Source organism: Sesamum indicum, linkage group LG10 (assembly GCF_026168435.1).
Source record: "Sesamum indicum cultivar Baizhima isolate 11 linkage group LG10, ASM2616843v1, whole genome shotgun sequence".
NCBI lineage: Eukaryota > Viridiplantae > Streptophyta > Magnoliopsida > Lamiales > Pedaliaceae > Sesamum > Sesamum indicum.
In genome coordinates, this window is record NC_142666.1 from 13,190,532 (window position 1) to 13,262,620 (window position 72,089).

The window sequence follows — 72,089 nt, forward strand, 5'->3', positions numbered from 1 at the left end:
TTACTTGGTTCCTTTTCGGAGTCTACGAACAGTCTTCTCGATCTCTAGGTCAAATTCACGTCCACCTATATGAGAAGAACGTGGGATAAGAACCAAGTAACAAGAATAAGTAATCAAAAGAAATTAATTTAAACACATCAATCCCCGGAAACATCATCAAAATTTGACGGGTGTCGAATCCATCAAAAATAATTCCTACAAATACTTTTGTAGAAGTGTGAGTAGAGTCGAATCCACAGGGATTGATTTTAAATTAATTCCTTCAAAAGTAAAAATAATTGGGGGGTTTTTTATTGTGAAGGAATAAAAATACCTAAACAATGGTATGAAAAGTTTGATCATACTTTAAAAACTAATGGATACAAAACAAATGTATCAGATACATGTGTATACTCAAAAATGTTTGGGACAGAATGTGTTATTATATGCCTATATGTTCATGATATGCTGATTTTTGGCAGCAACATAGAAATAATTGAGGAAACCAAAAGATTCTTATCAGCACGATTTGACATGAAAGATCTAGGAGAAGCTAATGTAATCTTAACCATTAAAATTAGAAAAACTGAAAATGGGTTCTTTCTTTGGCAGTCACACTATATAAAGAAAATGTTGGACAAGTTCGGTGGTCAAGATGGGATACCAGTCAAAACACCTTATGAGCCGAGTGTGTGTCTCAAAAAGAATAAAGGCGATAATGTGTTACAAGCTGAGTATGCAAAAATCATAGGGAGCGTCATGTTTCTCATGAACTACATTAGACCTGACATAGCTTACGCTGTGAGTAGACTAAGTCGATATATCCATAATCCTAATAATGAACACTGGAATGTACTACGTCGCTTGTTGAGATGTCTAAAGGGGACTATAAACTTGAGATTGCACTTTAATAAATTTCCTGCAGTGTTAGAAAGATTTTGTGATGCAAATTAGGTTACCGATAATGATGAAGTAAGATCAACTAGTGGATTTGTTTTTACTTTGGGTGGGGGAGCTATTTCCTGGAAATCTGCAAAACAAACTTGTATAGCTCGCTCTACTATGGAATTCGAATTTATATCTCTTGAATTAGCAGGTCAAGAAGTAGAGTGGCTGAGAAACTTATTGGGAGATGTGCCCTTGTGGAGGTCAACTGTGCCAGTATCTCTGCACTGTGACTCCCAATCTGCTATTGGAATTGCCAAGAACTATGCTTAAAATAGAAAAAGGAGACACATTCGTATCAGACATGAAGTAGCAAAAGAACTCCTAAAGAATGGGATAATCTCTTTGGATTATGTGAGATTCCAGAGGAATTTGGTAGATCCTCTCACGAAAGGACTTACCAGGAGAATTATCTTTGAGGCTACGAGAGCAATGGGGCTAAAACCCCTTGATTGATGAAATATGATATTGACCATATAAATCTATACCCCTTTGTTTGGATGGTCCTAATAAAGACTTGATGGATAACCATGACTTTGTTCAGGAAGCTAGCCTCATAGCTCAGTTGTTGAGTGGTCTATAGACTTGATGAAACTATTTGGATGAGTGTGGAGGTGGGCCGCCTTCTATGAAAGAAAAATGAAAGTTCTTTTTAGAACACTCATTAGAACCCAAGGTATAAGCGCAAGAATAGCGCTCGAAACTTCATTGCAGAACAACGAATACTAAGGAATTCATACGTGATTGTGGGGGTCTCAATTTGAGCTATCGAAAGTTCAAGAGTCATATCACTCTCGTTAGCCGAATTGATTGCCTCACTTCACTATGCATTAATTCAATCGAAAGTATTAATGCTTAAGTATATTTCTTCCTTCATTCAAAAATTATATTCTTCATCTACATTAGTAATTTGTGGAGGATTGTTGGGAATGACTAATGCCTTTTCCTTGTTGCAAATAGAGAATATAAACAACTTTTCTCCTATATATATTAAACCATCTTGCTACCTTTGGAATGAGAAGTGTGGGTAGGTGGATTTTGGAAGAATCACCACATGTGGGCGCCCGCCCATCCCGTCTCGATCCCGACGGGACTGGGCACGCGCTTTTATATATATTTTTTGAAAAAATTACATTTGAATCCTTCATTTCTCATGTTTTTGGACTCCTAAGTGACCAAGTCTTCTCATTTGCCCTCATTAGCCGAGTTTTTTGCTTCTGTTGAATAATAAATCCGTTGGTAACCTTTTTTATGGCTGGTGTAGAGTCCATGGTTGTCCAGCAACCAAGTTGTGCGTCTATAAATAGACTCAACTCCATGCATTTGAAACACTAAAAGAATTCGAGAGCCTCTTCTCTTCTATCTGCTTTCTTTCTTTTCTCTCTTGAGTGTTGTTTTGTTCGCTGTTACAAGCTTTCTTCTACGAGTGCACGTGTAATAGCGTTATAGCTATGTTAACCTTGGGGAGCAATCGATTTATACTATCTGCACCACTGTAGTATCGAAATTTAGTTTTCAATGCAGTAATTTTCCATGGCACAATCTTTTATTTTTCTAACAACGTGTTCTTAGTAGATTGGGTTTAGCTCCATATTTCATTGATTTAATAATGTTGTGTTTCATTTATGAAGTTCTCTTTTATTTTGAATGGAATCGGTTCGATTTCTTGAGTCCAAGTTGAGGGATTCGGTAGGGGATCCTATTTCCCAGTTCCTATTTATCATATGTGCAGAAGCTCTTAGCCATATGTTGCAAATGGTTGAGGAAACAGGGGCTATTCAAAAGGTGGCGCATGATGCTCCTCGAATTCCGCACTTGCTTTTTTTTTTTTACCCAAAATCTAGAATTAGCTTAACAATCCATCCATAGCATAGACACAAATTACCCAAAATCCTACAGTTATAACACTGCCAAGGCATTAATATGACATAACCTGTCTACAGCTTCAGTGACCCCCGGACTTCACAGCATCCAGAATAAGCTTTGCCTGTGCAGTCTTCACCTCCAACTGCCTCAGGTTGACCTCCATCTCCTCGACTCTCAGCTTCTTCCATTCTTTTTCCCCCTCGAGCCCTTTTCCGCTTTCAAAATACTCTGCCCCAATCCTCAGAATCCTCTCCTCCACAGTCACACCACCAGAATTCACTCGCTTGGCTGGCAACAACCTCTCCGGATCACTATTCACAACCTCCACACTCTTCACATCCTTAGCTTCCTCATTTTCAACCGTGTTAGGCCTCTTGCTTGGATTCTTCCTCAGTGCACTACCGTTCCCCATCACTTTTTCAACCCCATTTTCTTTCCCACTCTCATTCCCCCAAATTTTCTTGGACAACTCGTAAGCTTTCTGCTCATGTGGCTTCGAGAAGGTCCTATCCTTACCCTCCTTCTCTTTGCACTTATTGTTCTCATACTTCTTCCTCAACCTCCTAATCTTATCCTGTAATTGAGTCCTAGTCACGTCCACATGCAAATTCTTCTTAATAAAATCATGAAAAGCACTCAAGTCAGCAACCGGATCGAACTTCTTCTTGATCACATAATCTATCATCCCTTGCAAAATCACAATCTCGTCATCCTCACTCCAAAGCCTCTGGAAAAGCAATTTCTTCGAATCATCAGTAGACTTTTTCTCGCAAGTGTCGGGCTCGGCCTTTTTCTTCCACTTCTTAGCATCCTTAGTCTCCGTTTCTTTCTCTTCGGCAGGGCGTTTTGTGGCGGTGGATTTAGCAGGAGTTACGAGATCCGAAGCAATGGGCTTGGATCTGAGCTTCCTAGCGCCGTCATTGGATTTCTGTTCATTTTCCATGGGCTTGGATGCTATGGGCTTGACGTTCGGGTCTGGTTCGTCGGACTCTGACTCCGATTCAGATCCAGACTCCTCCTCATCAGAGGATGAAGGCAGTTGCGGTTGGGGTTGAGAGGAGGACTGAGGTTGGGCTTTCTTGGGAGTTGCCTATGTTGAGGATGAGCGCTTTTTGCTAACTTGCGCTAGATCGGGTTCGGAGTCGGAATCCTGCGAGCCAGCGTCTTTAGAAGTAGCTTCGTCATCTTCTTCCTCCCCTGATTCCGTTTCGGATTCCACGGGCTTCTTGGGTTCCCAATTCTTAGCCATCTTTCGAGACACACTTGCTTTTTTGTTGATGATTCCATTATCTATTGTAAGGCATATGATGAATCATTTCTAAATGTGCGTATTCTTTTAGAAATGTGAACTTTTAGAAATCTCAGATGATGTTTAGCTCAAATGTTTCCTTTGATGTTCGTGACTACTTGGTAATTTGAATGTGCAGATTGGGGATCGATTGGAGAAATCCTTGGAGTTTATTATTATGGTTTTTTGTTTACTACTTCCGCTAGTATATTCTCGGGTCGTATCACACATTCCTTTTAATGTGTTCTTTTTATTTTTCAAAATTTGAAAATGAAATTAAATATAAAACTTTGTACAAACATGAACCAAAATTTCATATTTAGAATAATTAACTTCAATATATGCAAATATTAACTGAACATGCAATATCAATATGAACAAGTCTATCATAATGATGAGGACAATAATATATAAATACTTCAAAGTAAAATTAAGTTAAAATAGAGAGAATTAAAAATATAATTTTGAAGTTAACTACTTAAGAACTAAGAAATCACGACCTTAGGTTGTATGAAAATTTTAGTTTACTATTAAAATAGTTTTGGCAAATCAAGACAAATAATGCATGTGATATATGTAAAATAAATTTAAATAACTAGCATGTAGAAGTCACATCACTTGACGTTGTTCTAAGATCGTTATGGCCTTCCTCCATGCAGGTACTATCGGCTCACCACCACCCCAATATAAAACCCACGAAGGCCTCAATTGATGTTTCTATTGTGAGCACGTTCACAAGAAGACTAGAGAACTAGACCTTATCAAGTTGCCTAAAAGTATGTAATAAGAATAATAAGAATGTGAGAATTGAGATGCAAGAGTGAGTTGTGTGTGTTCCTGATCTTGGGGACTTGCTATTTATAGTGTTAGGATAGAAGATGTAACGCTCCAAATTAAAATAAAAATGATGATCATTAGTGGGGTGTTACAATATAAAAAGGGGTGATACACAATTCAATTTTAAAAAATAAAAATTAAAATATTATTTTGAAGTTTAAAACTTGAAATTGTAATAGTTTTTTCTACTTCTAAAAATTCGTTTAAACTCTTAATTTGCGCTAAGTAAGAATACATGTGTGCTTTTTTTCTATTGGAATATATTATGGTTTCTAATCTTCCAAATGATCCACATGAAGTGCAAGTTGTTTAATGCAAGATGAATCTTATGTATATATATGTGCGTAGAAGTTTCTTGCATTTGGAGAAAAGGTGAGATATTGTTTCATCTTGCTCAATACAGATTGTACAAATGGGATTACTAATACATTTTTTGAAAAATTGCATAAAACCCCCATATTTTAGAAATTCGATTACAAATTTTCATATTAAAAATATATACAAAAATCTTCTGTAATATCTGAAATGTTGCTAGTGCTCATCTTCCGTCAATTGTCCTTAACAAAATCAACTTTTTTCGTGGTTTGCCATTGTGTCCTTATTTTAGTAGCTATTGATGTTTCCTAATTAAAAATGAACGGCTTAAATTCCAAAAGACGTGAAACCTTTTGGTTGATCCATGTAGATCTCTTACTCGATGAAACCATTCAAAAAGGCCGTCCTAATATCCATCTGGCATATTTCATAGCCATTGCCACGGGCAAATAGGTTTTCTCAAAGTTGACCCCCAGTCGTTGTGTGTATCTTTTGCCATGAACCTAGACCTGAACGCAAGTAACCTCCTCGCTAGCTTCAAACTTATGTTTGTAGACCCATTTGCAACCACCTGGCTTAGCGCCTTTAGGTGGGTCCATGAGGGTCCAAACTTGATTCAAACCATCGAGTCTCTCTGTATGTTGTTAGATCATCGTCTAATTGGCTAGTCAACCCTAAGAATTCATACCTATTAGGATGTTGAGATATTCTAGTTGACCTATAGAGAACTAAAGCACTATTATTGGGAACCGTAGGTACAGATGGTGTTGCATTATCTTGATGAGGTAACTCACTTGACTCTTCAAGCAGTTCCTCTTCACAATGGCTATCTATGGGAAAATCCTTTTTTAAGTAATTTATAAAATATATTTTTGCATTATATATAAAATAAAGATATTATAATATATAATTATATTTAATTAACCGGGGTGGGGGGGACCGATCCATTTTGTTTTGTTCTTTTTTTATATATTATTTGTTGTATTTTTGTTTTGTAAATTTTAATATATTGAAATAATCTAATTTAGTATATTTTATGTCTAAATATATTATATTAAAAGAATTAAATTTTATTACTGTAATTTATATAAATAATATAATTTCAAAATATATCCAACACAAAATTAAATTAAGTAATAATATTCTAAAAATAAAATCATGTATTAGTTTTAGAAACTTATTAATAATATTAGTTTTAAAAATTTGATAGTTCGTATGTAAAATATGTAGAGTAATTTAATTTGACGTAATAATATTTCTTATATATAAATATTGATGAATACTATTTTTAAGTATTTATCATACTTTTTTCACCAAAACATAAAAAACTATAAAGAATTAATCAAAAACAATATTTGATAGGAACAATTTTTTCTATTCAAAGAGGATAAAGGTTGAAAATACATCAAAAAATTATCCCATTCACATGTCCAGCTCGTGTAGATAACTCTACACTTTTTTGGACGGAAAGGACTTTTTTACGGTGTTTATAATTACGCAGATTTTTTCTTTTTTTGCTATTTAATTAACACAAATAAATATTTAGTAATTTTTCTATAACACAGGAGTGTAATACGCAATTCTCCCTACAGTTTTGGTTAATTATTTATCCAGCGTATTAAGAGCATTATGTGAGACTGAAAGAGGAGATTTGAGGCCCTTTTACCGCAGACCAGTGTTGCCTGAGCAGTTTGGCCCCTTTCCTCTTTGGTTTTCCAACTCCGCTCTTCTCAATGTTAAATGCAGAATTTTCAACTCTTGCCTTTTTGATGCCTTACTTTCTATGTTTGTTCTGACTATAATTTATGAAGATTAAATTATCTAAAAGGAAAAAATATGAAAGCATTCAAAAGAATCTCCAATAAGAAAATTCCCTGAGTAGGATCCAAGAAATGCATCAAAAGCAAACAGATAAGTTCATCGTCATATATACATATCATACAACTCCAGAGTAAGCAAATGTTTTGAGTAGCACAACAACTTGACCGTTCATTACTGGGGATAAACAGGTCATTGACAAATTATTTCCTTAACAGAACAGGTAGATTTTAATCACAAGCTATGACAACTCTCGCCAGAGAGAAAAAAGGGAGTCATTAACAACAGTCACAACGGGGATGAAACAAGAGGCTCCAAGAGAGTGGTCTAGCGCTTCAAAAACTACTCTACAATATTATAATAGCATGAAGACGGCGCCAGTGCCACATAAAAAACATTGAAGGAAAAAACATGGGGAGCGGAAATATACCCACGTACTATCCTCCACATTGAGCACAACGAGAGCCCCAAAAATTGAAATCTGTTGTTGTTTGAGATTCAAGAGTCGTGGCTCCTTCATTTATTTGTCATTCGAAATTAAATAGACACGGCTTCTTCATTTATTCCATTGTTCCTTTTTGCAAAAACTATCTGGGGACTTGGAAGAAGCTTAAGAACACAGTTATTCATCATATGTTTTGGGTTGCTTTCAGATCCTGGCAGGAGCCTTACCTGCAGTGATAAGTTAAACATGTGAAGTCCCGCTTGGGTTTTACGTAACGAGGCAGATTAACTTATAAAAACCAAAGCAGAAACTCTTGGATTCTAAGGCAAGGCAAGAAAAAGCAGGGCCATAGAGTAGAAACAAAAGCTTAAGGGAGTTTATGCATTAGCTTTAATCACTTTTCAACTTTAGGACTTCAAACGATCAACTTTTGAAAATTTGGAGTATCAGCTTCAGGTTTCGAAACTCTAGAAAAAAGTACCCTTGACCCAAAAGCTAGAAACACCCCTAATTGCTTTCGATTTTCGGTAATCCAATATGATTTTTGCGTATTTTTCCCTCCTTGTAGTAATGATTATTAACAAATAAGCTTACATTTGTCTTTATCAATTAAGTTCTTCAAATCACTTTTGCAAACAGCCACCGTCTACTTTTCTCTACTTCTCACTATTTTTAACAAAATCTCCAACTTCTGGTTCTACAAATTTCAACATTTTATACATATTATCACTTCTCCAAAAGCAAAAACTTCTATAAACACTACCTGAAACCAAAACAAGGAATAGTTTAAAAAATAAGTTGCTTCCATAGTTAAAGGCGCACGGCGAGCCACAACGCAAAGCTGCCCTGGAGCCATGGTGCACGGTGCATGGCGCGGCGTGCGGACTTCTAAATTACGGTGCAAATTTGCATAAATAAATTATATATTCATATATTAATATATCTTTTAACTTCAATATTACACAAACAATTAAATATAGATATTAGAAATTATATTAATCATTATATCATATAATAAATGTGTAAAACAACTAGTAATGGTTTTTCTCTTTTCTTCTGTTTCTTTTTCAAAATTTTTCTTTCACATCATTCTGTAATTTTTTTTGAAAAAAAATAAGTTAAAAGGTTTAAAGAAACCCTACATTTCTCAGTTACTTTCTTTTAAATATTTATTCCCTTTTTCTTTTCTTTTCTCCTTGTGTAAAACCCTAGTTCTCCTCATTCTCTGAAACCTTAGTTTTGGGCAGCAGCTGCCGGCGCCGGCGCCGGAACCCTAGCGTGGCACAGCTTTCGCGAGCGTACTCTGCCCCTGTAGCGCCCTCTGCCACTACTGCGTCTTTGAAAAAAACTGGGTTTCGCCCAGAGGCTTGCAGAAGGCGCGCCTCTGAGCCTCGCAGAAAGGCACGCCTTTCCACAGCCATGACAAAGCCCAGCGCCATTTTTTGAAAATGGGGCTGGGCTTGCGCCTTATGCGCCTTGCACCATGGCGTGCTATTAATAACTATGGTTGCTTGATTAGGCAGTACTGTTTATTCTTCAAAAGTTATGTATGGGAAACTCAAGATTACTAATAGAATCTGTTACAGGAGAATCTAATAAAGAAAACAGTCTCATTAGGCCCAAGAGTTCCATTTGGAGCACTTGTCCCCCTAGAAAATTCAAGCACTCTGGTACCAGTCAAAGAAAAACTTACCCATAGCATAAGCAGAAACACAATTCAAGTACAGCATTACTATAAATGCATTGAACAAGTAGTTAGTAGTCAGAGTGCACCAGGATTTGACAAGGATTTGAGGAGCAAACTTGTGGGCATCTACTGGAGACAGTTATAGCCAACGTTTAGAGATGTACGCACCCAAGTACAATCGTGCAAAGAGAGTATGACATTTTCAAAATTTCTCTCCCATTTCCACACTGTTCTTTTCTTTTTGTCCTTGTTAATTATAAAACTTTTGAGGAAAAGAAAAAATTACAGAACATTGTAAAAATAAAACATCAGATTTTACTGTAAATTGTGGATACAGTCCATGCTTTCTAAAAACAAAAAGGCGGTAACAAAGATACGCTTTTTAAACCAAAGAAAGAAAAAGGGAAAAGTCAGCATGTTCCCTGACTTGCCTTACAACGACTAGACTAGTTGCCGAAAGAAGTTAGAGACAACCCTGTTGCAGATTTATATTAAAAAAGAAGGAAAGAAAGAGGGTTATAGGAGGAGGTAAAGCTGCTAGCAAATAATTCAGAAACTCCTGACCTTAGAAATAATCTGTCCTTCAGGTACCAAGAGTTTAAAGAATTGCATGAAGAATAATATTATGAGAATTAAAAAAATTACTAAGTTCAGCTTCAAAATATTTGGGGCAAAAAATAACCAGAAAATATTTGGTGAAGAACACCATCACAGATACACCAAAATATGTTCGGCCACTGGAAAATATAAAAAGTAAAGAGAAGACTGTTTAGAGTTGTAGAGAGAAAGGGCAAATTGATCTGGGGAGGATGGATTAGGGAGCTGCTGAATGAGATCACAAGCAGCATCCACTCCTCTTTCAACCAATCTTCTCTTATCTTTTCTATTTTTTTTTTTTTCAAAATCCAATCACAAACTGACATCTAGTCATCAACCAAGTCAACAACTATTATAATCACTGTAAGCTGTGGTGTACTGACCTGACACCTTTCTTTTCTCTTTCCTTCAATCAATTTTCCATGCTTAAAGGCCACTGCTCTGATGCAACTCAGTACATATGGTGATCTTTTCACTTTTTTTCCAACAAGTGCTAAGAGTCGCTAATGATTTGATTTTCCAGATATAAAATAATAATTATAATAAATTTAGAAAGCATGGATAATTCATTAATTTCTTAGGAATACAAATATACACATAGAAATTTTGGACAAAATCTTTTACTTTCAGTGTTCCATAGTTTCTTTTTCCTGAAAAATTACACAATCAACAATCAAGGACGGGCCACCTGCCCCATAGGGATCCTATACTTTGTAAATCAATACTCAATTTGCCCTTTAATATAATTTTTAATACACTCAACAATAAACTCGTTTTTTTTTTTCAAGACTAAATTTGACCAAGGAAATATAGAAGTAACCTGAAGGTAAACTTGAGATTTACTTTTAACTTTGTATTTACATGGTTAGAAATGTATCCAAGGGACTTAGGCAATCAAAGCTTCAGCAGAAAGGGAGTGTTTGCAAGAGTTTGAAAAAGCACTTTTCAGCTTTTGTCTCCAAAAAAGCACTTTTGAGGTGTTTGCGATGCAGCTACAGCTTGTATCTTCTTAAACTGTTAAGAAAATCACTTCTAGGCCAAACGCCCAAGTGCTTCTAGCTACTTTGACCTTTTTGTAAATAAATCCAATTTCCTTTTTACTACTTAACCCTCACTATAATAATTTTAATTCAAGTTTATTATTTTTAATTTATTTTTAAAATTGCATATTTAAAGTTGATATTGAAATTTTCAAATAATTTGAATAATTTAACAGTAATCAAATTTACACTTTCACATATATAATATTTTAGAATTTTTGTATTTTGTTTGTTATATTATCTAATTATATTGTTCCTATATCAATAAAAAATATAAATTAAATGGCTATGATTAATTAATAAAACTTTTTTTTTTTTTTTTTTTGCATTCATGCAAGTTTCGTTATTGTATATGAATCAACAATGATATTACTTAATGGATGTATTATTAAATTAAACATTCAATTTTCTATGAATATTTTTAATAAATCAAATATGAAATATACTAATCGAAATAAAATTCTTTTTTTTTTTGAAAAAACAATTATTATTGACAAATACAGGGGTGGCAGACGAGTCAAGCCGGCTCAATTTTGAGCTCGACCTTGAGCTTAATTTCCTCTGTGCATAAGCTCGCGAGCTTTTTCCTTTTATTTATTTATTTTTATGTATTTTTATTTTTAATATTTTTATATATTTAATTTCATATTCAATACTTTATCAATTATACTCAAAATTAACCATATATTATAATTATTAATTAAGTTTTAGATAATAATAAACTGTGGTACTTTTATTTATACATTTAATCTTTATACAAAAACAAGCTTAATTAATAATTTAGTAAGTTTAATATTTATTTAAAATAATTATTTAATATAAACATGCAAATTTTATATATTATATTTTAATATCTATTTGTAATCTCTTATACTTTTTAAAATTGACAAGTCCCTAAGAATTAAGTTATGATTTTTTATGTATATTTGTGAGTTTTATATTTATATCAAGATATATAGTGTGCAATCTATTTTATTACTTATAAATTTATATCACAATTTGGTGATTCCCATAAATTGATCTATAGATCATCATCATCATAATAATAATAATAATAATAGTAGTAGTAGTAATAGTAATAATGATGATGGTGGTGGTGGTTGAACAATTTTAATTATTGTTATTGTTATTTTGTTAGATATAATGAGATCAATTACTATTTTGTACTTTGATTTTAAAAAATTCGTCTCTTAAATTTCTTTTGTGTATAATAAGATCAACAACTTTTAAAATATAACTTATGTATAGTTCTTTTTATTAATACTAATAACTATACAAAATTATATACAAGTATTTTGATAATTTGATGTATATATATTTTCTAAACTTTCACGAATTATATTACTACTAAACTAATTAGTAATTTAGATTTATAACAATAAATTAAAATATTATACCATATGTTTAGTATTTTTTATAATTAATATAATAATATTTACTGTTATTTATTTATAACAATATAATTTTATTAAAAAAATATACAACCCAACAATTTTATTAGAAAAAACATAGTGTATCATTCTCTTTTTCTCTTTCATTCTCACAACTCTAAATTTTAAAACCCCAATTTCTTCTCTACTCTCATTTCTCTAAATTCTAAAACACCAATTTTTTTTCCACTCTTTTTTTCTTTCTCCCCCTTCCGAGATCTAAATCCCTTATTTCTTCCCACTCTTTTTTTTTCTTTCCCCCGACCATATTTACATCCTAAAATGCAACCCTAGCCCCAAATCAACAATTGCAAATCCCAATCCATCTACCACAGTGACGAGGAAGGCGATTGTTGTTGTGTCGGCCAAGCAAGAAGCTCGAATAGGTTTGGGGAAGGCTGGTGGAGTGGCTGAAAGAAATTTGGGGAAGAAAGTCGACCGTTTGGAGAGAGTTTTAGACAGAAAATTTTGTTAGTTGATTTTCACAAACACTTCCTAAGTTGCAGAATATACAAGAATCTGCATACTCCTCACATACTTGAATAACTGCAGAAAGTATCTGTGGAATTATCTGACTAAGTTGTAGAATATACAACAAACTGCATGGTCTTTACATACTTGAATAACTGAGACATTTCCTCAACTACTTAAAAAATTGCACCACAGCCAAACACAAAATATAAGTCAATCTCTAACAGAACTTTCTAAGAATCAATCAAAGCTAAAAGAAACAACTTTTCCAGTTCTTTCCAGCTTCAGAAGATAGGGGTCAAGAAGAATGTTTCATAGTTTTACTCAATTGCAGGCTGTACAAGTCAATTCTAATACAAACTTATCCAGTTCAAAGGATGGGCTTGGTTTTCCTACTCTTTAGCATGCCTGGGGAAATTAGCACTTATACTGAAAAATATGCAGAAATATGCGGACAACTGATTTCCAGTCAGCCGTTAGGTTCCCACTACCCCGCCAAAAAAAGGGGAAAAAAAGATTCACAAAAGCAACAAATGATACTCTTATCAAAAGCTTTCATCTGCTCAGCTTGTGGAAAGCTATAACTTGGTGTGCCTTTTGCATGTGCGTGTGACATGGGGACACAGATACATTACTTGCAAAGACAGACATAGAACACAGAAAATATTCAGGGAAGTTTTATATTAGAAGCATCTGATTTACACCTAAACCCTAAACTTAGAAAGTAACCCACCGAGTCCCAACTTTTGTCAGATATATCCAACTTCCATGTCCGATATTCAATCCTAATTTTAACTTTTCTTCTAATTTTTGGACATAGCAACTGCATGCCCAATGCATATAGAGTTGTGTTCAAAAGGTATCCATGTTCAGATTGTTTTCACACTGACTATGCTATTTTTCTAGGACTGCTCATGATCATGGGCAAAATATAAACTGGATAACAGGAAGAAACACAGGATAAGAGTATGAACCTCATAGTGTCCAATGAGAGCAGCAAACAATGATGAAATTCCAAGGACAGTTAACTTTTGTCCAATACAGGCGCGTGCACCAGATCCAAAAGGAAGAAATGCTCCACATTCATTTGGCTCTTTTATAATACAGGAATTGCATCCTGTTGCAAGAGAAATCATCAATAACAACTTAAATCTAACACATAGATTTATAGTACAAGTAGGAGGGCATGCATATTACATAAAATAAGCAGCATAACGAATTGCCCAACAGAACTCCCAAGTAGGATTGTCTCAACAATCTTCCATGTCAAAACAGACAGAAAAGGTTAGATTCGCAAGTCAGTTCCAGTACTTGGCTGTTGAAATGTGGATTCCCTTCGCTGGTCCTTTAGGTCCCAGCAAGAAGGCACTAATCTAAATGCTACCATGTGATTTAGCTTTTTGTAGAACAAAGAAGCAAGGCAGTTTATCAACTTGTTTTCTTTAGCTTATAACTGAAATTTTCTTTCTTTTTTTCCTGATAAGACTAGCTTATATCTGCATGTCTCTACTTTACCTTGATACCATCTAAAGTTTGAGTGTGAATAACCACATATGAACAATCATACATTCAGAAGGACTAATTTTTTTTTTTATGAAAGGTGGTGACTGAGAATTGGGATTGGTACTACTAAGCGGATGAGGAAAGAGATAAAGTGTTTTTTTGGGGTCATCATGTATAACTGCCAACTAGGGATCATCAAAAGTATATGGGAATAGAGAGACTTGAGGATGAAATTTGGCTGAAAACATATCATGGATGCCCAATGAGCAATATGCTTTCCTCGTATATCTGAGAGAAGGGAAAAGACTAATATATGTTCTTTTAACATATATGTAAGTAGATAGGAAAATCACACTTATGCTGGTACAACTCTAGTTAAAAACGTAGGAATTTCAGTGACATTCCATCCAGGCCACCAGAAAACCAGCAAAGTAAAGTTGAACATCGTTAGTGATAAGAAAACAAAATTTTATTTCCATCAGCATGAACTGAATAGACAAATTTGACCTCCATCTTGTTAAAATAAAATTGGATCAGTCTTCTTCATTTGTTCTTATCCTGACTTTAAATCACTAGTTATGTTTACTTATTTTCATTTATTACCGGAAGAGACTGTAAAACATGCCAAAGTAAACTTAATTAACAGCATCGACTTCAGAGGGATGTATGCTTTACATTAAAAATCACATGTAGACAACAATACCTGTCAACAACTCCTTTTGGTTGGAAATAAATCTGCCACTGCCATCAGTCCTTGAAAGAAAACGAAATGGATTGAACTTGCCAGCATCGTTCCCCCAATTTGAACAGTCCGTCTGAACCAACTGAACAGGCACAACGATAATCGCAGCAGCAGGTATCACCATACCATTTTTGAGTTTCAAATCTTCAATAAGCACAAACACAAGAAGAAATTAGTCACTGCACCCGAAAGAAATATTTTATATGCAGTTATTCTGGAAAGCTTAAGTTTTATGTATCTAGAATACGGAGTAGTGAGTCCAAGAGATCCTTGGATGCTACTTCAAGCATGAATAGACCACAATCCAACAGTGCACCGTAAAAAAGTATATAAATAAATAAAATAAATCAAGTGCTTAATCAGGTGATGAAAAGCAACTGAGCTGAAAATTTGTTATCATAAATCATATGCTTATAAAAATTCCGTAATTAATAACCCCATGTCACCTCCTACAGTCAACTTGAATGAATTCAGTTGTTTCATTGAATGTCTACCCTTATGCATTCATAATATTAGTTAGAACTTTTAAAGCATGCAGTACAAATTTTGCTCATAGCATATACAAAGGCTCAGCTGACTAAACTACTTCAAATCAATCTTCCCAATAACAAAAATAAATGGAATATATGCCATTCTACAAGGTTCGTAACGGGGAAAAAAATCTCAAAACTTCTCTGACACTACAAAAGGGGATCAGCTTAAAGCCTTAAACCACATAGAGGATGGGGTGATTATGTGTGCTCAAATAGAAACACATATATTCGTGAGCTAATGCCCTCCTTCCTTTGTCTTCTCAAATTACCTACATTAGACATTGGCACTAGTTCCAGAGTTGATTGACGCTCATCACAGCATCATAGAACCAGCAACGTTCCACCTATTAATTGCAAGGCTGGATCAATCTTCTCTTCTCATTTTAAAGTTTACTCTACTGAAAATTTTGATTCAACTCGTGGACTTGCAGATTAGTGTCCTTTTAAGTGGGTGATATAGTTCAATGGCTGGGACCTTGATGTCCATCATCTGCCAAACCTCACAAATTCGCTGAATAAAGATTCAAATTGGACTCGCATGGGAAAAGCCTTGGCGATGAAACAGATAATGACCAGGATACTGACAGAAGAGAAACTCATTACTTTTCACTTTTGCCTTAGCCATTAATTTTAGTCATACTGGTACTTGCTTTCAGTATTTAATATACAGCCTTAAGTTCCAGCAGCTCTTAATTTTATCTACACGTCATGGGCCACAAACAAGTTGGTGAATAAAAAAATATGTGGATGAAGACCATTTACACGGGTTCCTTCAGAGTAAATTTGATAAGTGGAGTAGCATATTTTAATGATAACTCCAGCATAAATTATCTAAATAAGGATCCATTTGCACTACATGTAGACAATCTATTTTAGCAACTCTTCATCCACATCCAACTATTGTTAGAACATAATAACTGCCATATTACCCTAACCAGTCACACTACCTAGAAAATGGTAGGCTATAACAGGATGACACTGAACCTATTGACATTCGGGAAATTTAATTATAGTTAAATGTATTCCAGAAAGTTCTCAAAACAAGTATAAAATTTCATCTGGAACCAGAGTCTTTGTGCAACAGCTTCTTCTTCACCCACATAAAAAGAGCAAAAGCAGCTTTTATGTAACTTGTAATATTTTAAAGAGTTTTTACTAAAAATGGAAAGATATTTTCTTTATAACCAAGACAGCAGTGCAAAGTCTGTAACTGTGCAGCCAACAATAATCAATGCAGAAATGTATCAAAAGCCCATAAATAAATCTTTCTTCTCCTTAAGAATTTGAGTGAATAACAAGATAAATGCAGGTATATCGTGCCAAAAACTTGTTCACTGACAAAGCAAGAAGATTTACAGAAGGAAGCTAAAGCAACATGTCAATTATGATGGGTGATTAAAACAAAAAAAAAAAGAAAAAAAAATTACCATGCCGGAGAGAGCATCTTTGCAGTAGAGGTCCAGCTGGAAGAAGACGAACTGATTCATATACAGTTGCCATGAGATTGGGCATTATATCTACATTCTGTTGATCTGGCCTTCTCCCAGTTTTTTGGGCCATAACTATTTCTGAGTGAATCTGTAAAAATCACATTCATTAAACAAAAATATCCCCATTGATATGGAATTGGTCCACTGGAATTTAATTATCAGAGAAAATTCTTAAAATGATAATACTCATTAAAGCCTAAATTGGATACTTTATGTAGTTAAAAAATCCAAGGCGAAAGTAAAACTAGGCTTCAGAATGGATTAATCATGTATTAGAATTACACGAGAAATCTACTAAGAATTCATGCCACAAAATTATAAATTTCATTTTAAATGAATAATTAAAAACAGAAGCACCTTATCCTGTATGTCCAAATGTGACACAAGCCTTGTCAAGATATTAGCAATAAGTGAACCCATAGTCAGAGACCCATGAAACATCAAACTTATTATTTCTCCACATGGTTCACATCGCACGTCACCATGGCCATCGAAATCCAATAAAAACTCCGACTTGCTGTCTTGTCTGCATTCTTGGATAAGCTCCCGGGTTAAGGATTTCACCTTAGTACATGAATCCTGATACTTCCAAAACTCCTGTTTCCAGAAAGGAGCAACACCATAGGATGCCCAAAAACACGCATCCTTAGCACTCTTCATTAGCAGCTCCTCATAGAGAGTTGCCTTAGGCCAAGTCAAAAATACATCTCCAAATATTGTGGCTCCCAGGATGGTAAAAGCTAGATGCTGAGAAAGCATTTCACAGTCCATACCTCCTTCGCGCATTGTAATCTGAGCTCTCTCTATGACGCAATCCAATACTTTCCCAGGAATCAATCTTGCTCTCTCAAGCAATTTACCCCCGAGTTTCAGTTCCAATGACTTCCGTTGATGTTCTACCTGCAGAAAATAGGTGAAATATGCATTTTTGCACAATTAGTATGGCACGAGTATAGATACTTTCAGTTGTTTTCAGTACTGAAAACAGGCCTGGTGCTTTATAGTTGCAGACCAGAATATCAACCATTATATTGTGTGGAGTTGGGGAAAAAACAATATTAAAGATCAAATTAGGAGAATACTAAGGTTATCACAAATTACTTCTAATGATATTTGCATCATCTGGCGATGAGTTAAGCCAAAATTGGCAAAAGGGGGCATCACCTGGCAACGAATTAAGACAAAATTGGCAAAAGAGTAAGATTGATCATTGCTACTCGGATGCCATCCAAGTAGGAGATAGGACCCTACCTTATTGCACAAGCACATACATCTAAACCTCCGTAGTCCATAGACCCAATAGAAGTAGGGGCCTCTAGCACTAGGTGATCCTTCAGATGGCCTTGATCATGGATGCAAAGTGACATGCGCAAGTCACTTTAGAGTAGAGATTAGACAATTTCAACAAAGTTTGTGCACTACAAAATAAGCTTGTACAATCCAAGTGGTACACAAATATGAGCCCATTGCCTACTACAAGCAATTGTCATCCCAAGCATTATGTCACTTAAAATATAATAATCTTCACAGTCTCTCTTTCAGATTAAAAATTACCCTTCATCATCAACGGTTAATTTCATTATCTTACATAAATCAAGCCTAATTAATAATACCACATACTTCTAAGTGATCAGAAGAGACAAAAAAACCTAAATTCTTGGGTCTTGGCCAGTTGTATTAGTTTCATTAAGGGTCAGTAAGATATATAACAAGACATTAGGAGACCACTGGTTGGTCACAGAAATAAGGCCAAACCAGCATTACTGATTTATCACCATATACTAATTACCTATTTACATTCTATTGGCAAAACTAATAAAGGTACACCAGAGCCATGGCAACAACTATAACAAAGCATAAGCTAATAACTTTTAGCTAGCAAACTTTTGCATGGTTAAATCAATAAACAAGTATCAGAATAAAATCTATAGTTACAGAACTCAAAAGATCCAGAGCAATCAAACTGCACTTCAGAGAAGCTCGAGCACACCAACTCTTTATTCAGAAATTCAAACTAGAGGAAAAAGAAACTCATAAATAGTGGGAAAATGGCATTTATCAACCCCCGTCCCACCCACCCAGTTGTGTTTGTGAGAGAATCAGAGGGAGGTAGAGGCAAGTGACAGGAAGGTGGGAAAGCGAAATTTTCACGGTTTGTCTCACTAAAATATTGGACCCAGACAGACCAGCCCGACCTGACAAATCAAATAGGTAGGTCGGTTCGCCAATTAGTCCATAAGCGGCCAAGGTCAAACCAAATGACCCCCCCAAAACAGCTTATTTTACAAAACTGGTTAAACCACAATCCAAAGGTAAAGTGATGGAGTCATTGATTATGGAAACCAACCAGTTCTTGACTTTTTTTAGACGTCCACAAAGTGACAAAATTTAGGATGAGGACAAAGACCTCTTACATTTTTGGTTGACAACAAATTTACAAAGATGCCACCAAAGGGATCCAAATCAAGGTTTCTTTTTCTCGCTCTCTGTTAGTCATCATGTTTCAATATACATCCTCTTCCACAGGGAGAGGGGGTGAGGCGTCCCTACATCTGCATCATATCAGCTTTTCTACCACAAGAAAGCACCCAGATGTCCTCAAGTAGGATTCACTTATTAGATAATTTCGGATTCCATAACTATAAAGATGTTTATCAGAACATGCTAGGAAACATACTCATGCAATTTGGCATGTAAAAACAGTATTCCACTTTATATTAGATATATTCAAGATTGAACTGTCAAGTGAGTATTCATTGCAATGAATTAACTAAAGTGTAACCTGATAATCTCACAAAATAACATCAAAAAGAGAGTTTGAACACAAAATTTAACAAGGAATTGAAATGAAAGAAGAGCAAGAAGGAGTGGGGACACAGCAAACCTTGTCAAAAGACGAGACAAAAAAGCTTGATTTTCCAAAAGCTAGATGAAAAGCCCTCCCTGTCAAAGGCGACTTATCCTCAGCCTTTGTAAGTACCTCGTTGATAAGTTCAGTATCCTTTATTGAGACCAGAAGCCGATTAGGACCTAGCCAGAGTCTCACAGCCCCTCCATATTTCTCGTGACACTTGTACAGGATATCTGAAAGCAGAAAAGCATAATAGCCCATCATAAGAATTTTTAAAACTTCATATCCAAAAACATTTAAGCAAAGTGAAAACCACTCCAGTGTATAGTCAAACTATACTACAGCCTCATCCCATTGTTACCATTCCCAAAACTAGCAACAGTTGCACAAACTACTATGGTTTGAGGGGCGCAGATTATCAGATTTTTACAATATTGTCTTTGAGTCTTGGTTTTAAAAAGCTCTAAATACGTACAAAACCTTATTTCGCAGTAACTATTCGATTTTAAACTTTATGGTCAAACTTTCCAATTTTGCATAAAACCCACAATTTATTGAAATGAATAGAATTGAGAAAACGGCTAAGAACCCAGATCTAGACAGATACAATTTTAGGACTCGGACTAAGTATCGACTAATTATGATGTTTCTTAATTATCCCATCCAGAAAGCATAAAGTCCTCCGGAACTATACTTCCTTCTTTACTTGTACAGATATTAGCTCATGCTATACTTTCAGTACCACTAATTCCATCGCACTTTATAATGCGAAATGTACTCCCAGAAACAAGAAAACTACAAAAGCAGGAACAGAAAAAGTAATCGAACAGAACAGAGAAACCATGAAGCGACAGACCAGTTAGATTGGACCGCGAGATGAGATGGCAGTGGCCGTAAACGGAAGGGGAAGGCGGCCCAGGTATGGCGCGGGCTTTGGCCCAAAACTCGAAAACCTTTGCTAATTTCCCGAGCAAAAAGGCAGTGACAGTAATCAGAGAGAGCCATAGGAAGGCATTGATCTCGCGTTCAAGGCAGGATCCCATATTTGCCAAGCATCGATTCCACGGTTCGAAGAGAGAGAAAGAGAAAGGAAGAGAGAAGGTAGACTGTACAGTTGGGGATTTTGACATTTTTGCTGGAACATGTGCATCTACATCTATATTTATATTTATATTACATAAAAATCTATACATTCATGTGTTCTACTGTACTGTATCTGCTTATATATATTTAAGTAGACGATGATTGGTGCTCCACTTTTCCTCCGTTGACTGCAAATCAATTAACAAGAATACATCTTTCCTGGCCGACTCTTGACGCTATTCTCAGAGACTCAGACCAATTAGTTGTAGGTAGACACTTGAAATGATTGAAAAAAATAAGATCAGAGTTTGAAGTCCGCATTTGGAGATGTGACAAGTGTTTTGATATTACTTTTGACAAATTTAAAAACTTTTGGAAACGGATGAGTATTTTGTATTATTATTTTTGGGGTAAAATCATTGTAACTGTTATAAATTTAGAGAAATTCTAAATTTATTAGCCTATCATTCTTAATAGAATATAAAGTAAAATATATGTATTTCTCCAACAAACTTTCTTTGTCATTCTCTCCAAAAACTATTTACAAATGAAATATATGCTGGTATTTATAGACCACCAAAAATATGGTTACAAATACACCATAAATCATTATAATTACAAATCATAATGGGGGATACAAAAGGGTATAACATAATGGGTATTAAAAATAAATATGAAGAGGTGTATGCATTCATATATATACATAATATATATAATACTCCCCCTTGAATGCATACCTCTTTATCATATACATCCTGCCTCGTTAAAAACCTTGCCTGGAAAAACTCAATGGGATAAAAATCAAGGCTAAGGAAAAGAGTACAGTTGTATAATCTCCCCCTCAATTGAAACTGATATCTTTTAGGTGTCGTATGCCAATATTACGTACGAGTTGTTTGAACACCTTTGTTGGTAATGCCTTCGTAAACAAATCTGCTAAGTTCTAACTTGATGAAATTTGTTAAACATCAACTTTGCCTTCCACTTGAAGCTCGTGAGTGGAGAAAAATTTTGGTAATATGTGCTTGGTTCTATCGCCTTTAATATAACCATCCTTGATTTGGGCGATGCACGCCGCATTGTCTTCATATATTACTGTGGGACTTTTCTCGATTGATTGCAGTCCACATGATTCATACACATAATGTATTAGTGATCTAAGTCATACACATTCACGCCCAGCCTCGTATAATGCAATTAATTCTGCATTATTTGATGAGGTGGCTACCAAAGTCTGTTTGGTTGAACGCCATGAAATAGCAGTTCCACCATACATGAATACATATCCAGATTGAGATATAGCTTTATGTGGATCAGATAAATACCCCGCATCTGAATAACCAACTAATTTGGTTGTTTTGGCATCATCATACCTTTCAAAATATAGTCCCATGTCACTTGTTCCACGTAAATAACATAGAACGTGTTTAACACCATTCTAGTGTCTCTTTGTTGGTGTTGAACTATATCCTGCTAGTAGATTAACTGAAAATGCTATATCTGATCGGGTATTATTAGCAAGATACATCAATGCACCAATTGCACTGAGATATGGTACTTCTGGACCCAAAATCTCATCGTTATGTGCTGGAGGACGAAACGGATCTTTATTAATATCAAGCGATCGAACTATCATAGGTGTACTCAATGGATGAGCTTTGTCCATATGAAAACGCTTAAGGACTTTTTCTATATAGTTCGATTGATGAATGAAAATTCCACCCTTAGTATATTCGAACTGCAGGCCAAGACAATACTTTGTAGTGCCTAAATCTTTCATCTCAAACTCACTTTTTAAGTAATCAGTTGCTTGTCGAATCTCTTCAAGAGATCCAATAATATTCAAATCATCAACATACACAGCTATGATTACAAATCCCGACTCTGTCCTCTTTATGAATAAACATTGACTTATTTGATTATGGCAAAATTCTTTTTTTATTAAGTACTCAGTAAGACGATTGTACCACATACGTCCTGATTGTTTAAGTCCGTACAAGGACCTTTTCAATTTGATGGAGTACATATGACGAGACTTTGACTGTAATACTTCAGGCAATTTTAATCCTTCAGGGATTCTCATATAGATATATGTATCCAATGACCCATACAGATATGCAGTTACCACATCCATGAGCTGCATTTGTAGTTGTTCAATTACTGATAAACTGATTAAAAATCTAAGTGTGGTAGCATCCACTACAGGTGAATATGTTTCAGTAAAATCAATTTCGGGCTTTTGAGTAAAGCCTTGGGCCACAAGTCTAGCTTTGTACCTTACAACTTCATTTCGTTCATTTCTCTTGCGTATGAACACCCACTTATAGCCAACAGGTTTGACACCTTTTGGTGCTGGAGTTATAGGTCCAAATACTTCTCGCTTATTTAGTGAGTCTAGCTCATCTTGTATGGCCTTTTTCCAACTTTTCCAATCATTTCGATGTCTACATTCCTCCATAGTTTGAGGATCATTTTCATCTTCATCCATGATTTGGACAGCTACAGAATAGGCAAAAATATCATTCATTTCAATTTCTTTACGATACCAACCTAAACTGTTATGAGCATAATTAATAGACATCTCATAACTGTCCTCGAGATCTTGCTCATTACTTTTAAAGTCTTCAGATAAAACCGTTTCAGGGATTTTATCCTTAGAGACACTAGTGGTCACATTCATATCGTGATTAACTGAGACGATATGTTCCTTTTTCTTTCGAGGATTTGCATCTTTAGAGCCAAGTGGTCTACCACGCTTCCGGCGTATTTGTGACTCAGATGCATTTGATTTATTAAGAATCGCTTCAGGGACTTCTAAACGAGCTGGAACATTTTCAGCCAGAATATGTGATTTTATGACCTTTTTGGTATCTATCAACGCTTCTGGTAGCCTATTTGCAACACTTTGCAAATGTATGATCCGTTGAACTTCAAGTTCACTATCATTTGTCCGTGGATCCATAAAAGACATAGATGTTGCATTCCATGCAATATCTTTCCTTTTAATCTCCTTATCTACTCCCCCTAATGCCGGGAATACTGTCTCATTAAATTGACAATCCAAGTACCTAGCAGTGAATTGATCACCGGTCATTGGTTCAAGGTACTTAATAATTAAGGGAGATTCAAAACCAACATATATTCCCAGTCTCCGTTATGGCCCCATTTTAGTTCGTTGAGGAGGGGGTATCGGGACATACACCGCACAACCAAACACCTTTAAATTAGATATATTTGGTTCTCTTCCAGAGACCAATTGTAATGGAAAAAATTTATGGTAAGCGGTAGGTCTGAGACGAATTAGAGCCGATGCATGCAAAATTGCATGCCCCCATGCCGATGAAGGCAATTTTGACCTCATCAATAAGGGTCTAGCTATTAATTGTAATCGCTTAATTAACGACTCTGCCAGGCCGTTTTGAGTATGTACATGAGCAACTGGATGCTCTACAACTATCCCAATTGATTGACAATAATCATTGAAGGATTTAGAAGTAAATTCTCCCGCATTATCTAGCGGTATCCTATTAATAGGATAATCAGGAAAATGAGCCCTCAATTTAATAATTTGGGCTAACATCTTGCTAAAGCAACATTTCGTGTTGACAACAAGCTTATATGTGACCAACGTGTTGATGCGTTAATCAACACCATAAAGTATTTAAATGGCCCACATGACGATGTTATTGGCCCGCATATGTCTCCTTGAATTCGTTCAAGAAACATAGGAGATTCTACATTCACTTTTGTCATAGATGGCTTTGTAATTAGTTTTCCAAGAGAACAAGCCGAACATATGAAATCGCTTTTAACAAGGAACTTCAGGTCCTTTAATGGGTGTCCATATGAATTTTCAATGATCCTATACATCATTGTTTTACCTGGGTGACCAAGTCTATCATGCCACAAAGTAAAAATACTTTGATCAACTAACTTCGGGTTACTGATACTATGTGTTTCAACGGAGCTTATCAATGTGCCATATAAACCAGAACTATATGATCTCATTCTTTCTAAAACTTACTTCTGGCCAGTTTTATATGTTGTAAGGTACAGATATTCGATACCATTTTCATTCATGATTTCAATATGAAAACCATTTTGTCGAATATCCTTGAAACTCAATAAGTTCCTTTGTGATTTACTCGAATATAAGGCATCATTGATATGTAATCTTGTTCCTTCAGGTAACAAGATTGTAGCTCTTCCGGAGCCTTCAATAAGATTACTAACTCCTGAAATAGTACTCACATTTGTTCTTGTCATTATCAAGTTTGAGAAAAATTTCTTGTTTCTCAGAATTGTATGCGTAGTTGCACTATCAACAAGACAATGTTCCTTGTCATTGAAATTTGTAATGGCTTGATCCATTCTATATAAATGAAATAGACATATAATAAGTAAAAGAAACACTTCATTCATAAAATATAAAAACATTACAAGATTAAAAGAAATACCCTATCAATGAAAGTAAACGTAACTGAATAATAGAAACATACTAATGACATATGAGATAAATCTAATCAACAAGCATGTCAAAATCCTCAGTAATGTCACCAAACTGTAAGGGCAGCTCCGGAAGATTTTTGTCATCATTTTCAAAAGACTGGAAAAAATCTGATGCATCCATGTGGGTATTGTTTGAGATTCCAGCCTCAACAAGATTAGTCTCGACATCTTTACCCTTTGCTTTCACAGAAGTCTGGTATAATTTGACCAAATGTTGTGCCGTACGACAGGTACGGGACCAATGTCCAGACATCCCACATCTATAGCAAAGATCTGCATTTGTTGTTTTCTCTTGTTGATTCTTTGCCTTGTTCACATTGTTCTTCTGAATATTGGGATTAATCCATGTATTACCACGACCATTACCGCGACCACGACCACGACTATAAGAATGGCCCCGTGGTGAGCCATGGTAACGACCACGCGCCTTTCATGAAGAAGTAGCATTTGATTCAGGCAATGCTGCTGAAATTTCAGGAAGTGGCTTGGAACCAGTCGGTCGGATGTGATGGTTATTCAACAAAAGCTGATTATTTTCTTCTGCAACAAGCATGCATGAAATCAACTCTGAATAGATTTTGAACCCACGTTCCCTGTACTGCTGCTGGAGTACAAGGTTGGATGCATGAAAAGTAGAAAATATTTTTTCTAACATTTGTTCATCCGTCGCATCTTCTCCACATAACCTCAACTTTGATACAATTCGAAATATTTCAGAATTATATTCAGCAATCGTTTTGAAATCTTGCAGTCGCAATTGTATCCACTCATATCTTGCACGTGGTAAGATTACAGTCTTTTGATGGTCAAATCGATCCTTTAAACTCTTCCAGAGTTGAAAAGGACTTTTGATTGTTAAATATTGAGACTTCAGGCTCTCATGAAGATGATGGCGAAGCAAAATCATTGCTTTAGCACAGTCTTGCTCAGAAGCAACAATATTTTCTTTTATTGTTTCTCCCAATTTGCTACTTGCCAAATGTAGTTCGGCATCAAGAACCCATGATAGGTAGTTTTTTCCAGAAACATCAAGAGCAACGAAATCCAATTTTGTGAGATTGGCCATTAAGCTACAACAAGTTTAATATGCACTTTTAGCATAATATTCAACATATACATAAAACTAAAATAATATGTATTACATATGATATAAAGTAAAAATGACATGAAACATTACCAACATTAAGTTACATATAAGTTACCATGTAATTAGTATGAATTATTATGACATGCATACATGAAATTAAATATATTTAAGTTTGGCTTAACCCTTATAATGTTACAAATAGCAATTAAATGGTATTCATGCCAAAATTATTTTCTTAACAAATAAATTTTGTTGTATATACTAGCAAAACATGTAAAATACATACATGGGCATATGAAACAAAACTATGTTATCAAAAAATTATCACAAATCAAATAAATAAACGAAGAAGCATCGGGCTTCTTGATCAAGCCATTATCTCAAAACACTTCAGGTGGTGAGAAAATTAAACATATACTTATCATCGCTTCAGGGATGATATTGCACATAATTGGTACAAAATATTTCACCTACTACTGGAGATGATTTTAACTCATTACTTACTTCGGGAAGTAATGAAATTTTATAGAACATATCCACTTCAGGGGATAAAAATCAAGAATTATATGCCTACTTCTGGAGGCAATATCACATCCACTTCAGGGGATGAAATCGAGAATTAATATATATATATATATGTCTACTTCAGGAGACATTGAAATATATAATGATATTGTAGAGGTAAACAAACAAAGAATAAAAATTATACTAATAAAATTAACATTTTACCTTGATCGATCGTAACGTAACGTCGTGCTGATAACGTGTTATAAACTTAGAGAAATTCTAAGTTTATTAGCCTATCACTCTTAATAGAATATAAAGTAAAATATATGTATTTCTCCAACAAACTTTCTTTGTTATTCTCTCCAAAAACTATTTACAAATGAACTACATGGTGGTATTTATAGACCACCAAAAATGTGGTTACAAATACACCATAAATCATTATAATTACAAATCATAATGGGGGATACAAAAGGGTATAACATAATGGGTATTAAAAATGAATATGAAGATGTGTAAGCATTCATATATATACATAATATATATAATAGTAGCTTTAATAGTGGTTGCAAAAGTGTTGAAGAAAAAAAAAATAATAATAATTACACTCTCCACCCCTAAAGTTTGATGTAATTACACGTAAATTTTTATAATTTGAGAAATTACATTTAGCACCTTTGAAGTTTACTTCTGTCTAACAAATAAGTGTATCTGTCAGTCAAAATCACTGTATTTGTTGATAAAAACAAAAAACAAAATCTATATTAACTCTTAATGCGTTAATGCATGAGAAGGTATATTTGCATTGTTATAAGGGTAGTTTAGTCAGAAAAAAAATATTTGACCTGTAATAAGTCAGTAATCAATCAATTAAGGGTAAATATCAATTTTCATTCAGTATTTTTGTTAATATCAACAAATTCAGTTAATTTGGATTAATAGAGGGACTTATCTGTTAGACGAAGCAAACCTCAAGGGTGCTAGATGTAATTTTTTTAATACCTTCATCCACTTTTCCGCAAATAGAGGAAACGTGCAAAGCCCTATCGGAAGAGGGCACCCTCCTATAAATACAGGTTTATTTTTTCATACTAACGGCACTTCCAAACACCTTCACAAGACCCTTTTAACGTCTCTCACACCTCTCTTCCTCTCTAAATCACCTCTCTCACTCTCTAAACACTTCTCATAAACTTTCTAAACATCCTCTAAGCACTCCACAAGCACATTATCAAGTGTTATTGCACTTTTCACCGACTTTATCACCACATCTCAATTTTAATTATATTTTTAAAATTTTGACTTTATTCCATATCAAATCCAATACTAACTTGGGCGTCGGAATGCTGACGCCTTTTTTTCAAGTTCCTCCCTTCAGGATTTGCATCCGCTTCGACCTAAGCCTAGAACAATTGTCCATATTCATTGGACCCGTGCATTTTTTGAACGCATCATTGGCACCATCTGTAGAAACTTTGAGTTAAAGACATGGGTAATGATGGAGATGCTTATCAACTCTGCAAATAAGCAAAAGGTTGTGGAGGAACCTGGCAATGTCCAGTAGGACGATGGTCCTTGAACCCCCCAGACCTATTGACTCGTTGACTGAGCCTCCACACCATAGTCTCTCCTTAGACACCTCCTTGGGGGGGGCTCCCCTCAAGACTCCTATGGACCATACAACAGATACTCACACGGCTATACGGGAGAAAATGGCGGCACTAGTTCTAACCTGCACAGTAGCTCCATTAGACGTGGATACCCCTAAGGAAGAAAGTCAAAGGGTATCCCTTGCCCTTGCACCGCCGGTAGCAAGAGACTAGGGACCCCCCTCGCAAATCCAGCAGGATGTCACTCCCTAGTGGCTCACATGTCTGGAATGCCTACAGAAAGGCATTCAAGACGTCCAATACCAAATTGTGGGAACTCCCTCGAAGGAGCAGTAGGGTATCCCATTTAGTGAAGAAATCATGGCAGACGAACTTCCCCTCAACTGCAAGGAGCCCAACCTGCCAGAGTACGACAGAACCACGGATCCACAGAAACACCTCTCCTACTTTAAGAATATCGCCCTTCTCTAGTGTTACAGTGCTGGGTTTAAGTTTCGTGTGTTTGTAACCACTTTCACATGGTCAGCCTAATAGTGGTTCAATCAATTGCCCTCGGGATCCATCCGATCATTCAGAGAATTTTGCTCTCTATTTCTCCATCAATTTGCCAGCAGTAAACAATGTCAAAAAACACTCATGAGCCTTTTCTCTTTAGAACAAAGAGAAGGAGAATCACTGCTGGAGTATCTTCAACGCTTTAATTTAGCAGCACTAGAGGTATCTACTGCAACATCTAATACACTAACTTGTGCTTTTACACAATGATTATAAGATGGGGATTTCTTCAAGTCCTTAACTAAGAAGACCCCTAGCAATTTCTACAATCTCCTAGCACTAGCTGAACAATATATTAACTTGGAGGAGGCTAGGGAGTACAAGAATGTTGTCCTTGGTGAAAATGCAAGGAACAAGATGGTGAGGACCTACCCACCCAAACGCTTTCTTAGAATAAGCCCTGCCCCGAGGCAGGCATCCCCCTAAAAAAAAAAACCCTACACCTATACGGGCATCCTCCTCAGAAAATAAGCTTTGCCTCAAGGGGGCATCCCCCTTAGAAAATAAGTCTTGCCCCCAAGTAGGCATCTCCTTACCGAATAAATTTTCACTTACAATCCACCCTTAAGGAATATCTTTAATATTTTAACTTAATAGTTTTGGAGGTTTATTTTACTACTTTCTGTGAGTTAACATGTGCCTTCTTATAGAGATTTTACAAGAAAGGCATCCCTTGATAAAAAGTCATATCTTCCACACAAGCACATAGGCCCTTTTTCGAGCAGGCACTTAGGTCCTTCTTTAGAGGACTTGTAAGCTCTATTTCGTGCAGGCACTTAAGCCCTCTTTCGCGGAGGTATCTAAGCCCTGCTTCTGGCGGACACCTTATTCTTCCTCCGGTGAGGCTCCTAAGTCTTGCTCCAAGAAGAACATCCCCTCAAATAAACCCTCTTCCGAGGAGGCACAATAATTTTGCTCCGTGCAAGGCTATTCGTAATATATACATGTCTTTGTTATTTAACATTCTCTTGTAGAAAAATAAAGCTCTACATCGGAGTAGGCACAAAAAGCACTCGTTAAGCCCTCTCCATAGAGGCACCCTCATAAAAAGTCCTGCTCCATACAGGCACGAAGTAAGCTCTCATTTTATTCTAAGCATGCTTATGCTACAAATATTCTTTGTAGGAATTCGAAAAAAAAGAGAGAAAAAGAAGGTTCCTTCTTGGACTAACGTCTAGAGACGCCTACTCTAATAAGTATCGAAATCTCCACTTATTATAATGGGAGGACTATTGATGTGCATAAAAATAGGTTGTCCAAAAGTGGCCCAAGCAATCCAAAAAGAAGAAAAAAACGAGACGCCCGTAATATTTTAAGAGGCCCAAGAACACTTGATAGGTGACTTTGGGGGGCGTCCCCCAAAAAATAGATTGGCAAAGGGAGGAGGTTGAAGGCATCCCCCTACTCGGAACATGATTAAAGCCCAACAAATACTCGGCCCAAAAGGTCCACACATATGGCAATCCAATCTCCCATGTGGCATTCCACTCTCCTACGTGGCATCTCGTCAACCCCGAGGTCAACAACCATATTGGGCCAGATCAGACCTAGAAGGACCCCCCCCAGCGGTTGAGACTCCTCACAGGTGAGGGGTCTCCAAAGACAAAGTAAGTAAAGAAGAACTATGTAACAACTAGGAATCCTTCAAGGTGCCCCCAAAGCCTTGGACTCATTGGCAGCTTGGACTCCCTAGTGGTTAGGAGTTTTTGCTGATGAAGGGTCCTCACAATTTGGAGATAAACATTCAACAACAATATTAACAAAATATAAGAACAAATTATGGCTTATCCAAATGACCTTCATCCACTTTTCCCGCAAATGGAGGAAACGTGCACAGTTTTATCAGAAGAGGACACCCTCCCTATAAATAGAGGTTTACTTTTCCATACTGAGGGCACTTCCAGACACCTTAATGAGACCTTCTAATGTCTCTCACACCTCTCTTAAAATCTAAATCATCTCTCTCACTCTCTAAAAGCTTCTTAAACACTTTCTAAACATTTCCTAAGCACTCCACAAGCACATTATCAAGTGTTCTAACACTTTTCACTGACTTTATCACCATAATTCAATTACATTTATTATATTTTTACTTTATTTCATCTCAAATCCAATACTAACTTGGGCGTCGGAGTGCTAACGCCTTTTCTGCAGGTCTCCCCCTTTAGGATCGCATTCGCTTTGGTTTAAGCCTCGAATGATTGTCCATATCCATTTGACCCGTACATTTTCTAAATGCATTATATATAACTTTTATATAATTATATGTTAGGGGGTGTTGGGGGTATGGATAGGGGCTAGTGGACGTTGTTGGACCATCAGGGAGGAGCGGTGCTGGGTGAGGGCGGGCAATGTTGGGCGAGGGGCGATGCTAGATGGGGTGAAGTGGCGGTCGACGATGGTAGGTTTTGGGGGGTGGGAGGGAAAATATATGTATATATTGTATTAATTTTGTTATTTGACATTTATTTATACTAAATAAATTATCTTTGATGAAGATGAATGTTGATAGTGAGAAATGATACAAAATATATTATTTAATATTTGTTTAAAATATTATATATAGTTAATTTTTCTATAATGTATCTAATGCATGCAAAAAATGCAGGGGTCTAATCGAGTTTAGGTACGAGCTCGTCAACAGGCCTAATGTATGTAAGTCTAAGAAGGAAACCTCCAAAATAAATATTAGCATTCCGACACCTAAGTTAGTATGAAATATTAAAATAAAATATTGAAGGAAAGGGTAACATGAAGATAAAATAGTAAAAGTATAATGAAAATTCAGGAATAATAGTGTGTGTAGAAGATGAACTTTGCGGATTAGTGCTAGAAATTGTCCCACCTCTATGAGGGGGCCAAACCTGATTTTATAGCTAAAGTCCACTAGAGGTAAGGGAGACTGGCCTCCACAGATATCGGGTAGGTTGTTATCAACGGATAAACTTCCTGATCTTCTGATCTTGTTTAGTAGGAGGATTTTGAGGGAGTCCAGCCCAGCCAAGGGACTTCACCAGGGAGAGGGGTCCGTTCATCTCAAGATTCTGCCTTCCCAGGCCTTCTCAAAACGTCCTGCTCTCCACGGACTTCTTCGGTCAGGGGGAGGTGTTGGGATGTCCTCCTGAAACAACTCTTGGCTCCTTGGGCCTCCAGCCCACAAATCTTTCTCTTAGGCTTTCTAGGCTGAGAACTTGGCTTGGATCTAGGTTACCAATTTATAACCACATCATTCAACCCCCTTACCCCCTCCCCTCTCTAAGGAGGAGGCTTACTTGCTCTTTCTCAGAGTAGGAGACTCTTCACTCTTTCAGAGAAAGTTGCTTTTGTTAGGAACGTCCTTATCTTTCCCTGGGGAATTTGAAAAGGCCTGGCTTTTGGGCCTCGCACTCTGCCACTATCAGAATGGATTTGAGGCTGAGGCTTAATCTAGCCATCATTTATTGCTACAAGGGGGAGAGTCATTGGTAACCGCCCTTGTGCACGCCACATACCCTTGGTAACTGCCCAATGAAGTGCGGTTATTTGAGTTGAGAGAGGTTTAAGCACCTACCTCCCCTTACCTTTCTTCCTTAAAAAATTTTTCCCTCTTTTTTCCCCTCATGATCTAGAGAAAAACTCCTTCCTTAACATTTGTCAGTTCTTTCATTCCTATATGTTTCTTTCCCTTGCTCCTTCTTTCTCTTTCTATCTTTCTTTTTCTTTTAGTTGTGTGTCTTCTTTGTCAATGGTTTCTTCGGATGAATTTGTTGTTACTTTCGTATAGCCCTCAAGACGTTAAATGAAGCAACAATTAGAGTTCAAATTACAATATAATATTGTAATAAGCAATCAAATCGCCCGTCTCGTTGCTACTACGACACATATCTCATAAAAAAAGAGTTTATTGAATTGTTTAGGATACCAACCTTTGGTGCACTTCATTTGATGTAGCTGATTGAACATTCTCAAGAATGAACCTCGTTCCAAATTTGTGGTTGAAAATGGCTACAAGTTTCTCGGTGTAGATGGTGTACGACTATTATTCACAGTAGGAATACAAGTGTTTTTCCTCTAAAGTTGATCCACACCACCTATGAGGGAATTTCCTCTAACCCTATGTTAGTAGGTGTTAGAAGATTGTGGAATGGGAGAAGATGAGAGAACTCGTTTCTCTTTAAAAGAACAAGAGCAAGAGAGTAAAGTGAGAAGGAGATCAAGAGAGTATCCACTTGATTGTCACTTTTTCAGCAATGAACCCCCTTATTTATAGATCTCATTTTTGAAGGCAAAGTTTAAATTGTCTTCATCTTCTTCAAAGAGGAAGACAAGCTAAAACTATATTGTTATATTATAAACAAGTTCAATTTTGCTTCTTCTTCTCAAGAAGACAAATCCAATTTTATTCCTTCTTCTTAAGAGGACAAGTTCAACTTTGCTTCCTCTTCTCAAGAGAACAAGTTCACCTTTGCTTCTTTCTAAGAAGACAAAATTCAAGTTTACTTCCTCTTCTCAAGAATACAAGTTCAATTTTGCTTCTTTTTGTCAAGAGGACAAGTTCAACCTTGCTTTTTCTTCCTCAAGAATAGAAGTTCGACTTTGCTTCTTCCTAAAAAGACAAGTACAACTTTGCTTCTTCTCAAGAAGACAAATTCAACTTTAATTTTCTTATTAAGAAGACAAGTCCAACTTTGCTTCCTTTTCTCAAGAGACAAGTTCAATTTTGCTTCTTTTCAAGAAGACAAATGCAATTTGCTTCTTTTTCAGAAGACAAGTTCAACTTCGCTTCTTTTCCATAATTAATCAAATTAATTATTTCTAACAATTCCATCATGGATTTATGTGTGACTATTTAGGTTCACTATTCAACTAGACTTGGGCTTGTATCATATACAAGTTAATCGGCAATTAATTTGCTTAAATTAATTACATCCTATTATAACTCATCACCCTTCATTAACTTCTTAATTAGAGGGTACCCGTCACTATAGATTGCCACCTAGCAGTAGTCCACGACACTATAGAATAGGTAAATCTTCATGAACTTATAAGCTATATATGCCATATAGATACGCTCCCTTCATCAAGCAATCTCCTGATCAAAGTCCAGGTCATGGAATTCGTAATTGGTTCCCATCCTGGACTTTAGTATCTATGTATTTATTCTATTTGTGTGTCTCCTCAATCAACATAGGAAATCTCTTCTCACTATTTGATTGACAGATGTGGCCACGAACTTCTGCAGAGTACACAACTTAGAAAACATAGGAGACCATCATCTTATGATAGGCGATGGATCCTTTCTTGAAACACCAACCTCCATGCATGTTCTGACTACACTGATACAGGGCTTTTGGTAACCATGTATTTATGAGCCATGTCAGTCATGACCAAGATCCAATCGCCCTGTACACAAGGCTACTGTGGCTTCTCAAGTCAAAGGACTAATTCCTATACTATCGTAGCTAAGGAGTTCTAATCATACCAATCATGCCTTATTGGTTTTCATATGACAACTCCTGCGAGTCAGTTTAGTGAACTTGATAACTTCTTATCAAGCACCCACTAAAGTGTGCAGACGCCATACGTCTTTTTCTATGAAATGGGACAATCATCATATGAACACATCACTTAGTTCAAGTCTCCAAGGAATCATGGTCAATGCCCCGTCTCGATCGATTTATTGACTTGGAACATTTTTAGATAAAACCATAGAGGTCGAGTTCATAATTGCTATCCTATGTGTGACCTAACCCCATAGTATCATGTTCTAAAGGTTTCAACCAAATGTATACAAGTATTTTATAAAGATATTCTTAATATTAACCTTTTATTGAAAAGAGCATTTACAATAGTTTACAGTAAACCAATTAATTAGCTTGGCAGTCACCTATTCTAACATCTGTGAGATTTTTGGGAGAGAGATTGGATAGCGATGTTTTTCCCCATACTGATGAACGTCGTGAGTACTTGTAGAGCTACTGGGCAAGCCGTTTCCTGCACGTGAAAAACCTGAAGAGTTCCAAAGAGAGGTGGCTGAGATAACAGCGCCTTACCTCCAGTACGACTTTCAGGCCTATCATGAGCAGTTTGTGGTCAAGGATACCCCTTGCTAGAGAAGAAATTTCATCTTTAAATTTTGGTGCAGTGTTAGAGAGTGTCCTCGATCCTTCCTCTAGCATTCCTACTCCTTATGTAACTAATTTGCTCCTATGTTATTCTTGACAGCAAGTTTATGGGTCCTACTTACTCAATGTTATGAAAGATTTGCAGAAGAGCGTCTTGATTATATCCTTGGGGAGATCGAGGTAAAAGTGAGGGGTACCCCTCATCAAGCTACCTTGGCAACTTCTATTATGTCCCAGGAGAAGGTCATTTAGAGCCGATGGAGGAGGATGCGCTTAGTGCCCCAGGAGACCTCAACTCTTTCTTGTCAGGTTGAGGAGAAGGCCCCAAGTGTGGAGTAGCTTGATTGATGATGTATTTTCTACTTTCCCTTACAAACAAATATTTTTCTTTCTTTGCTTGGCCCACTTTTTTCCCCCCAATGGATGGGGATGAGATAATTTTAATTTTCTGAAGTTGCTGATGCTTATTCTCCCCTTCTTCCCTCGGCTAGATTTTGGCCAGGGAAAATGTCGTAATGCTTCCTGCTTTTGCTTACTAATGTTTGAGGATCACCGCCTATTTGCTTGTTACATTGTAGGTATGCTTATTATTTATGCTTGAGTTGGTGCCTGCTATTTAGATTTTGACATGGGGGATTGCTGTTTTGCATGAACAATGGTGAGTGCATGATCTTTGGGATCCGGATAATGGTCCCATGATGTCACTTTCTTCGCACCTTTGAACTTGTTTTTTCAACTACCATCCATCTTAGAAAGCATTGTTAATTTCATGTCATTTTATTGTGAATAAATATTTGTTCAAAAGAAAGGGGCATATGAGGGCTTTTGATGGGAACACGAGGTCCCTAATTGCGGATGCCTATGTATTTTTTTATAAGGCTTACTCCTAGATAAGTTTGTGCCTTGCCCTTAGATTTCATTTGAAATATATAAAAATTTCATACCATTTCACTTGGAGGATGAACTTGACAAAAGATGGCCTTTTAACAAGTCGGTGTTTGAGAAGGATGTTCTTGGATTAGACATTGTTTTTTTTTTTTTTTTTATAAAGATACCCCTCTAGGGAATTTTATTTTGGATGAGTATGTCCTTTGGGAGGATTCTGATTTTGTATGAGGATGTCCTTCGGGTGGATATTATTCTTTGATGAAGATATTGTTTGGGAGGACACTGTTTTTTTAGAAGAATGCCCCTCTGTGGGGTGTTGAGTTTTTGAGTAGGATGTCCTAATCATGCATACAATTTCTTATGATTGTGAGCATTCCATGGACGAGTCACGGGACGTCCTTCTCCACTTTCAATTCATAGGTCCCTCGATCTATCACTCCCGTAATTTTGTATGGTCCTTCCCAATTGGGGTCCAATTTTTTTTTATTGAGGGTGTCTACTCTTGCAATACTAAGTCTCCAACTTGAATACCTCAAACTTTTAGCCTTCTATTGTGGTCACTGATAATTGTGTTTTTATATCATTGTACATGAAGGAATGCTTTCTCCGTCTATTAAGTCTAGATTTTTCTTGAGGAGTTCTATGTTGTTTTCTTCAGAAAAGTGTAATATCATGTGGGAGGGCATCCCTAGCTCAATAGAGATGATCGCTTCAGTCCCATACACCAGAGCGAAAGGACTCACCGTTGTGGAGCCCCTTGGGGTTGTTCAACATGCCCATAAAACACTAGTTAGTTCATCCACCAATTTCCTCCTACTTAGTCCTGTACTATTCGGGGAGTCGATAAGCTAATTCTTGTGGATGTTATTTGCCAGGTTGTCTCCCTAAACCGAAAGCAATTATAGATGCTATAACAAAATGTAAGAAAATATCTCGAGAAATCTATGAAGATAGAATTAGGTCTCAACAAGCAAATCGGTGTTTTACGACCAACCACAAGTTTCATGTTGGACGCAGTATGAATACTGGAAATTATGATCAAAATTCCGCTATCAACCGCCATCTACTTGAGAGATCCCTATTAAAACCTTTTTCAAATATAAAAGTTCAGTATCTTCTCACGAGTTAGTGAATGATGCAGGAGTATATACGATTAGTGACCTCCAGCTACTCGTTGGCCTAGGGGTGTGCCACTGAATTGGATTTCTGCTTGATGTGTAGACCCTCATACCACTCCTATAGTTTTTGACCTTGAAATTATTGACCATTCTATGAGATTATCTCTCGATAGAACCTGAAGCAACAAATCATATTTCTCCATATAAATATAATTACTTCTCCCTCCGTGATTCAAGCGAGTGGTTCCGCCTCCACCCACTTTGTGGAATAATTAATAGCCACCAGGAGGAATTTCCTCTATCTTGGGACTAGAGGGAAAGATCCCACTATGTCCATTCCTTATTGAGAGAAAGGGAATGGTGATAACATGATAGTGAGAGGCTTTGTTGGCCGGTGGATATGAGTGGAATGCTTTGAGCATCATTTGCATTTGCTCATCAATTATCGTGTATCCTGTTTCATGGTATGGCAGAAGTGTTCAACTCGTAAAGCTTTGTTGGGTAATATCCAAGTTCCAGCATGTTCCCCACAACACCCGCTATGTATCTCCTTCAGTACGTGTAGGCCCTCCTCATGAGATAAGCATCGAAGTAGGGGTGTGTGAAGGATTTCTGATATAGAACCCCTCCTTGCAATAAGAAATGAGAGGCTCGAGCTTTAAGTCTAGCGGCGTCCCATCTACTCTTCGGGAGGTGCCCCCTTCTAGCCATCTCACCACAAGTGTCCGCCAATCCTCTCTAAGGGATATGGCTTGGATGTTCAAAGGAGCCCGGGCTCCAGTAAATATTGTATGGTGATATGTCTGGTTTGACTGTCTTCCAAGCATTGGATAATTTGAAAAGGTAATCAGCCTTAATATTATCTTCCCTTGGAATTTGTATGAGTTGGGATCTCTCAGATTTTGCCTTCAGTTCCTCTATTTGTTGTAGGTACTACACCATGCTATATTCCTTTTCTTCATATGTTCTTTCTATCTATTTGACTATTAATTGAGAGTCTGAGTAGGTCACGAGGCGTTGGCCCCCGACTTCGTGAGCCATCTTCATGCCTATCACGAGGCTTCATACTTGACCTTATTATTAGAGAGAGCTAATGACTATACCTGCTCCACTTCCCTGTGTCGTAGCCGACCCGTCCACATGAGTAGCCAAACCTCCTTCTCAGGAGCCTCCTTTAGGGGTGGCCCCATTATCTCGAAGACGAAGTCAGCCAAACTTTGATAGTTGTACGTGGTAAGTAGAAAATGTCTACTCATTTAATTCGACTGAGAATGTTTCCTCCAAGGCCGGGCTCTTGTAGAACATGGCTTCTTGTCTTAAAACCCCGCATCACCGTTTTGGAGGGGTTTTCTACCTTGGACTCCTTCGTTTTCTCGCTACGTCCTTCTATCCTGGAAGTTTAGGCATCCTCCATGTTGATGTACTTCGTAGCACCGACTAAGAGGGCATCAAATCTTAGGGCGAGTTTCTCAGCCAATGATTCGAAGAAATCCCCTTCTAGAAGCCCTTAGGAGAAGGCACTAGCCTTCTCCTCTTGAGTGGCTAAAGGTATTTCTAAAGCTACGGTGTTGAATCGATAGTGATAGTTCTTTAGGGGATCCCCGTCCTTTTGACAAATTGCAAACAGGCTAAGCTCTTGTCACCCTATATTTCCTACAACTATCAAATTGATGTAAAACAAGGATCAGAATTTTTGGAAGCACCCGATTGCTCCTGCTGCTAGTTGGTTAAACTATAGTTGGGATCCTCTGGCAAAAGTGGTAATGAATACGCGACACTTGATCCTGTTGGTGTAATGATGCAAGAGAGTCGCATTCTCAAAATAAGATGGGTGTTCTTAGGACACTGACATGCCATCGTATTCCACAATAGCTGGAATCCTACAATTCGTTAGGACTTCATCCATTATAACTCCTTTGGTGAAAGGGACACCCTGCTGCTCTTCTAGAGGTGCTCCCATGACTTGGTATAGGACATCCTGGTGTCTCTTTTGAAGGCAATCCAAGAGAACGAGCCATTATGGAGGGACTCCTTTAGGGCATTGTGGCCCACATTTGGTAGGTCCTCAGTCATCGGGGCCATCAAGGGTGCTGGCGTCGCAACTAACATGTGTTCCCGCACAGCTGAAGCAATCATGCACTGTATGATCTCTAATAGTTTGGGGGCTAACACTCTTGATGAGGTGTCTGCGGAAGTGCTATTTCGCCAAGGTTCAGTTGAGGGAATAAAAGGCCTAAAGGGTCCAGCTATGGTTGGCTCCGCAGTGTGTGTAGAAGGTGAAATTTGGGAATGAGTGCTTAAAGATTGTCCCCCTCTATGAGGGAGCCAAACTTGATTTTATATCTAAAGTACCCCAGTGGTGAGAGAGACTGGCCTCCACTAGGCTGTTATCAATGGATAAACTTCTAGGCCTTCTAATCTTGTGTAGTTGGAGGATTTTGAGGGAGTTCAGCTCGGCCAAAGGACATCACCAAGGAGAGGGATCCTTTCATCACAGGAGTCTGCCTTCCTGGGCCTTCTCAAAACATCCTGCTCTCCATAGGCTTCTTCGTAGGGGTGAGGTGTTGAGCTGTCTTCCTGAAATGAGTCTGGGCTCCTTGGGCCTCCGGCCGACAAGTCTTTCTCTTGGGCTTTCTACGCTGAGAATTGGGCTCGACTGTGGGCTATCAATTTATGACCACATCAACATCATTTACTTTTATATCAAATAATTTACGTACTTAACTTTTATATAAATTATATTAACTTTTAATAGATGTATATAACATATTATATTTTAACAAAAGAAAAATTTAAAGTTGAAGAAAAATGTCAAGGGTATTTTGGGAAAGATCAAAGTAATCCACAATTCAACTTCAAATTATAGCAAAAAAATATTTATATCCATTATTTTATCAATAATAGTAAACATAAATTTGGGCTACTTAATATAATCACTTTTAACTCAATTTCAATAATTATCCTAAAGTTATTTATACCACTTAAATCCCATTATCCCAAACACATGGTTGACTTGATTAGATGAAGTGAGCTAAGAATTATCTCACAAGCAAGGACGCTGGAGTCGTTTCAGGAGGACAACCCCAAACGGAAGAAGCCCATGGAGAACTGGGCTTGATTCTAGGCTATCCATTTATAATCACATCAATATCATTTAACTTTTATATCAAATAATTTGTATACTCAAATTTTATATTGTGATACGCATTCATCTTATGATAATTTCATATTTAATCTAATAAGATAAACTATTTTCTTACTTGATAGATTTTATGTATACATCACATAATGACATACAACATCAAGTTTTTGTATTCTATTTTTGACTTTAGCATTTTATATGTATAGAGAAAGGAGAAAATTGCAGTTTCTAGTTGTTACAAAATTTAAAATACAAATCTACTGAAAGTTTAATGCTTATCCAATTATGTAGCTATAACTCTCTACTTTAGATGGCACTGATGACCCACCTTGTGATACTGATGATCCAATTTCGATAGTCGCTCTATGATTTATTCTCTGAAAAATATACGGCAAGGAATAAGTTGTTTACTTAATAAGTAGCTAACCAGTCTATATATACATATACATATTAAACAAGTCAACTATAATGCAATCACACCAACCAACAAATGTTCATCATATAACAATAGCAGATGTAAGAAATAACACATGTCGCAATCATAAATTAATCGACGACATAATATGTGACATTGTCATTTATTTTTCTTAGAGCCTGCTTACTTTAATTGGAGTACATCAGTCAATGGTTTGCCGACCATCATTATCTCAGTTAAGGTCATATCATATACAACATAGATAATCATTGTATGTGATATTTCCACACTATTCGAGTATGTAGCAATAACAACACATGACATACAAAAAATATGGCATCCCCACACCACCCTAATGTGTAGCTATCAATACAGGATATTTTTCGCTACCCGAAATACCTCGGTACCCAACAAAGAAAGTCCAAGTCAATATTTAATCCAGTTAAATATTCACAAGCTAAAAGTGCACTTAATTAATTAAATGAATTCAATCCACTTAATTAATTAATCCCAATCAAACATAACTTGTCCAACTAATTATTTCTAGTGCATTTCTAATTAATAAATCTAACCTACTAATTAGATGAGTCCATCTACTAATTAATTAATGAATTTATTCCATATATTAATTAGCTCAAGTCTCTTAAACTAATCTAATTAATTTAAAGGTCAAATTCAAAATTCAATTGACCTAATTAACTAAATTTTGGATCATCCATCTCAAGAACTACTCGACATGCATGATCTAATAATTTGTGCTCTCCAAGAATTAAATTAATTCTCCTCTTTCGAAATTAATCTCAAATTAATTCCGTCACTTCTCATTGATTTGTTTATAACTCTTTAGGTTCACTTTCAACTAGATTTGGGAGTGTGTGATCAACACAATTAATAAAAATATAATTTAATTAATTTTTTTTTATTAACCTATAACCATAAATAGGTCGTTACTATGGGTAATCATCTAGTAACAGTTCATGGCACTAAAGACTAGGTAAATAGTGGCGTGAACATTTAGGCTCCAAGTTCCACACGAGTATTATCCTACTTTCATCCATCTTCCAGCCTTAGTCTAGGGCATGGAATGGAGTGTTGGTTCTGAAAGAATCGGTATGACCCGGGAATGCGATGGAAGCGTGAAATAAAATTTAAAACCGGTTCAAAGGGGTGTTCCCTATAAAATTCTCGAGCGTTTGGTGTTTTTCAAAAGCATAATAATAACCATATACACATGCTAGACATGTGGCTAGAGGATGAAACAAAAAGTATAGAAACATAATACGAAACTTTACCTTTTGTTTCTTTGGAAAACTGCAACATGCGTTGTTCCCTTTATGTTCTCCCATTCCGTTCACTTGAGAATTCAAACTAGAATTCCTCTAAGTTGTCCACACCACAAAATGAAAAAGGTAAAGTTCTTGTTCTATTGCTAGATAGAACAAAGAACAAGAAGAAAACAACTCCGAACACAACACTATTGTTTTTGTGCTTTTGGATTGTTTTGTGTTCTAAATTGAATACAATTCAAAATAGAACAAAAAAAGAATATTTTTTAGAGAAAATGGAGAGAAAATTTTGTGGATTTTTTTTGTGGTGGTTATGATGGATATGTGTGTAATTTTGTATATAACATACAACTGAATTCAAAATTCAATAACTACTAAGTTTGCCTCCAAGGAAACCTATACAACAATATTCATATAACCTCCAACCATGATGAAATAACTCCTCTATCAGGTTCATCATGGTGAGGAGTTTCAACTCCTTCTTAACTTGCTTCAACCACCCTCAAATGGGCTTGGACTTCAAATATGCACCGGGCCCGATTTAATCAAATTTAAATCAAGCCTAACCAAGTCCAATGATTCATTAATCAAATTAAATAAATTTAAGCTCAAATGCTAATTAATTGATCCAATCAATTAATTAAGCCAAACTTAATAAATTAATTCAATTAATTTAAAGGTGATAAGCTCAAAAATTAATTAATCCAATTAATTAATTCTTGAGCCATCCATCAAATGGATTGCTAAATAAATGGTTCAATCATTTATATATATATATTTTTTGAATTAATTTAATCCAATTAAATTAATTCATTTCTTCTTGAATTAATTCCAAGTTAATTCCACCAATTCCATAGTGATTTGTGTGTAACTCTTTAGGTTCACCCTCATCTATACTTGGTCTTGTATCCAACACAATGATTAATTAAATGCAATTTAATTAATTTATTTTTCATTAACCATTAATCGAAAATTTCCGTCACAATGGGTGGCCGTCTAGCAACGGTCCATTGCACTAGAGACTAGGTGAATATTGGCGTGAATATTTAGGCTCTCGAGTACTATACGGGTGTGGTCCTTCCATCATCCATCTCCCGATTTAAGTTTAGGACATGAAATTGGGCGTTGGTTCCCATCTTGGACTAGAGACTATGCTCGATAACTCGAGATGCATTTGCTCTATTGATTGATGTAGGAAACCATTCCCTACTCAACCAATCGTTGTGGCCATAGACTCTAAGAGCACGAACTATCTTAGAGCGCATAGGACACTCGATTGTCATATACTAAGAGGTGACGGATTCTATCTTGGAACCCATATCCTCACTACATATTCTGATTGCACTGAACAAGACCAGTAATGACCACATCCAAGATACGATCATCTTTTGTCAAATCCAAGATACAACCATCACATGTACGCAATTACCATGGTCCCTCAAGTCCAAGGACTAATCCCGTACTATTGGAGCCAGGAAGATCTAGTCATACCAACCAAGCCTCCAAAGCTTCCATATGACGACTTCCTGCGAGTCAGTTCAGTCGGCTTGACAACCTTGTCAACCACCCACTAACATTGCATAGAAGTCCAACGTCTGTTGCCGATGAAACATGACACTCATCCAATGAATGCAATTTTAGTGCAAGTCTCAATAGGACTCTCGATGTCCAGTCTCGAGGTCCTCGACTTGGAACGTTTCAAACCTAACATTCAGAAGTTGGTTTAATGGCCACCATCCAATGTGCAACCCAAATACATAGGTTGTAGAATTTGGTTTGTGGGCTTTGTTGTGATGTTAAGCCTATAAACATAATTAGTGAGCATAACAAATACAATTGCCAGATAATGAATACTCACCTTATTCATAAATAATGTTACAATTACACCAAAATTGTCAGAACAGATTACATAAAGGCCAATCCAATTGGCTTTTTGGTCACCTATTCTAATAGGTTCCCATCATTGACTAAGTATTTATGCTTCATACTCGAGATGCATTTACTCTACTGATCATAGGAAATCCCTTCCCACTCAATCAATCGCTATGGTATGGACTTAAAGAGCGCAAATCATTTTAGAGCACATAAGATATCTCGTTGTTCCAATACTAACAGGAGATAGATCATTTCTTGGAATCCGCCATCCTTGCTATATCTTGAATTGCACTGGACAAGGCTTATCATAATCATATATCACGATACAGTCACCGCTCGCCAGATCCAAGATATGGTCTTCGCATGTACACAACTACTAATATTCCTCAAGTCCGTAGATTAATCCTGTACTATTTTAATTGGGAATTTCAGTCATACTGACCAAGCTCTCAAGACATCCATATGACGATTCTCGGGAATCAGTTCAATTAGTCGACTGTCTTACCAACTAACTACTAAAATTGCATAGAAAACCTACATCTCCTGTTGGCGAAACATGGTTGCAATACCTAGTGCAAGTTCTATAAGACACTTGATGCCACGTCTCAAAATCCTCAACTTGGAACATTTGAGATAGGTCCTTAGAAGTTGGTTTCATTGCTGCCAAACCTATGCGTAGCATAACTCCACGGGTTTAACCTTAGGCTTGTAGATATTTTGTTGTAATACTGAAACACCGTTCAATGTAAGTGGTAAGCAAAACAAAGTACAATCCAGTATGATGAACTCCACTACATTAATCATTTTAATAATATTTTGATAAATATTGTCGAATAGAAAACAACCAATCAAATTAGCTTTTAGCTCATCTATTCCAACAATCTCCCACTTTACCATTAAGCCAATTACCCATGTTGCCCAGAGTTTTCTAAGTATGGGCAATCTACAATATCAGCTCGATCTCGTAAGTTCACTATATTTTTTCCTGGAGCTACACGGTCCAACTGTATGCCTCCTTCACCATTGCTACCTGCAGAAGTGGTTATCTAAGAATTTCTCGTGGATCTTCTAATGAGACTTCGAGCCCAAAAGCTTTTACCCTAGCCTTGTCGTTTAGCTCCAAGGCTATAAGCCATGCTAAGCACTACATACATTCAACGGATGCGGTTTTTCAATCTAAACCATTTTTGAAGAACGACTTACAAAAGTGGTCATACATTCGACTTTTATGATGGGACAACTACTTGCAATCCCTTCAAGCTAACACGCTCACCACCAAGTCCAGATGTACCTATACTTTGAGGACTTATTCATTATTCACATGAGTTTGGAAGCTAATACCTCTTAGCCTTTTAGAATCAACTCTCCACAAATTGTGTGTGTCAAAAATAGTTCTTTAATCCTTATTTAGGTATTAAAAACTGCTCTTGACAGCTGTCTATCGCCTTATGGGCGTATTCCCGATATTTATTATATGTCATGCCCAAAGCACACATAACATCAGGTCTTACACCCGAAAATACTTTTATGCTGCCTATGGTAAAGACGTAGGGGATGTTAAAGATATCTGAGTTTTCTCATCAGTCTGACGTGACTGAACTTTGAACAACCTAAGCTTTCTCAGCAGTCTAATACGACTGAATCTTGAATAGTCAAGCTTTCTCATCATTCTGCCATGACTAAGTCTTGAGCAGCTTATCCTTTTATTTAGGAATCCAATTCCTAATTATGCAGAATTTCATGAATAACTACGTATTTGTGTCTTAGCGTTTTTCAACATCTTAACCTCATTCTAAATGAGTAAGACATTGTACACTAAGCACTTTGGAATGCAATCCAACATACACCGACCTTTGAGCTCATTTTATCAAATCATATCCAATATGATTTTGACAAATCGAATATCCCAATTAAATGAAATCTCAAACTTGGTTCGAAATTCATGTCGAATCATTAGGCTCAAAGCCATTGATTTTGAACAATGTTCCACATCGCTCCTCCTATGTCCTATTGGACTGTAATCCAATTATTCAGACAAGAAATGATTGGAATATAGTCAGTTAGAGAAAAAATATATACGATTACAGATGATGTTTCCTAGAAGTTTCATAAAATTAGACTCCCACTATTTCCTTGACGTATATAGGATTAACCTATTAACTCAAGTACTTTGTAGGACAAAGGTTTGTCATGCAAACGAGGCCAAGGTGGCTTAGCGAAACACAATGAAATGGATTCCAACTTAATTTGAGTTCTTCCTTATCAGAGACCGTTCAACCATGGTCTCTTTAGAAACAACTTTACTGAGTAAGAATCACATTCTCGTCTTAAATATTCAAGAACTCCCACTAAACACATACCCTTTCGATCCAATCAAAAGGTAATCAGTTAGATTCACCACTATAAATCCAATTCTTTGAACAACTAAAACTTCATTAGACTTGTGAACCCCATACTGATCTTTTGTATTTCAGTAACCTATAGATGTCGCATTGGATCCAATTCAATGTATAATTGGTAAGCCCATTTTATCCCGCAAAAGAGCTTTATAGTCTTTTTCATTCCCAAAAAGGTTTAGAAAGCCGATGGATCCAAATTCTCTATTTATAGTACTCTTTGAATCCATCAATCTTCCTTATCTTTGATAGAAGAGTTTGTCCTGCCAGAACTGTAAGTTTCATTCTTGATTATTATTTAATTCTTTATTTGAGTATTCATCTAATTATGAGATAATATAAAGATTTATGTGTTAACCCAATAGATAAGAATCCCATTCTTTGTCAAATAAAATAGTTTTATTGATCAAAATATGTAATAAAAATTGTCCAACAATAAATGAAAATATTATTTTGATCATACTAGGTTATATAAATACTATCCTAACATCATCACTATTAAGCCTAAATTAGTCCCTAGTCTTTGCAGCAACAACCCCACTATCGCCAAGTTTTAGGACCTTCTTGTTTCGAGTTTTCTACTCCTCACCTCACCTGTAAACCATTCGTAGATTTGTGAATTATTGGTAGAATAACAATCATTTTAATATTCAACTAAAGTTTTACCTCCATCGGAAAGGAGTTTAGGACACTCCTTCCAACAGCCCTTTTCTTGATAGTAAATGCAAATATCATTTAGAATCCTAACTGCCAAACCCTCTTCCTCTTTCCTTTACCCCTACCCTGTGGTGTAACAGGAGCACTTGAAGTACTAGCAGCAGTTTATGATGTCTCATCCTTCTTCCTCTTCTACAGTCCAGCATTCTTGCCTTTTGTTTTAGATGTTGAAGCATCTGTCATTAGTACCGATGGCGTAGAGTTTTTATCATTGTCTCATACTAGACCAACATATTTATCAACTCATGAAGACTTTTATCATGCCCATTCATGTTGTAGTGACAATAAATTGATCGAATGAGGGAGGTAGAAATTGTGGGATCATGTCCATGTAGATTTCTACCCTCACAAAATCAGCCTAGAGATCTTTGAGCTATTCCACTAGGGATAGCATCATCACTCTTTGCTTTCGTACAAACGATCCCTCAATCATTCTGGCACCAAAGAATGCCTTCAGCGTGGCATATCTATTATGTCGGTCCGGTACCGGATAAAGGTCTTTCATCTGGAGCATTATCGACCAGGCATCATTATACATCTCGTATTATTTTTTGATATTGTTAGTCATCTTGCCGAGTATGATACTGCATACTATCCAATTATCCTCATGCCACTGTTCAAATTTCTCGAACGTCAAAAACTCTCCTAGCAGGGACCCCTCCGACAAAGTCCTAGGTAGAGAGACTTATCCAGAACATATATTTGGCTCTCAAAATCGAGGACTATCCTTAGATTTCTCAGCCAATTAGTATAGTTGGTTCCATCAAATTTGTTTGCTTCAAGTATAGAGGTGTGGATTTTTAGATATCTACAATTAACAAAAAAATATTTTAGTAGATTATCACGATATTGAGTTGAAGTTAAGACTTGATTTTTAGTCACTAACCTCTCCCATTATTTCTACGAAAGCCCATAACTCTCAAAAATTATTTTCTAGTGGGCTTGGAGAACTGAAATTATCTATGTCCTGCTTTTACAATTCACATGGAGTGTCCTATAGAAACTTGCACTAAATATTATAATCATAATTCTTCTACAGAAGACGTAGGTCGACTATGTAATTTTTTTAGTGGGTTGGTTGACCAGATGGTCAACTGACTGAACTGAATTACAAGAATCATCGTATGGAAGCTTTGAGGGCATGGTTGGTATGACTAGTATTTTCAGTTTCGATAGTATGAGAATGATCCTCGAAATTTAAGAATTATGGCAGTCGTGTCCATACAAAGACTATATCTTGGATCTGGCGAGCGGTGACTATATCGTGAGATATGGTCACAAGAAAAAATCTATCCCCTATCAGTATTTTGACAGCGAGTTCTCATATGTGCTGTGGAGTGGTTTAGACTCTTTAAGTCTATATCCAAAGTGATTGATTGAGTGGAAAGGAATTTCCTACAACGATTAGTAGAGTAAAAGGCATCTCGAGTATGGAGCATAGATGCCTAGTCAAGGATGAGAACTGACGCGCAATTCAATGCCCTAGAGTAAGACCAAGAGACGATCGGCAGTAGGACTATACTCGTATGGAACTTGGAGCTTAATTTTCACGTTACTATTGACCTAGTCTTTAGTACCATGATCGTTGCTAGATGGCCATCTATGTTAACGGGCTATCATTGATTATAGGTTAATAAAAAATAATTAATTAAATTAGTTTAATTAATTGTGTGGTAACACGCACAAGTCTAATTGAGTGTGAACGTAAAGAGTCACACATAAATCATTGAAAGTGATGGAATTAATTTAGAATTAATTTCAGAAGAGGAGAACTACTTAGTCGGATCAAATGAATTCTTGGAGAGCATAAATGATTGGATCATTTATGTGAAGTCATCAATTGGATGGATGACCAATCTTTAGTTAATTAGATTAATTTAAATTTATGATTTGGCCTTTAAATTAATTGGATTAATTTAAGATGCTTTGGATAATTAATTAGTAGATTGAATTCATTAATTAAAAAATTGTAGATGGACTTGTTTAATTAGTGGATTGCATTCATTAATTAGAATTGTGCTAGAAATAATTAGTTGGACTAATTATGTTTGATTGGGCTTAATTAATTCAATAGATTAGACTCATTTAATTAATTAAGCGCGTTTAGTCTTGTGAATATTTTAATTAGATTAAATATTCACTTGAACTTTCTTTGTTGGGTATTTTATTTAATTAGATTAAATATTAAGCCCAACAAAATTAGTTATTGGGCTCAATTTTAATCTGTTGCGATAAATTAATAGAGTCCGGTCAGAATACACCAAGGCTAGCTCATGTGACCTTGTCTAGCTCAAGTTAGAGAGTAAAAATGGCTGTTGGGATTTAATTTTGTGGGTAATTTTCAAATTTGAGGGGGAGTGGAGAGTTTATGGGAAGTTAGTGGAAATAGAAAAGTGGCCTAATTGATTAGATCTTCCGCCTTTTGCTCCCAACTTCACTCTAACACTTCCAACGTGAGAAAGCTCTTAACTCTAGCCATTTCTCTCTCCCCAAGTGCTGAAAATTTCATGTTCCGTCCCTCTTTAATATCTCTTGTTTTTCTTGATTTAAAACCAAATCAAGAACCAGGTAGATCGAAAAACACTAAGCAATAATATAGTTTTTTGACTCCTCTTTTAAGATTTGTTCCTTGCTAGCACGAGGACAAATCTCACATTCTTGATGTGTTGAGGACAACTTTAGACAGCTTCTATGGTGAGACCTAGCTCGCATAGATCCTGGAGATTGGAATCAACGCGTGTAGTCGATTGAAGAAAACGACAATGGTAATATTTCCATTCAAATATTTTCATCTCGTTCTTTTTCTCCATAGCCTAATGTATTTATTTATTTTTCTTGTGTTTTTTAATACACAGGTAGCCTAAGAATGTTCAAGGGTACACCCCTTGAATGCGTTTATTTATTTTTATTGTATGCCTTACCACGCTCCACTTTCCCTAGCCGGTGCACTCCCTTTCAGGTCAACACTTTAGTTGGTGGGCCTTGTTTTAGTGGACCAGACTTCATTTTAAATAAATTAAAATAAGCCGAAAGGTCCAATGAATTTAGTTAAATATAATTTAATAAAATTCAAAATAAATTAGGCCTATTCTCATTTAATCAAATTAAAGACATAAGCAATATCTCTAATTAATAAATTTAATTATATAAGCCCAATGTAATTAATCCAATTAATTTAATTTTGAGCTATCAATCCAATGGATCATCCCATGTGTAAATAATTAAATTATTTACTTCTTTTGGAATTAATTCCTTTTTCCTCCTTGGTGATTTGTATGTGACTCTTTAGGTTCACCTTCAGCTAGACTTGGGCTAGTATCCAAATACAATTGGTTAATTAAATTTAATATAATTAATTATTCCTAATCAACCATTAATCAGTAGAGCTTTCTGCCATTGATGGTCGTCTAGCAACGGTCCATGGCACTAGAGACTAGGTGAATATTTAGCCTCCTAAATTTCATACGGGTACGATCCTTTCGTCTACCATCTATCGTCTTCTAGCCTTAATTTAGGGCATGAAATTGAGTGTTTATTCCTTTCCTGAACTAAGCATCTATTCTTTAATATTTAAGACCTCATTTCGCTCTATTGCTCGACATAGGAAGCTATTTCCTATTCGACCAACCACTGTGCCAAAGGTTCAGAAAGTGTGAACGTGTCTCCAAGTGCATAAGAGATACCGCTGTCACATATTTACAGGGATAGATCTTTTCTTGAAATCCATTGTCCTCACTACACATTCTAACTACACTAGACAAGGCTTATAATGACCATATCCATAACAACTATCACCTCTAACCAGATCTAAGATACAACCATTTTGTGCACATGACTGTAATGGTTCCTCAAGTTTGAGCACTACTGCTGTACAATCGGAGTTGAGAATTCGAGTCATACAACGATGCCCCCAAGGGTTCCTTATGCAATTCCCACAAGTCAGTTCAGTTAGCTGACTACCTTGTCAACTAACATACTGAAATTGTATAGACGTTCAATGTCTGTCTCCGATGAAACACGCCATACAACCAATGAATTCAATATTAAGTGCAAGTCTCTGTAGGAATCTCAATGGCCGTCTCAAAGTCCTCGACTTGGAGCATTGACTAATAATTAGAAGTTGGTTTATAGCTGCCATCCAGTGCTACCCGACCACACGGGTTATCTAATTGGTCTGTGGGCATCTATTGTGAAGTTTAAGCGACATTTAATGTAATTGTAGACACATATGCCAATGATGAATATTTACCATATTCATCAGACTACTTTAATAAAGATTGCTAAATAATTTTCAAACCCAACAATCGAATTAGCTTTCTAATCACCTATTCCAAGAGCTTTTACTGACCGTCTTATAACTGATAATGTGTTTTCGGCTTATGAAATAAACCACTTCTTGTCACATAAGTATTGGGGTAGTGAGGGCCATGTAGCTTTCAAACTTGATATCACTAAGGGCTATGATAGGGTTGAGTGGAAGTTCCTCTCGAGTGTACTTACTAGATTAAGTGTCATTCAAAGTTTGTTTCTCTCATTATGCTAAATGTTTTATTTTCCGACATTAACGAGGTCTCAGAAAAAGATACCTTGTCTCACTATTGTTTCTTTTTTATGTAGAGGTTTTAAGTTGCTTGATCTAGGGTGAGGAGGCTAAAGAAACAAACTAGCTGTTAGTAAACAAGGAAACGGCTATCACACTTACTCTTCATTGACAACACGTGGATATTTTGTTAAGCCTCTCTTTAGGCTATGTCCTATGCCCAGAAAGTCTTTGGAGATTTTGGAAAGCCTTGGGCTTAAGGATAAATGCTTAGAAGTTGTTCATAGTATTAAGCAAAAACATAGCTGAGGAGCTTCGTGAACCATTATGCTAGGTATGAGTGTTGTTGACAAGAAAACGAAGTATTTAGGTCTTCTTATGGTAGTGAGCTCAAACGAGAAATTGAAGGAAGCGCGGGAAAATTGAATGCATAATTAAAAATATTCTACGACCAACCAAGAGCTGTACCTTTGTTTCTTTTGATCCTTCAATGTATTATGTGGATTTAGGAATAAGAAAATAATAAAATCCAAATATGCAAAGGCTATAGATAAATCTAGTGAAAGAGATGAGGTATTTAAAAATGAAACTTTACCTCGTTTATTTTTCAAGAGGCAATCATGCATTCGTCCCCTTGTTCATCCTAGGCTTCAACGTAGGAGTCCACTAGAGATAATCCACACCATACCATGGCAAGAAGGTTTTTTTATCTCTTTGCTAAAAGAAATCGAAACCGATTGGAAGATGACGAAATAGAACTACTCTATTTATTAATGTATTCTCTTCATTAAAAGAATCTCTACAACTCTACACTTACTCATAGATCAAGGAGAGTTGGAGAATTAGAGGGATGAGACGTGAGAAAGAGGGAGAGGCCGAGAGCTACTTTTTGGAGGAGGCTTGGAGTGTGTGTTCTCTATACTTTTCACTATGTGTTATTCTTGTGTGAATAATGATGATAACACACATATATGCTTTGTATGGAAAGGTGAAAATTTATCTAGATACATTCAACCTACCTACATGGCAACCTCCTTCCTATATGGTATAATCCAATCACGCCATATTAGAAGGGCGCCAAATATGGTCAAATCTATACTTGTCAAAAGTGCAATTTTGACCAACCCTCCTTCCAACAATAGAAGTCAATTTTATTGCTAGTGGACCTTAATTTAGAGGATAGAATTTTATTTTAATCAAATAAAAATAAATCTAAGGCCAGATGGATTTAGTTAAATCCAATTTAATAAAATTCAACTAAATTAAGCCCAATGTCATTTAATCCAATTAAAGATCTAAGCCTCTCTTTAATTAATAAATTCAATTTATTAACTAAGAAAAGTCCAATTAAATTAATCCAATCAATTTAATCTTGGACTCTTCATCTAATGAATCCTCCCACATATAAATAATTCAATTATTTACATCTTTCGGAATTAATTCCAAACTAATTCCTAGTCCTTCAACAGTGATTTATGTGACTCTTTAGGTTCACATTTCAACTAGACTTGGGCTAGTGTCTAACACTACTGATTAATTAAATCCAATTTAAAATAATCATTCTTGATCAACCATTGATCGAAAAACCCGCTACCATGGGTGGTCGTCTACCAACGGTACATGACACTAGAGACTAAGTGAATATCCATGTGGAACATTTATGCTCCCAATTCCAAATGGGTACAACCCTTCCATCTACCGTCTCCGGATCTTAGTCTGGGGCGTGGAATTTGTTGTCAGTTCCCATCCTGGACTAGGCAACTATACTTTAATAGTTGAGACCGTGTTTCCCTTAATTGTTCGACATAGGAAACCATTTCCTATTCAATCAACCACTATAGCTATAGATTTTGTGAGGCATAAACGAGTCTCCAAGTACATGGAAAATACCGTTGTCACATAGTAATAGGGGACGGATCCTCTTCTTGGAACCCAACATCCTCGCTACACATTCCGACTACACTGGACAAGGCATATAGTGATCATGTCTGTGACACAATCATGTCTAGCATAGATCCAAGATATAGCCATCCTGTGCATGTGATTGCCATGGTTCCTCAAGTCTGAGGACTACTCTTGTACTATTGGAGCTGGGGACCTAAGCCATACTGACCAAGTCTCCAAGGCTTCCATATGACGATCCCCGCGAGTCAGTTCAGTCAGTTGACCATGTTATCAACTAACCCACTGAAATTGCATAGACGTCCAACATCTATCGCTAATGAAATATGACACTTGTTCAATGAATGCAATACTCAGTGCAAGTCTCAATAGGACTCTGATGCTCAATCTCGAGGTCCTTGACTTGGAACGTTTCAAACCAACCCTCAGAAGTTGGTTTCATAGCCTCCATCCAATGCGCAACCCAACTACATGGATTATTTAAAATGTTTGTGGGCATTTGTTGTGATGTTAAAGCATTGCTTTACGTAATTGGCAAGCACAACAATACATATACCAAGGATGAATACTTACCATACTCATCAGATCAATACTACTTGAATAAAGATCGTTTGAATAGTTCCTAGAACTGCCAATCCAATTGGATTTCTGGTCACCTATTCCAACAAAATAATCATCAAATATAAATATCGTATATAGGAGAAACTTTGGAAATGGAAGCTAAGAGCTTCTCACATGCAGGCAAAAATGGTAGTCATCAAAGCAGTAACTCAATTAGTTCTGACTTGTTTTATAGGTTGTTTCAGAATTTCTGATACCACTCTGCGCGAGATTGAAAGATTGATGGAGGATTTCTTTTAGCATAACAAGGAGTACAGGAAGATGCACTGGCTAGCTTGGGAGATATAGAGGACAAAGGATTAGGCGTCTAGAATTTGCAGATGTTTACTTTGGCAATGCTTGCTAAGCAGGTGTGGCATATCACAACACAACCCTACTTTGTCGTATTCCCATATACAAGTACTTCCCATGCACAAACATTTCCAGTGCTGAAATCACAAGAAATGCAAGCTCCATGTGGCGAATTAATATCTTGGAGACATGAGTGTTAATTGTTAGGGCACTCAGTGATAAGTGGGTGTGAGCAATAGTATAAAATCTAGATAGATAGATGACTATTGCATCCTTGGACATTTCAGGTTGCCACGCTCACGAATACTCTTCCTCTATAGGCGACTATTGATGGTTTGATGATAGAAGGTAAGGAGTGTTGGAACACTGATCTCATTAGTTTATTTTATTGGCATTGGACACGGACTGCACTTCTCAACCATGCTAGGGAGATCACATAATAGTGACACTCCCATATGGTATTTCGAAAGGAATAGAAGGCTCTCACTATGCACAACATTTACCACTTAGCGATGACGAGGTCGGAATTCTTGAGGACCAAACTACACCTTGGTTCATCTTGAATGACCCTATAGATTGGAGATATATATGGCGAGCAAAGGGGCCCCTAAAAATGCTGTTATTTACTTGGACAGTTTGTATGAAAGTTGTACTCATAACTGGTAATATGGGAAGAGGAGGATTAGATATTCTTAAGGTATGTCCAATGTATCATTTAGAAGCTGAGAAAATGGCACCTGTCACACTTGAATATAGATTCACCAGGCTTGTTTGGTCTATGTATTTTCATCCATGGAGGGCGATAGATTGTACGGAGGAAAGAGTGGAGATTAGATGAGACATATCAACAAGAACCTTAATGGACCAGAGTTCTCTTCATCTCCATATATTGATTTCTATGGTGGAATAGGAACAAGACAATCTTGACCAATGCAGTCATGTAGGTTGTACAGGTGCTTGAACAAACACGGAACCAGTCTTTTCACTTCAAAGAAGCTAAGACCGGGGAAGATCATGAAAAGGGTTTTAGAATAGGTGACCAACAAGTTAATGAGTTGCCTCTTCCTATGGATGACACAACAGACCTGCTTATGAAGCCCGTTTCACAAGTCTCCCATACGATACATCTTGAAAGATGGGTTTAAGGCATATGGAAAATTGGGTTTAGGTCCAGTGGGAGATTGTTAGGATAGGTGACCAACAAGTCAATGAGTTGGCTTCTAGTAATCTATTTTGAGAACAATCTCATTCAATGAGATGTTGAATACTTTGAGAATTGTTTCTTGGCCAAACATCACATGTTTAAATTTATGCATTTGTTGATATGTGTACCATGGATGAAACCCGTAGATCATGGAAGCTATGGAAATTGGTCTTGCATATGAGATGTCGATCATGAAACTAGCTTTTGAGTTTTTGTCTATAATGTTTCAAGTCGAGAATACTCAAGACAAGGTGGTAAAGGATTTATAGGGGGTGGATCGGCCAGGGAAGCGCGACGAAAGCCCAAAAAATTAAAAAATAAATGATTAATAACATAATATCCCGATCAAGGGTGTACCCTTGATATATTCCCAGATGTTCAGTGTAAAATAAAACAATAAAGGCCAAAGAATCAAAAAAAAAAAAAACAAGAGGTGGAAATCTAAACAAGAACCTTGCTTATCGTAGTTTTCTTCGGTCAACTACAAGTGTTCACTTCTCTCCTTCTCTGGATCCATTCACTTATAGTCCACACCACACCTCGGGAAGATGGATCTAATCCTCTTGCTAAAAAGGATTAGATCAAGGTGGAAGAAACCAAAACCGTTTTACATTATCGATTAGTGTAAACAATTTCTTCTCGTTTTCAACTTGAATCTAATTCAGGGAGAACTCAAAATCATGGAAAAGTAGGAGAGATTTTGAGGCCTAGGCTGCACATGGGGAGAGAAAGAGCCCTCTTTTGATATGGTGTTATTATCTGCTTAAAAAACCTAGTCTTTTTATACTTCCACATAACTAATGTTTGGATCGGGCTTATTTTAAATTGTCCAACAAATTAAATCAAGCTCAATAATCATCTATTGGATTCATTTTTTAATCTAATTAAATAAAATACCCAATAGAAAATTCATGTGAATATTTAATCCAATTAAATATACACAGGCTAAATAATACTTAATAATAAATTTAATTTATTAATTAAGTCCAAATAATTAATTACCCCAACTGATTAAGGGTGAATAGCAATTTACCCCCCTGTGATATTGAAAATGAGCACATTACCCCCTTATGCAAAAAATATAGCAATTTACCCCCTATACTTTTTACACAGGGAGGTAAATTGTTTCATTTTAAAAAATATAGGAAGGTAAATTGTTGTATTTTAAAAAATACAGGGAGGTAAATCTATTTATTTTTTTTATAAGGGGGTAATTTGCTCTTGTGATATCACAAGGAGATTGCTTGCATTTTTTCCATCTAATTAATTTAAGCTAATTTCCATTAATTAATGAACCCAATCCATTTAATTAAACAAGTCCATCCACTAATTAACTAATGAATCCAATCCATAAATTAATTAGTTCAAGCATATCTAAAAAAAGCGAAGCCCAAAATTTAATTAATCCAATAAATTAAATTCTTGGACTATCCATCCGATGAATTATCCAATTAAATTAATTTGTTTCCTCTAGAATTAATTCCCAAATAATTCCATCACCTCTACAATTATTTGTGTGTGACCTTTTAGGTTCACCCTTAGTTACACTTGGGGGTGTGTAATCAACATAATTAATTAAATTTAATTTAATTAATTATTTTTTATTATCCCATAACCAAAAATGCTTGTTACCATAGGTGGTTATCTAGCAACGGTTCATGGAACTAGAGACTAGAGGAATGTTGGCGTGAATATTTAGGCTCCAAGTCCATGTGAGTACGGTCCTATTGTCAACCGTCTCTCGATTTTAGTCTAGGACATGAAATTGGGCATCGGTTCCTATCCTTGACTAGGCAATTATGTTTGAAACTCGAGATTTGTTTACTCTATTGATCGTCGTAGAAAATTTCTTCCCACTCGATCAATTACAATGACCACAAACTTGAAGAGTCTAAACCATCTCAGAGCGCATAGGATAACTCTCTGTCATATACTGACAGGGGACAGATTCTATTTTGGAATCCACCATCCTCACTACATACTCCGACTGCAGTAGACATGACTTATGATGATCATGTCCTTCCCCATAGTCACCGCTTGCCAGATCCAATATGCAGCTTCGTATGTATGCAACTGCCATGATTTTTCAAGTTCGAGGACTAATCTCGTACTATCGGAATCGAAAATCCCATTCATACCGACCAAGCCTTTAGAGGTTTCTATATGACTATTCCTATGAGTCAGTTCAGTCGGCTACCTTGCCAACTAACCCACTAAAACTGGCAGATGACCTAAGTCTCCTGCCGATGAAACACAACTGCAATACTTAGTGCAAGTTTCTATAGGATCCTCGATGCATTGTCTTGAGGTCCTCGACTCGGAACGTTTTAGACCGACCCTTAGGAGTTGATTTCATAGCTGCCAAACCTATACGAAGCCCAACTCCACGGGTTTCACCTTTCAATCTGTGGGCATTTCATTGTGACATTAAAATTTCGTTCAATATCAGTGATAAGCACAACGAAACATACTGCCAACTTGATGAATTCTTACCATTTTCATCAATTTAATATTATTTGAATAAGATTGGTGAATGGCAAACAACCAATCCAATTGATTTTTAGTCACCCATTCTGACAATCTCCCACTTGACCATTAAGCCAATTATCCATGTCAATCAGAACCTTTTGAGCATGAACAATCTCTGATACCAGCTCCATTTCATAGGTCTACTTTATTTTCTACTGGAGCTATACGGTCCAACTATGTATTTCCTTCACAGAGAGACTTTACACATTTTGCACACACTCACGTGGGAAAACAGGTATGGAAAATATTAGATTTTAATTTTAATTAATATATAAAATTATATTATTTAACACGTGCATTTATTCAATGTAGTTTAAACTAATGGATATACTGTTTAACCGAAATATTTTATGAGTTTGACTATTTAAATTAGTATCAAATTAAATATCACATTTGATATAAAAATATTATAGTTGGTTAATTTAATTAGTAGATTTGTTAGATTTAATTATTACAATAGTTAATCTACTCAATTCTATTGGGCCTGTTAACCAAATGTGCAATTATATATATTGGTGTTTAATTAAATTATATAATAGTGGAAATTGATTAAAAATCCATAAAAGTATTTGAAAATTATATTTAAGAAATATTAAAAAATTATATTTGAGAAATATTATGGTTATTAAAAGAAAATGAGATCTCGTGATAATTAAATTTAGGGATATTATTTAAGAACGATTATTAGAAAGATAAAAGGAGTTCGATTATGTGAATTCTTATGACTTAGTTGATAAATTAATATCTTAAAGCTTATAAGGTTTAGTTATTTGGAAGGAAGTGGAACGGAGGTTTAAACTTCGATATAAATGAAATATTAAAAGATTGGTGGAGACGTACAAATATTACTTAATCTCTTATTAGAGTTTATGATATTCTCAATGTATTGATTATGCATATAATACTTTATTATAGGACGTGACGACAGGATAGAGGGTTTAGTGGCTCTTTGTGTTAACTGAATCATTTTGAGATTTGAGGTAAGTATAGCTAATTGAATTTATATATATACATATATATTTATATGTGTAATATTATATATATTGGTTGCTTATATATATTTGATCGTGAACTTGGATTTATATTTATATATGTGGATATTGTATATTAGTTGTTTCTATATTTGATTGTTGATTAGTTGTTGGGTTACCTCGATATCAGTGAAATTGTTATTATGTGTTATATGTGGTTGTAGTGTACAGATGTTAGATTAATAATTATGTGGTTGTATAATTGATTGGTGAATGAAATTGAATGGGAAAGTTATTGATGAGAAGATAATTATTAAATAGAATTGAATGAAGTTAATGATATTGTTGTTCTGAATTGAAATAAGAGATGGCTTACCTAATTGGGAGGTTATATACTGCAATGGCTTATGATGATATGATTAATGATGAGTTGATGATGATAACCGGCAAGGCCATTGAGTGATGCACTCCAGTTTCGTTAAGCAGGGATTAAGAAAATAAACTAAAATGTCACTATTATGTCATAACCTGATATATGTTTATGAGCACATGTAATTCTGTTTTTACCTGCTGATATTATTCGACGAATATTAGTTGGTTGATATGATTGTATTATGTTTGACTTGTGGTATATGGATATATATAGATTTATTGGTTATACTTACTAAGCAGGCAGCTCACTCCTTTCCACGTACTTTTTAGGAGATAGGTCACACTGGCTAATCACATTGGTTTTTGAGCCATGCTATTATTGTGAATAGGTGGGTTAGTCGTGACATCTGAAGCCAATACTTTCGGTTATGAGAATATTAAATATGCTAGTCTCTTACCCGAATTGCATTTAAAACTTTTTACAGTTGGTTGTTGCTTTATTTTCTTTTGAGATTTTGTATACGAGGACATTCGGGGAGAATAAATATTATCTTTTGAATATGCCTATTATTTCGTGAGATGTTTATATATTATATTGATAAATAAAAATATCTTATTAGATGAGTTGTAATTATGTATATGATAATTAGTGGTAATTAAGTGTAATGTTGTAGGGGGTGCTACACGATCATACGATCTATGCTGCGCAAAACAAGCTCCAATATGAAATCGGGGTATGTCCGATCAAAATGCCTCCAAGACTCGGCATCAGATGGATGGCATAAGGAACCCTCTTCCGTTTGATAGTTGGCATGCCACGTCATGTGCTCCCTATTGCTAGTGAAGCATACAACCTCTGCAATTAGGGAAGAAGAGGCAAATACCAAGAACGACATACGAGGACTTCTTGCAGCAAGGGTTTTGGTCCATAGTCTGTTTGTACCTAGGGTCTCCTCAGAACTTGCAGTATACCAAATCAATGTCGTCCTTCCAGTATAATATGCAACCATATTATTACACGCATGAATCTTTTTGACAAGTAAACCCAAATCTCCTATTTTCTTTGTGTTGTAGTAATTGTGTGGCAGGGTGTTATCACGAGGTAATATATTTAAAGCTCACTGGGACACCTGATTGTGGTATCTCTTGGACATGTTGTTCTAGAACTTAATGTTCACCAGTCCAGCAATCGCCGACAACTGAGATTAATTACACCTATTGTACAAAGACTGGTCGGCAACCACTATAAAAAAAGGCGAGATTTGGGGTGGGTTTAGGAACGATTTTTTTTTTAACTTTTGAACAATTTTTAATTGATGGAATTAATTTGAACCAAATTTTGGAACGATTTTGGAACGGTTCATCTTCCATCCTTATAGACGGTGTTACAAATATTTAGGAATGGTTAATAAATGACCATTCCAATTTGGCACCACTATTGTAACGCATTGTTGCTGGTCGTTCCTGATATTGAATTTGTATTAAAACGTTACTTTTTTCTAATTGGAATGGATTGGATAACATTTGGAACGGTTATATTATTTATTTTAGGTTACTTTTGGAACTGTCTTTGTAATACTCATGCCTGAAATTTTGGAACTATATTCATTTGTATTGATTATATATTTAGGAATAGTCATTGGAATGGTTTGTTTATCAAACTTTGCAATAGTATTAGGTACGGTTAAATTTTGTTCAGAACAGTCTTCTATAACTGTTTTAGAAACAGTTAATCTTATTTAGGAACACATTTAAAACTGTTTTAGCAATGGTATTAGGAACGGTTGTACTTATTTAGGAACGCGTACATAAAATCATATTAGCAATGGTATTAGGAACGGTCATCATTATTTAGGAACACGTATTTTTAAAATAGTTTTAGTAATGGTATTAGGAACAGGCATTATAATTTAGGAACACATTTATAGAATTGTTTGAGCAATGGTATTAGAAACGATCATTTGTTTAGATTTGTAATATTTTTTTTACAATTACTAAGACCGTTCCTATCTTCTTCTTTTATAATAAAATTTTTATATAAATATTAATGAATAATTTAAAATTATTTTAATAAATTTTTAATTAATTATATTTATAAATTTAATTAATTGAATAAATATGAAATAATGGAATGTAATAAACATTATGAAATATGAATAATTAAGGAAAAAATATTATATTAATATAAAATATTATCCAATTACAAAATTGAAAAAAAAAATTAAAACCTAATCTAAACCCTCCTCGTTGGCGACGTCCATATTGTTCTCGTTCGGGACCGAGGGGTCTATTGGAGGCAACGTTAGGGTGCTAGTGGATGCGGTCGGCTATGTCGAAGAGCTGACCCGCATCTCTCTCATCATGGCCATCATATCGTCCATCATCGCCTCGAGGAGGCCGATGCGATCCTCCACGGCCGAGTTTGGTTGTGGCGGTGGCGATGGTGAAATGAAGGTCCGGTTGCTATTTGTAACAACTCTTTTGTAATGACAGTATAGCCGTTCCAATTTGTGATGATTTTGTAACGGTTTGGACGTGCTGACGTCATTGATGGGGTGATAAAAATGTATTTATTTTGTAACGGCCACAATCATTACTAAAGCTGTTACAAATATGTGGTGTGCGTTAAATTGTTTTGGCCGTACTAATTTGCTATGATTTTTGTAACGGCTAGATTTTTTTTGGTAACGGCTTTTAGGTAAAATAAGAAGCCGTTACAATGGCAATGGAAAAAAGCACGAGAAAATATACAAAAAGACGGTATTACAAAAACTGTGACAATTAGAATAGATTTTTTGTTAGAGGTTGTTACAAAAGCCGCTACAAATTAACAGGACATCAAAAGTTTCAAAAGCCGTTACAAAAGTCGGTACAAATATGTGGTGTGCAGAAAACCATTACAATTTATTGGCCGTTACTAATGTCCTACGATTTTTGTAACAGCTCGATTTTTTTGTAACCGCTTTTAGGAATCGTTAGAATGGAAGTGTGAAAAACTGCTGAATAATGAACAAAAAGATGGATACAAAAACCATAACAATTGAAACGGCTTTTTTTATTTGAGGCCGTTACAACAGCTGTTACAAATTGAAGGAACGTGAAGAGTTCCAATTGTCATTCCAAAATAACTTAATTTTTGGAATGGCCGTTCTAATAAGAAAACTATTACAATGGTCGTTCCAAAAGAAGGTGACAAAAATGGCGGATAAATTAAAAAAATATTGGGAATTCTAAATTCAATTGGCCATTACAAATGCTGGTCCAAAGGCCGTTACAAGTGTAAGTTACATGGCCATTACAAAAAATGAGCCATTTCAAAAATTGAAATTGAAAAATATGATATTTTTACATCCGGCTACCCGCTTCATAACAAATTTAAATGTATACAAGTATGTGTCCATTAAGCCATATCAGATTATATGATTTTAAATTAGATGGCCCAATTAAAAAATACATAGACCTGAATGTTTACTATTACGTTCTAGGAATGATATGTTGAAATCTTTATACTCAATAAGGCTACAACGTGGCCAAATGAATTATTTCATAAGTGTGATCATATTGAAAGTTTGATAATAATTTTGACGGACCGATTAACCCATGCAGTTCAACATTATAAGACAACAATTACATCAATGTAATACTAACAGTTATGAATATGTATGTATCAATGTATCAATGTCAAATATTTTTTTTATTTTTTTAATATATTTCAATTATATTGTTTGAGTACAATAATACGTTTCCACGGCATTAAACATCAAAAACAACATCTTTTTTTTTAATAATTTTCAATAAAATTAATTAATTATTGTGATAGCTTTTGTAATGATTTTTGCAACGGAGTTTACCAAAATGATGTCGTATCATTACATTGTAATGATTTTTGTAACGGTTTTTTAAATGGATATCTTACACTATATAATTTGTAATTGCTTTTGTAACGATTTGTTAAATTTTGTAACACACTTTGGAACGTTGGAATGGCCATGGCCGTTCCAAAGTTATATATACACAACTTCTAGATTTTTATTCTTTCCTCTTCCCTCTTTTCTCTTTGTAGCACCCCTTCGCTACAAGGGCTATATCTACGCTAAACATCATACTTATAGTAATTCCTGTGTTCATATATATACATTTTCACATAACTATCTAATTAATTTGCATACGTAATCCTAACGTCATAATAGGTATTATCAACCCACAATATTATTTATATATATACATATCACACATCACAAAGTGATTCATCACAGGTAATCCGTACACTTATATTCTCTCTATACAGACAAAATGTGATTTGTACTCTAACTAACAAAGAGGAGAAAACTGCATACTGGCCCGACCTGTTTAAGTATAGCGCGTAGACCAACTCTTCAACAGTCAGACACCTCAAAGTCTATTCCTGAAAGAATATGTTAGCAGAGGGATGAGCCTGCCACTCAGTAAGCAAATAACCAGCCTTATCTATATATGTATACCAAGCACAACCAAGATAAGATAAGTAATTTAATTCCAACATAATCTGCTGTAGTACACCACATAGCTATCTTATAATAAAATAATCAATCAAACTTTCTTTCTCCTAGTTTGCTTACCAGAAGGTGATATTGTGTTTTTTCCGTCAACTCAATCTCACTGTTATATAAGTCTAAGTGAATCCCCTTGACAGCCGGCTCATCAATCTCATTTCACACATAGCATTTTCATTTTGCACATAGTTGTTTCATTGCGCACATAGCATTTTCTTTTCGCACATAGCACTTTCTTTTCATATTGCCTTATAGGCTTTTTAACACATCAAGGGGTATTCACACCACAATATATTCAATTTTCACCACTCCCTCATTTCCACATATCACCATTCTTGTAAGCAACTAGTAACGTAAAACAATGTATCAACATATTCTCATTTTCAGACATCCACAACACATCAAACAATAAACATAATATTTCAACGTATTTTCTCATTCCACGCACACAATATTGTCTGTCAAATCAAATCATTCACCATTCATATATTTTCAGATACATCAATATCAGCATGTACGACAAAGTCATATAATAGTAATACCACAAATAAAGAGGACATATATAGATAATACTAATTATTTACTTACCTTGACCTTACAACGCTTCTTTCTACTCAATCGCTAATTGTCAGTCCTTTCACTTCACCCCCGTATCCTATAATGAGTTATACCACATACAATTAAAATATCGAGAATATCGTAATTTCTTTTAAAAATACAATATTAAATATTATTCGTACAATTTCTAATAATTCTTTAATATTCCATTTCTATCGAAATACAAATCTTCGTTTTTCCTCTTTATTAACATACCATTTATTAAATATAATTTTCGAAATATTTATATGAATTTTCTATCAATTTCTCGCTACTATACAATTTAATTAAATAATAATACATAGAATTACATATTTGGTTAATCATTCCGATGGGATTGTTTAAATTAGCTATAACGATAATTAAATCTAACAAATTTAATATTTTAATTACCCAACTATATCATTTTTATAGCAATTGTGATATTTAATTTGACACTAATTTAAATAGCCAAAATTATAAAATACTCCAATTAAATAGTTCACCGCTCAATATAATCAACATTTAATAAACGGATTAATTAAATAATATAATTATATAAATTAATAAAAATTATATTAAAATTTCGGTACCTCTGTTTTTTCCGAAAATGTGTGTGCGTTAAATGTGAGTGTGTGTGTTTTGTGAGAGTGTGTGTTAATGTGTGAATGTTAATTAACATACATATATATATTTAATGGTTGGTGAGGAGGTGGCAGCACATGCCACGGCCCACCATCTCATTTTTTTTTCTTTTTTAATTAATCTTTTTAAATAATTACTTTTACGTCCTTCCTAATTTTCTTAATTAATATAATTTGCTTTCAAATATTATAACGAACTCCAATTTAATCCGTTCAAATTTTATTATATTCTAATCATGAACCATAATTTATTTACCAATTAACTAAGTTTCATACAAATTTACCAATTAATCTCCCAATTATATATTATAATTTTTGGGGCGTCACACTCTCTCTCGCTTCCCCCCCCCTCCCCCCCCCCCCAAGCCGCCATCGTCCTCTTGCCAGTTTAAGTCTCATTTTAGGAAAAATGACAAGGATTTAGGATAACTGTTGGGTTTTAGTCTCATTTTAGGAAAAAACTATTACCAATATGAATTTTTTTGGAAGTTAGAGGACCTTAATACAATTTATAGCAAATAGGAATTTTAATAGAATCGTTAGAAAATTATGGACTACAGTTGTAATTGTTAGAAAATTAGAAGACCTTAATGTAATTTTTGGAAAATAGGAATTTTAAGAAAATGATTACAAAATTATGGACTACAATGCAAATTTTAGAGAAATTACGCCCGTAAATGAAATGTTGTGGAAATTAGAGGACCTTAATGTTGTTTTTGGAAAATAGGAATTTTAATAAAATGATTACAAAATTATGGACTGAATGCAATTTTTAGGGAAATTACGCACGTAAATGAAATTTTGTGGAAATTAGAGGACCTTAATGTTGTTTTTAGAAAATAGGAACTTTAATTACATTAGTAAAAAATTATGGACTACAATGTCATTTTTAGGAAATTAGAAGACCTTAATGGAATTTTTGGAAAATAGGAATTTTAATAAAATTATTACAAAATTATGTACTACAATGCAATTATGTGTTTTTAATCTTAAAATTTTTGAAATATTAACATTGTAATAATATGTTTTAAAATTTTATCAATAATTAAATTTTAAAAATTTTGAAATTAGATAATAATGATTGGTGCTTCGCCTCCCTTGGAGCCGTGGTCGTGCCTGCAGCAGTGGCCCTGAAAGAATCGATATGGCCCGAGAATGCGATGGAAGCGTGAAATAAAAATTTAAAAAAAAAAACGTTCAAAGGGGTGTTCCCTTTGAAATTTCTGGACGTTCAGTGTTTGTCAAAAGCATAATAATGACCATGTAAACATGTTAGACATGTGGCTAGAGGATGAAGCAAAAAGTACATAAACATAGTATGAAACTTTACCTTTTTGTTTCTTTAGAAAACTACAACGTGCGTTGTTCCCTTTATGTTCTCCCGTTCCGTTCACTTGAGAATTCAAACTAGAATACCTCAAAGTTGTCCACACCACAAAATGAAAAGGTAAAGTTCTTGTTCTATTGCTAGATATAACAAATAACCAAGAAGAAAACAACTCCAAACACCACACTATTGTTTAGTGCTTTTGGATTGTTTTGCGTTCTAATTTGAATCCAATTCAAAATAGAACCAAAAGGAGAATATTTTTGATAGAAAATGGATTGAAAAATTCGTGGCTTTTGTGTTGGTTATCATGGATATGTTGTAGTTTTATATTCCATACAATTGAATTCATAATTCAATAACTACAGTTTTGCCTACAAGACAACCTATACAACTATATTCATATAACCTCCAACTATGATGAAATAACTCCTCCATCATGTTCATCATGGTGAGGAGTTTCAACTCCTTCTTAACTTGCTCCAACCTCCCTCAAATGGGCTTGGACTTCACATATGCACCGAGCTCGATTTAATCAAATTAAATCAAACTCAACAAAAGCCCATTGATTCATTTAATCCAATTAAATAAATGTAAGCCAAAATACTAATTATTTTATCCAATCAATTAATTAAACCAAACTCAATAAATTAATCCAATTAATTTAAAGGTGTTAAGCCCAAAAATTAATTAATTCTTGATCATCCATCAAATGGATTGCTAAATAAATTATCCAATCATTTATATATATTCTCCTTCAATTAATTTAATCCAATTAAATTAATTCATTCCTTTTTGAATTAATTCTAAATTAATTCCAACAATTCCATAGTGATTTGTGTGTGACTCTTTAGGTTCACCCTCAGCTAGACTTGGGCTTGTGTCCAACACAATGATTAATTAAATCTAATTTAATTAATTTATTTCCAATTAACCATTAATCGAAAATTCCCGTCACCATGGGTGGCCGTCTAGCAACGGCCTATGGCACTAGAGACTAGGTGAATATTGGCATGAACATTTAGGCTCCCAAGTACCATACGGATAAGATCCTTCCATCATCCGTCTCCCGATCTAAGTTTAGGGCAAGGAATTGGGCATCGGTTCCCATTTCGGACTAGATACTATGCTCGATAACTCGAGATGTGTTTGCTCTATTGATTGACGTAGGAAATCATTCCCTACTCATCCAATCATTGTGGCCATAGACTCTAAGAGCACCAACCATCTCAAAGTGCATAGGAGACTCGACTGTCATATACTGACAGGTAACGGATTCTATCTTGGAACCCATCGTCCTTACTATATATTCTGATTGCACTGAACAGGACTTGTAATGACCACATCCAAGATGCGGTCATCTTTCATCAAATCCAAGATACAACCATCACATGCATGCAATTGCCATGGTTGCTCAAGTCTAAGGATTAATCCTGTACTATTAGAGCCAAGAAGATCTACTCATACCGACCAAGCCTCCAAGGCTTTCATATGACGATTTCCCGCGAGTCAGTTCGGTTGGCTTGACAACCTTGTCAACCACCTACTAACATTGCATAGACGTCCAACGTCTGTCACCGATGAAACACGACACTCATCCAATGAATGCAAGTCTCAATAGGATTCTCGATGCCCAGTCTCGACGTCCTCGACTTGGAACGTTTCAGACCTAACCTTCAGAAGTTGGTTTCATGGCCACCATCCAATGCGCAGCCTAATTACATAGGTTGTACAATTTAGTTTGTGGGCTTTTTTGTGATGTTAAGCTTATAAATATAATCGGTGTGCACAACAAGTACAACTGCCAGATAATGAATACTCACTTTATTCATAAATAATGTTACAATTACACCGAAATTGTCGGAACAGATTACATAAAGGCCAATCCAATTGACTTTTCGATCACCTATTCTAACATGCCCTCCCAGGGATGAGCCATCTACCTCTGCGCCAGTCGCCCCATCATCGGAGGTTGTGTCTAGGCCCCTTTTGATTCTCGCTAAATCCGGCGTAGGGGTGTAAACGAGTCGAGCTTGATCTTTTTTTGTTAGCTCGAGCTTGATTTGTAGGAGAGTGGCTCGAGCTCGATTCTTACATTTCAAGCTCGAGCTCGAGCTGCTTTTTTGGTATAATTTATTATTATTATTAGATTAAATCATGGGATCGAATCACCAAATTTTTACATAAATTTATAACTAATAAAATAGATTATTATAATGTACATTATGTTATAAATATATAAAAAATATAGTATGAAGTTTTAATTTGTTGTTATAAATATAAATTACTAATTAGTTTAGTAGTAATATAATTAGTAAAATATACCAAAAAAAATTCGTACTGAATAATTTAGAATTATGAAAAAGTATCCATTATCTAGAATAATGCAATTGAAATGCATAAAAATATTTTATAGTTGAAATTAATATATGTTTACAATCGGCAAAATTTATATATTTATAAATATTATTATAACATTGACGTAACTATCATCTTATATTGTTGAACAACATGGGTTAATCTAGCCATCAAAATTCAGATCAACCGTTAGATATGATCAAACTTACAGAAAAATACATTTAGTAAAGTTTTAGACTAATTGGATATACGGATGTCGAGATATCGTACTCCGAACATAAAAGTAATAATTCAAGGCGGTGTATCGTTGAATTAGGCCATGTGATTTTAAATCATACCATCTGATATGATCTAATAGACACAATGTTATATATATTTAAATTTAGTATGAATCGGGTTTACGAATTTTAAGATATTGTAATTATTGATTAAACTTTTTGATCTCATTATATATCTAATAAAATAACAATTAAAATAATTAAAATTGCTCAACCATCATCATTATCATCATCATTATTATTATTATTCTTATTATTATTATTATTATTATTATTATTATTATTCTTATTATTATTATTATTATTATTATTATTATTATCATTATTATTTTTAGATTAATTCATAGGAATTACTAAATTTCAACATAAATCATAAATATTATTATTATTATTATTATTATTATTATTATTATTATTATTATTATTATTATTTTTAGATTAATTCATAGGAATTACTAAATTTCAACATAAATCATAAATAATAAAATAGATCGCATAATGCATAGTATGTATCTTGATATAAATATAAAAATAAAAAATAGATAAAAAAAATCATAAGTGAATTACTTGTCAATTTAAAAAAAGTATAACATGATACAAATATATATTAAAATATAACATCAAGTTTATATGTGTTATATTAAATAAAAATTTTAATTATAAAAAATATTATAATTTACTAAGTCGTTGATTAAATTTACTTTTGTACAAAGATTACATGTATAAAGAAAAGTACCATGATTTATTATTATCTAAAATAAAATGTATGGTATTGATTAATAATTATAATATGTAGTCAATTTTGAGTATAAAATTGATAAAGGATTAAATATGAAATTAAATATATAAAAATTTCAAAAATAAAGTATATATAAAAAAATAAAAAAGTGGTAGGGGCCAGATGTGGTGGGGACCAGTAGTTCACAGGCCCCGGCCCGGCCGTGGGATGCACCATCGCCACCACCAGCGCCGCTACTTGCCCCACAGGCCTAAAGGTGTTACATCAATATCAGGGATGCGTGGTACATATAATAATTTAGTTAATTGATTTAATATTTTTTGTTTCGAATTGATTTTAATATTTAATTATTATTTTCAAGTCCGACCGTGATTTCACACAGCAATCAATAATGTGGTCAAAGGGCATTATCTGCATCCCTAGGCCAGCATATAGCAGATCACACAGGAGTACCAGCTATTCTGGTTCCAGAAGTTGAAGGTAAGTATAATATTATATATTTTTAATTGAAATTTTTATATTTTTTATCAAATAATTATATTGTTCTTATTTGCCAATTTTTCAGATGTCGTATTGGTGGGATTGCAACGACGAGAGCATGTTCAAACTCATCAAGTCGTACGCGGGGAAGCTCCTGCAGAAGCAGTTTGCCGACCACTATGGCTGGCTGAGGAGATCTGGCGCCAACTTTTGAAGTACTAGTCAAGCCTAGAATTCGAGGCACAGTCAGCCAAAAATAAGGTTAACTGAGCAGCAAATCCAGAAGTAGCTGCAACCATCTACAACGAGAGTCGTCTTCCGTTGGGGCGCACAACCGTAAGATGGTAAGTATTTCAAATCATATTATTAGTTTTATATAATTTCTTTTCTTTCTAATTATTTTTTAAATTAATTTTTGAATAGGAGACATGACTCAGACTCCCCATCACTCAGATGGAGGTGTTCGAGAAGGTCTACAAAAAGGAGGACGACCAGTGGAGGGGCCCGAGGGCGGAGAAGGTCATGGTAAGTAATTAAAAAAAATTATGTAATTTATTCTTTTAATTTTATATTCTTTTTAATCTAATTACTTAACATGTTCGCAGGAGATGTTCTTGAGGATGATGGAGGAACATCAGAGACAACAAAACAACAATGAAGAGCCTCCACTTTCCTCTTAAGGCTCGTTGCCCCGGACGAGCAGCGGGCGGCCAGAAGAGGGGCCAAGTATTCGATCTTTTCTCTGAGGCCCACCACTAGATTGTTGGACCATCCCAGGTGACCCAAGGTTGACTGCTCCCTCGCCCTCGCCACCATAGTTGCAGCGCCCCGACATAGATGATTGGGTGTTGGCATTCGAGCGCCACATCAGAAGCGTCGATCCCAACTGGCCCGGTTATCTAGCGCCCGGGTCTCCAGCTGATCCCCTGGCACCCGACGGTGATGACGGCGGCGACGAACACACCGCCGCTAGGCATAATAATTTAGATTATGATTTTTTTTTGTAAAAATATGATTTTTAACAATATTTTAATTTTTTTTATTGAATTATTATTTTTTTGTTATATTATGTGTGTTTTATATAAATTTATTTACTTAATTTGACAAAAATAAATTTTAAAATATATAAAAAAAAATTTAAATAAAATAAAATAAAATATATATTAATATATATTAAAAAATAATAAATTTTATAACTGTATTTGTAATGGCTTTTGTAATACACCAATAAAATATATAATTGTCAGGCCGTTACAAAGAATGTGCCAAAAATGATTACAAATTAAAATTCAGGCCGTTCCAAAAACCATTACAAAATAAGTGAAAATAATAGTTACAAATTCAGTGCAAAAAATAAATACAAATATTATACAAAACAGTTACAAAGAGTATTACAAAAATCGTTCCAAATATCTGGCAAAATCATACCTAAATGTGTTACAAAGGCCATTACAATAACATTTATTTCAAATTCAACCTAGCAGTTACAAAAGCCGTTCCAAATTAATTTTTTTTCATGTTACTAGTTTTATGCAAGCCGTTACAAATACTTTATAACACCTCATTTAGTTGTGGTAGGCCAGCTATTACAAAAAG

At 35.4% G+C, this 72,089-nt stretch overlaps 2 protein-coding genes and 1 pseudogene across 3 annotated transcripts; all 3 read right to left on the reverse strand.

Moving 5' to 3' along the window:
* Nucleotides 1-2,699: 2,699 nt before the first annotated feature.
* LOC105172245 (GLABROUS1 enhancer-binding protein-like) lies at nt 2,700-4,260 on the reverse strand. The gene has a single exon (XM_020697218.2). The coding sequence runs from the start codon at nt 3,731-3,733 to the stop codon at nt 2,870-2,872; it is 864 nt and encodes a 287-aa protein (XP_020552877.1). The 5' UTR covers nt 3,734-4,260; the 3' UTR covers nt 2,700-2,869.
* A 2,863-nt stretch (nt 4,261-7,123) lies between these two features.
* On the reverse strand, nt 7,124-21,164 carry LOC105172201 (cytochrome P450 81F1). 2 transcript variants are annotated; one of them, XM_011093563.3, is made up of 7 exons: nt 20,694-21,158; nt 19,871-20,070; nt 17,344-17,886; nt 16,924-17,074; nt 14,925-15,107; nt 13,693-13,835; nt 7,124-7,720 (listed from the first exon to the last, which is right to left on the reverse strand). In XM_011093563.3, the coding sequence occupies exons 1-7, from the start codon at nt 21,028-21,030 to the stop codon at nt 7,586-7,588; spliced, it is 1,692 nt and encodes a 563-aa protein (XP_011091865.1). In that variant the 5' UTR covers nt 21,031-21,158; the 3' UTR covers nt 7,124-7,585. The 2 variants fall into 2 exon arrangements, with proteins under 2 accessions (XP_011091865.1, XP_088741931.1); XM_088885805.1 differs by lacking the exons at nt 7,124-7,720; nt 13,693-13,835 and adding an exon at nt 13,860-13,976 and having other exon boundaries at nt 20,694-21,164.
* A 4,164-nt stretch (nt 21,165-25,328) lies between these two features.
* On the reverse strand, nt 25,329-27,604 carry LOC148786683 (uncharacterized; annotated as a pseudogene).
* Between the last annotated feature and the right edge of the window lie 44,485 nt (nt 27,605-72,089).

What these genes read in the sequence shown, in the direction of transcription:
- LOC105172245 (XM_020697218.2), bottom strand. Translation starts at nt 3,733, where the DNA reads ATGGAAAATGAACAGAAATCCAATGACGGCGCTAGGAAGCTCAGATCC.
- LOC105172201 (XM_011093563.3), bottom strand. Translation starts at nt 21,030, where the DNA reads ATGTATAGATTTTTATGTAATATAAATATAAATATAGATGTAGATGCA. An exon ending in TTGTCTCGTCTTTTGACAAG is followed by an intron (nt 17,887 to 19,870) that starts GTTTGCTGTGTC and finishes TATTTTCTGCAG; the next exon opens with GTAGAACATCAACGGAAGTC. An exon ending in ATTTGGACATACAGGATAAG is followed by an intron (nt 17,075 to 17,343) that starts GTGCTTCTGTTT and finishes TGATTTTTACAG; the next exon opens with ATTCACTCAGAAATAGTTAT.